This window comes from Gossypium arboreum, chromosome 3 (assembly GCF_025698485.1).
Source record: "Gossypium arboreum isolate Shixiya-1 chromosome 3, ASM2569848v2, whole genome shotgun sequence".
NCBI lineage: Eukaryota > Viridiplantae > Streptophyta > Magnoliopsida > Malvales > Malvaceae > Gossypium > Gossypium arboreum.
In genome coordinates, this window is record NC_069072.1 from 87,750,318 (window position 1) to 87,822,406 (window position 72,089).

A 72,089-nucleotide genomic window follows, 5' to 3' on the forward strand; every position below is an offset into this window, starting at 1 on the left:
TTTAGTAAAAATATGTATTAAGCATGCGATTAATTGTAGGATGATATCATTTGTAGGTTGGTGACTAAGGGAATCCCAGCACACTTGCTTACCAAGTGTGTACATACATTGCACACATAAGTAGATCGGTAAAAGCCGAAAAGCCGAAATGCCGAAAAGCTGAAAGTTTGGTTGTGGTAGTCTTGCGAGTGCGCGAACACTTATGAGGAGAAAACTGATAGGTTGTCTGAGGCCCATGGGCCATTCCATGAACTTGGGCTATGATCTGGCCAACCGGGCCAGAATAGACTTAATGGGCCCGATGGGCTGTTAGGCCCATAATAGGCAAAATTTGATAACTGATGCTATGTGATAGAAAATTTGTGTGTGAGCATGAATATAAGGTGATTTGGGCCTAATGAGCCATATAAAGGTGATTTGGGCCCAATAGGCCATATGAATATGAATTGGGCCTAATGGGCCATATGAATTTGAATTGGGCCTAACGGGCCATATGAATGAGATGGGCCAAGTGGGCCATATGCATGTATGTAGGGGTTTTGGGCCTAGTATATGATAACTACATAAAACTTTATTAATATATTGCGACCGTGGACAAGTCATAGGGTTAAGGTGTGGCAAGGGTATATGCATGTCTAGGATTGGATCTAGGGAGAGCTTGGTACTTAAGCGGTCTTAATGACTCACCTCCTCTTCTCTGGAATCCTACCTGGTGCTTAGTATTCATTCATCTTAGCTCACGGATTTGTTAATGGGCCATGGTAAGTGAAAACCGTAATAAAGGGAAAATTACCGAAATGCCCCTGAAGGCGGAAATGACCAAAATACCCCTAGGTGTTAAATGTAAGTTTTATGGATGTGACATGCATACATATGATATTCTGCTTAGGTTGCATATGGGTTGGGAATTATGGAACGGAGGAAGTATATGAGGATCGCATGGTTACTTGACAATCGTGGATCCACCGACGGCTTTTAAAGCCCAATAAGTAAATGAAGGTAGTTCCGCAACCGGGCTACCATTGATGTGTCGGTTGGGTGGGTCGATATTTATATCCCTACATGGTCTGACGGGGAATGGAGTTGGTGTGTAATGGATGGATTATTGGGATGGGATTGCATTACATGTTTGATGTGTAATGATTTTTGAATGCTTGCTTTTCGTCGAGGGTTTTACACACTGAGTTTGCGAAAACTCACCCCCTCTTTTATTTTACTTTTAGGTGATGCTCAATAGAAGGTTCGATGTTTGGAGGGACTCTGGGTGGCTAGCTAGCAAGACAACTTTGGCTTGTTTTTCTTTTAAAAGCATATAAGTTTCTATTTTATTAAGTACTTTTCAGACCGAAATGTAATAAGGCTTCCATTTTGTTATTATTTGGATTATTATTTTTCTACATTGTAATTACGAGAAATTGAACATAGACTTCCCAAATCATAGTATGTTTTCTACGTTTCCGCAACTAAATTTCGAAATGACAAGTTTTCATAGGTTTTCATAAAATCATATGTTATAAACAGGTTTTTGTGATTGAAAGGAGAGTTTAATAAGTTTATTAAGGTTTCATATTTTTTTCAACGAAGGGTTTTCAATGAAAATAAGGTTTTCGCTAAAACACTTCAATGTGATGCGCCAGATACGTCCATAACGTCTGGGCTGGGTTTGGGGTGTTACATAGCCTAAGTGTTGGCCACAGGGGCAGAGACAAGGCCGTGTGTCGGTCTTGTGGGGAACACCGCCGTGTGTCTCGGCCGTGTGGGGAACACCACCCTGTGTCTCAGCTGTGTGGGGAACATGGCCTTAGCACATGGGCATGTGAGTTGGCCGTGTGACCCCATTTCGTTGCTAACGTCATAAACAGAGAGTTACACGGGCTGGGGACACGGGCGTGTCCCAAGCCACACGGGCGTGTGACTCTCTAAACATGGAAAATTTCTGTAAGTGTTGTAAAATTTTTAGAATTTCTTGGTTTAGTCCCGAACCACCCCCGATGTGTGTTTTGGTCTTGTATGCCCGTATATGGGATGATATGCATGTGTTTGAATGTTTTTGAATTGGTTGAAATTTTATGGCCCTATTTTACATGTATGTGTATGTTTAAGTTCGATAATACCTCGTATCCTGTCCCAGCGTCAGACACGGGTAAGGGGTGTTACACCCTCACTTGGCGAGTGTCTAAGTAAGTCATAGCAAAGGGCAGCCAGCCTAGAGATTGAACTTACGCCCATTACCACATTCCCGTCGATGGGGAGCCTGAGCTATAGTGCAACATCCTCTAGAGTGATGGTGCACTCCCTGCAGGGCAAATGAAATGTGTAGGTCTCTAGACATCATTGCTCGACTAAAGCGGAAATCAAGTCGTATCGTAGATCAAAAGTCCGGATCAATGCCGCTGATCTGAACCTAGCTAACTCCAAGTATGGCATTAGGCGTTCATCTAGCAGAAACCCTACACTATTAACACGACCCCTTAATACACGGTACAAGCCCTGACATTATTAAATTAGCAAAATAGTTAATACAATATAATTTAATTCCGCAAATAACATGAGTATCAAATAAAAATTTCATTACCATCTCATTAATAGTTCTTGATATGTGATTATTATTATTATTAATCAAAGAACCATTTGTTGCAAATCTGCAAATCGCAATTAAAACAATGAATTCATTTAATTTGTTTCAAAAATACAATAAATTATTTCAAATTTCGAAACAAAAACACGATAAATATCTCATAATTTCCCATAATTTACCTACAATAAAAAATTATGTTAGTTTACAATTATAATATAATTAAAATAAATATAAACTATCTAAACATAAAAGACATACAAATTAAGAAAAAAAAAGAAAAAGAAATAGAAACATACCTAATTAGTTTCTTTCAAACAACCTATAAAATTATATAGCAACAAATTTAATTAATATTTTAAAAATCAATAAAATTTCAAATAAATAAAAATAAAATAAAATTACCTTATATACAAATTACATTAAAAATCACAAAACACTAAACTAAACACTAACAATTTATATAACCTAATCATAAATTACTAACAAAATAATTATAAAATTATTTTTTAAAAAAATACATTACTAAAAATTACAAAACACATTACAAACACTAACAATTTATATAATCTAATTATAAATTACTAACAAAATAACTATAAAATTATTTTTTAAAAAATACATTACTAAAAAATCACAAAACACATAACTAAACACAAACAATTTATATAACCTAATCATAAATTACTAACAAAATAACTATAAAATTATTTTTTAAAAAATTACATTACCAAAAAATCACTAACAAAATATTTAACAAAATAATTTTACATTACTAAAACTCACCAAATACTAAACTAAACACAACAGTTTATAACATAATCCTAAATTACTAATAAATTAATTTTAAAATAATTACAAACACAACAATTTATAACATAATCCTAAATTACTAAGAAATTAATTTTAAAATAATTATAAAAACAAAAAAATTACATTCATACAAAATATTAACCCAAAACCATAAACACTAAACATAAACAATTTATAAATAATAATTAATAACAAAAAATTTCACAACATCTTAATTAAACTCTTTAAATTATAAATAAAATTATTTACTAAAATAATACATTACTTTTTCTTTTTCTTTCTTCTTCTTCTTCTTCTTTTTTTTTTCTTCTTCTCATTTCTCTCCTTTCTTTCTGTCTTCCAGTGTTTGAACTTGGGGGACCATGCTTATAAGGTCCCCTTTTTAATTTTCTTTTTCCCTTGTGAAGGGACTAAACACTGCCAAGGCAGTGTATCAATGAGGGGCAGATGGGTGCAGGGGGGTAGTGACGCCTACCTGTCAGCCGCAACCAGTGGCGCCTATCTGACAGGCGCGACCTATCTCGGGTATTTTTAATTTATATTTTGACCCTTGACTGTATTTTGACCTGTATATATATTTAAATATTTTTTAAAATAAAATAATAATATTTTATTTAAAGTAAAAAATATATTTTAATATAAAAAGTGGTTGCGCCTGTCAGATAGGCGCGACCCAAAAAACCATATCATTTTCGTATATAATTCAACGACAATCTATTTCAATATTTAATTTTTAAAAAATTATTTAGGTAAATTAACCTTTTTAAAGTATCATGAAAAACTACTTAGATTATATTTTGTCTCATATAAATTAAATTAAAAGGTAATCACCCATTTTATTATTAAGTGATAATATATTATTATTTAGTTGCTTAAATTAATCCTTAAATGTCGATTGTAAGGTACACGTGACATATCAAATATCATTGTTTGATTACTCCATCAGTCACATTAATACTTAATAGTAAAATTGATAAATTTTTAAACGGAATTATTAATTTTCTCTTTAATTTAATATACAAACACTAATTTATTTTTTATTTTTACCCACTTTTATGTGAATAAAAATAATAGCTTAAGTGTTGAAAGTTCATAATAGCTTAAGTATTGAAAGTTCTTGTAAAATAATTAAAGATGAATTAAGTTGTTAACTAAAATGCAATTTATTGAGTCAATTGGTCCTTTAAAATATAGTTTTATATTAGAGTTTCTAATGGGTTGTTAGGTGATTATGTGGTGGTTGATGTGACAGTTAAAGTGAAAAATAATGATAAAAATTATAGAAATATTATAAAAATATAGAAAAGTTATAGAAAATAATACAAAAATTATTAAAATGATAAAATTTATAAAATAATTTGTAATTTTAATTATTTTATGATATTAAATAATTTATATAATTAGTCTATAATTTTCTATTTTATAAATTTCTAAATTTATATAATATTTTAATAATTTATATTTTTATTTAATAAAAGTACTACTTTTTGTTTTTCCTAAATCATTGCTCTACATGATACCCAGATTCATCCTTATCAACTCCTCTTGCATCACCTCTCCTCAACCAAAACCATTACCATCAAACATTAAACTTATTCATTCAAACTATTCACTCGGCACCCAACATAAGTTTGATCACCGTCACACTTCAAGCTTCCCATTTCCTTAATACTAAAACCAAAGGATCCAAATATTTAAAATAACAAAAAAAATCTATATGTATATTTTATATTTTTATAGATTTTAATAAGGAAAATTATTTGATACACCATTAATGGAGATTTTAAACTTTACAAAATGAATTGAGAGTTTGATAAGTGTATTATAAGGTGTAATAAAAAATAAAAAATAATTATATAAATAAATGTGGCATTTGTCATACCTTCAACCCACTTATGCAGTCTAAAATCTCTCTTGGTGGTGTATCAAATAATTACCCTCTTAAATACATTATTTGTATATCCACTAAATTAGAAAAGGGTTTAATTTCAATAAATGTTTAATAAGTTTTGCATCTGTTTAATATTTTATCATATTTAATAATTTTCTCTAATTTCTAAAATTTTAATAATATTTTAATATTTTCTTCATAATATATTAATAATAAATTATAATATTTAGTGAATCTAATAATTTTATAATTTTCTAAACTTTTCAAAACTTTTAATAAATTTTAATATTTTTTATAGTTTTTTATAACTTTTCTAAATTTTGTACAATATTTTAATAATATTTGTTATGACCTAAAGTTGTTGATTGTTAGACTCAACAATAATGAATGGAAGTGCTTGATTGCATCAGTTTATGCAGTTTGGTTTTTGCAGAAAACACCAATGTTGGTTTATGCAATTCAATTGTTCTACATTTGTCAAGTCTAACTCAATGAGTAATTCCACTATCTTTTATATTTAAATATTAGAATATTCATCTCTAAATTCTCCTATTGAGAATTAGACTATAAACTCTAATAGTTTACAATTCAATAGCATTCTTTCAAAACAATTCCTCAATAAACAAAACAAAATGTTCTCGATAAGTTCCCATGCAAAATCTAGATAAACTTCTCAAGCATATATTAGTTTTAGGTTACTAATAGTAAGTAAATGAATACAAATCAACCCATTGAAAATAACAATTATATAATATGCTAATAAAAGCATAATTTGATGAAGATATGATCTTCTAGTAAACATCTCAATCCCAACCAATTCTCTACAATACAAGGGTTGTTTTTATTCAATCGATTCGAATCCAATCTTCAAAGGTCATGAGTTAGTTTCCATAAGTGGACTATTTTATCTTCAAAATATCATCACAACAAACTAATTCAAAGATTTTATTTCATTAAATTCGCAATACAAATACGACAAGTTGCTTCACTGTTTCAGCTAAGTGACACTTAAGTTATTAAGAGTACACCTTACCTCAAGAATATTTAAATTTAAATAATTAAAAAATTAATTAAATCAAAATAAAATAATTAAAAATTAATTAAATTCTTCTCATCACGTTAATCATCATACCATAATTTTTCCACAAAGTCAATCATATCAGTCACCACATCAATTACCGCGTGATAACTTTTATCAAAGATTTTGGCGGAAAACTATGTTAGGGGCTCAACTAATTGCTACAATGAGCCTCAAATGGTGGTCGATTTTTATCAAATGTTTAGTTGATATTTTTAATTATTTTAAGCTCTAAATAAAATAATAGAACACCTTTTCTTTTAACATCATCCTACCTCAATACCAAGAAAAATTATGAATAACTATTATTTGTGTAACGACAAAATAGATTATAAAACTTGATTTGTACTCAAAATTTTACTTGAATTTGTTTTGAACGAAAATATTTGCTTTTAAATATAAAGACAAATAGTGAAGTTAAATGATTTTGATGAATATGTGCTTCATGTTTTATTTATTACAAATATTATTTTATTATTTTAATAATAATATTATTATATATGTTTAATATAAATTATTAAACTATATACCTATATTATATATATATTATATATTTAGATATACTGTAGTTTTTAATGTTACATGCATTATATAAAATTTTAAATTAATTTTTAAATAATATATTTTTAATTTATTATTCGAATCATTGAATATAATTAAAATATATTAATGTATTAACAACTCAAATATGATAAGAAAATTTTATATATCATAATTAAGGAATTTATACAATATTAAAATATATTAATGTATTAACAATTCAAATATGATAAGAAAATTTTATATATCATAATTAAGGAATTTATACAATATTAAAAAAATGATATTTTATAGATCAACATATTTTTAATAATTTTAAAAATTCAAATCATAATTAAAACATTTCTACAATATTCACATGCAATACAATTTTATTGCATATAATTAATGTAAAACAACCTTATTTAAAATAATAACTAATAAATATAACTACAATCTATCCATTATTTTGATAATTGGGATGATCCATGTAACACCCCTCACCCATCTCTGATGTCGAAATTAGGTTACGAGATGCTACAGTAATAAACATAATAGGAATGTGCGAATTTAAATCAAGACTCACCAAAATATTCATTAAATCTCAATCATTCAAACAAATAGTATTTTGAATACAATTTTGATCTTAAATCGAGCTTACAAAAGCTCTAAAATTGATCGGTACCAAACAAGGACTAATTTGAAACTTTACACAAAAGAAAGGCAAAACTACAAAACGAGGGCCATACGACCATGTATCAAGGCTATGTGAAAACTAAAACCGTGTAGCATTGCGTTGCATGACTGTGTGACTAGACCGTGTAACTATTTGTGACCATTTAACCAAATTTCAACCTATTTCCCTATGACAAACTGTAACAGCCCGATTTTCGGCCTAGTCGGGATAATGGTTTTGGGACCACAAATCTAACGTAGTAAAACTTGTTTTTATCACATATTTATGATCTAAAATTTTATGGAATAATTTCGTGAAAATTTTGTTCAAAAATTTTGACGTTTGAGCACTCAATTTAGCAAAAAGGACTAAATTGTAAAAAGTGCAAAATTTAAGTTCTACATGCTAGAGGTGTCTAATTGTTATGAAATTTTAAATTGAAGGTCCTTAGATATTGACCATTTTACTTTAAGTTGGACAAAAATAGACATGAGGTAAGAGAATTTTAGTGTTTTAAGAAAATGGCATTTTGGTCATTTGGTAATTAAATGAATTAAAAAGCAAAAATCAAGCTAAAATCTTGTCATATTCTTCTTTGTTGTGCAAAAATTTAGAGGGGAAGCCATAGCTAGGGTTTGGCCACTTTCAAGCTTAATTTTAAGTCCGTTCTTGCCCCGTTTTTAATGCTCTTTACATTTTTGAAGTCGTTATCATTCGATCTATCTATTTCTACCGTTAATTTGAGAAATGATTAAGGTATAGGGTTTGAAACATGTTAGATATGTGTGTATTTTGATGTCTAATGGTAGGAAATGTGTGTTTGGTGTTTGATAAACAACTTTTGCTAGGTGATTTTTTGGTGAAAATGTCAAAAGGACCAATTTGTAAAAAGGTTATAAAATGTGTGTAAAAGTATGATTAAATAAAAAATGTGGGCTGTTATTAACATAAAAGAGGTTTAGCTAGCTTGGGAATCAAAGAAATTGAATCTATTTCAATTTATGAGCTTAGGGACCAAAGTGTAAAAATGTCAAAGTTTACGGGAAAAAAATGTAATTTTACCCTAATTTGTTTTTTGAACTGAATTGAGTAATGTGAATAATAAACGAGTTAAATTTTCTATTATAGATCAAGAGAAACGAGGTTCGGACCTAGATTGGGGAAAAATAATGTGTTTGACGATTAGGTCCGATTCCTACTGTTTTTGTACCGAGATAAGTTCTTATGTAAATAATGTATTGTTTTGGTTATGTTTTAAATGCTTAATTATTGTATGAATTGTGATTGACTCATAGACTTATTCGACAAAGTTACGACAAGAGTGAAATCCTGGTTGAACCTTAGGAATAGATAGGATACAAATGTCATGACATTAAGGTTACTAAGACTATGTGTAAGACCATAATTGGGATATGGCATCAATTTGAGACTTCGTGTAAGACAATATTTGGGATATTGTGTAACATCCCGATTTTGGGCCTAGTCAGAATAGTGAGTTCAAGACCACAAATCTGAAGTTGAAATAATTATTTTATGAATATGTTGAGGTATATGATATGTTTTCATGATTGTATGAAAGTTTCGTTAAGAAATTTTGTTGATAGAGTGTCCAATTTGATTTTTAAGACTAAATTGCGCAAGTTGCAAAATATGTGATTCTAGAAGCTTTAAGCATGAAATAGCTATGGATTATTAATTAGAGGTCCTTAAATAGAAATTTGACCAATTTCTATTTTTATGGACAAAAATGGGCATGAATAAGTAAAATTAAAAGTTTAGTAAAAAATGGCATTTTGGTCATTTAGTAATTAAAAGAATAAAAAGGAAAAATCAAGTCAAAATTTGCTCATCTTCTCCATGCCATAGCCAAAATTCTCAAGACACCATAGCTAGGGTTTTGTTCAACTTTCAAACTTAATGGTAAGTGCATCTTAGCCCCGTTTTTAATGTTCTTTACATTTTTGAAGTTGTTATCAACCGATCTACCCATTTCTATCATTTATTTGAGTTATAGGATGCCTAGAGTTTGACCCATGTGTAACATGCATGTATTTTGATTTTTCATGGTAGATTATGAAAGTTTGATGTGTCATAAACATATTTTATTAAGTGATTTTTGATGAAAACACCTAAAAAAGGCTTATTTGTAAAAGTTGTAAAAATGGGTAGTAGAAATGTGATTTGATGAAAAATGTGGGCTAATATAAGCATGATATAGGCTCGGCTAGGCTTGGGTAACAAAGAAAATGAGTACATTTCATTTTACAAGCCTAAGGGCTAATTTATAAATATGTGAAAGTTTAGGGGCAAAACTATAATTTTTCCAAAGTTTGGTTTTTGGATTGATTTGAACAATGTGATAATTAAATGAGCTAAATTTGCTATTATAGATCAAGAAAAACGGAGTCTGGACCTAGACTGGGGAAAGAACAAAGTTGTGGACTAAATCGAATTAGTTAGCCATATTTTGTACCGAGGTAAGTTCATGTGTAAATAATGCAACTTATATTATGTATTTAATATTTTGTTATTGCATGACTTGTACAATTATCATTATGGATTCGTCAGCAAAGATTCAATACGGTGAAATTCCCGGTTGAACCTTAGGAATAGTTAGGATACAAATGTCATGACATTAAGGTTATGAGTTTACGTGTAAGACCATATCTAGGATATGTCATCGTTATGAGATTTCATGTAAGACCATGTCTGGGACATGGCATCAATATGAGAATCGTGTAAGACCATAGTTGGGCTATTGCCATCGATATGAGATCCCATGTAAGACCATATCTGGGATATGCATTGGTATGATTCTATGTGTATATAATTCCCGAGTATCCTTTAGAATTCCAAGTGGTTCAACAGGTAATTTAAAGATTATGTCAAAGATGTGAAAGGTTACGATTATGTTATGAAGTGGTACAGGTACGTATGCAAAACTCATGAAAAATGATCTCGGTTTAAGATGCATTATTGGTAAGGATGGAAATAAGTAAGATATGTCTATGATCATTTGATAATTTTGTGCTAATTTACATTATGTTATGTTTATGTTATTGTATGTTTAAAGTTGATTATTATTTACATGCTAACTTACTAAGCTTAAAGCTTACCCCCTTCCTTTTCATTTCTTATAGTGTTATCAAGCCAGCTCGCGGATCGAAGACTATTGGAGATTCACTCACACCATCAAATTATCGTTTTGGGTACTTATGATTCCATTATTTTGAGTTGTGGCATGTATAGGGACTTGGTCTTTTTGTGATATGTGTCATTATTGATTTGGCCAAATGTGATGGCTTGTAATGGTATTTGATTCATTTTGTAAATGGGCATTTGGTATTGGCTAATATTGGTTAAGTATATATAAATATAGTGATGCCTTTCATGGGTGGAGTTATTGCATGGTTTGTGATGATAATTATGAAATGTTGTATGTGATAGAAAATAGCATGTAATTGATGTGTGGATGTCTTGTTTATGTGTATATGCTTCGATTGGTGTTGTTTGAGTTATGTAGGTTGGTGCAAGTAAGGGTGGCAAAAAGTCTTGGTAAATAGCCTTATTTTTGTCCACACAGGTAGACACACGAGCGTGTGTCTAGGCCGTATGTGACACATGGCTTGCCTATTTGTACCCTGCATTTTTTGAATTTTAGCTTCGAATGGCCACACGGTCAGAGACACGGCCAAGTGTCTCAGCCGTGTGAAGGACACGACTCGGAGACATGGGCGTATGAAGTCTGCACCTATTTTAGGAAAAATTATGAAAATTAAATCACCTACACGGCCTAGCACACGGGCATGTACCTTGGCCGTGTGACCCTAATTTGTTGATGACGTCATAAACAGAGAGTTACACGGGTTAGGGACACAGGTGTGTGTGACCACACGGCCTATCCACACAGGCGTGTCCCAAACCACACGGGCATGTGACCCTTGTTTTTATGAAAACTTTTCAAGTGTTTGGAGAGTTTCCAAAGTTCTAGGTTTAGTCCCAAACCGCTCCCAATGTATATTTCGGGCCTCGTAGGCTCGTCTAAGGGACAATATGAATTTTTTTGAAAATTTTTAAAATTTGAGTGGGAGTTCATGTCTCGGTATTGAATGTTCGTTTGGGTTTAAGTCTAATAATACCTCGTACCTTGTTCCAGTGTCGAATACGGGTAAGAGGTGTTACATATGGCATCAATGTGAGATTTCGTGTAAGGCCATAGCTAGGCTATTGGCATCAATATGAGATTACATGTAAGACCATATCTGGGATATGTCATTGGCATGGTACCGTGTATACAGAACTCCCGAGTATCCTTTAGTATTCCAAGTGGTTCAACGGGTAATTTAATGAGTATGTCAAAGGTGAATTGCATGCAAATCCAATTCGAGATGACTCAGATTCGTAAAAAACTCATACGTGATGAGCTCGTTATGTGATGAACCCTCGGTAAGGCTATGATTGAGTAAGTTATGATTATAAGATCTTAATAATATTTATGCCAATTATTTTCATGTTAATTGTATGTTAAATGTTTGATTATGATGCCTATTATTTGCATGGGAACTTACTAATCTATATAGCTTACTCCCCTTTTCTTTTCCTTGTCTTATAGTGTCACCAAGCTAGCTCGGGGATCGGAGACTGTCAGAGATCCACTCACACTATCAACTGATTATTTTGGGTACCAATGAATTTGACATTTTGAGTTATGGAATGTATAGGGACTTGGTTATTTTGTTATGTGTCATAACTGAATTGGCCTAATGTGTTTGCCTATATTGGTTGATAATTCATTTTGTAAATGGCCATTGAAATTGGCTAATATTGGTCTAAGTATATATGCATATGATGAGGTTTTCATGGAAGTGAAAATTTGCATGGTTTAAGTTGATAAGTGTGCGATGTTTGTATGTGGTAAATGGTAGCATGTGAATGACATGTGGATGTCTTGATTGTGGCTGAATTGGTTGAATGTAATTGCTTGGATTGGTGTTGTGTTTTGTTGTGTAGGTGTATGCATGAAAGGAGGACAAAATGGCTTAGTAAATAGCCTTGTTTTTTTCCACACGGGTAGACACACGAGCGTGTGTTTAGGCCGTGTGTGACACATGGCTTGCCCCATGGGCGTGTGTTCCGGCCATGTGTCCCCTGCACCTTAATTGTTGCAAAACAGAATGATCAGAATTGAGCATACGGGCAGAGACACGGGTGTGTGTCTTATCCGTGTGGATGACACGGCCTCAGGCATGGGCGTGTGCCCTAGGCGTGTGAAGTCTACACCTATTTTATGAAAAATCATAATTTTTAAATTGACCACACGGCCTAGCACATGGGCGTGTGGCTTGGCTGTGTGTCCTCAAATTGTTCTTGGGTGACAAACAGAGAGTTACACGGGTTAGGGACACGGGCGTGTGTGACCACACGACTGCCCACACAGGAGTGTCCTAAGCCACACGGGCGTGTGTCTCTTAAAACATGAAAAATTTTCTAAGTGTTATGAAAATTTCTAAAGTTCTTGGTTTAGTCCTGAACCACTTCCAAGCCTCGTAGGCTTGTTTTAGAGATGATATGAATGTATATGAAAAGATTTAAATTCGGATGGAAATTTACGTCCGGTGTTGTATGATTGCTTGTGTATTAGTTCAGTAATGCTTCGTGCCCTATTCTAGCATTGGATACAAGTAAGGGGTGTTACATTTAATGGTATCAAAGCTACAGTTTAGTCGATTCTCGGACTAACGTAGCCTATGTAAGAGTCTAGTTATACATGCCATAAATGAATTGTGATAGTGTGCAACGACGAAAATGTGCAAGTGTACACAATCGCAACAAGTAATAGAGTGACAAGTAAATATCGAGTTATCGTACCCACAAGGACTGTGAAAAGAATTATTTATGAATGTTGTTTAAAGAACTTTGGTGAAGAAAAATATTTTGTTTGAAGAGGGTGATTAAAAACTAAGATTTTAAACTAAGTAAACTAAATAAATAAATCTCAAATGCACGATTTCAAAATATGAGTTTAATCAAGATGACATAATTGTGTTAGATTAATTACATTTCTTATCTTAGAATTATTAAACTCATGTTTATATTGTTATGAATAAATTCACGGCAACTCGGTAATTTGCTAACTTATGAACATACTCACCTACCAAAATCCATTCATCTCTTGGACATATCTCTATGTCAATTCAATCGATTAAACAAATCTTAATAGGCAAATATGTTATAGCACATACATACTCATTAAATTGAAATAATCTCTTAAACATATCCTTATGTCAATTCAAATAATTAACTCAATTTAATAAGCACATAAAAGATTATGTGAGATAACAAAGTATCCTTACCTTGAAACAATTTAATCACAATAATCTTGCAAGTTATGCAAGGTAATTGTATCGTCAGATATCGTTGCTAATTTAACCCCCAGCTACCTTAGATGATTAAACATGCACTGGTTCAGTACTGTGTCTATTAATCACAATTTTAATCCATTTAAATAATTAATTCATTATTACCTAACAATTGTAATGCAAGAATAACTTAGTCATGATTTTACTTAATCAAGCATCTTACCGAGACCTATAACAACATAAACACAATTTTAATAATTTAAGAAGATGAAATGCAATCAACCTGACACAAATTAAATTCAAACTAAATTGATTAAATTAACCATTCCAACAACATAAATATTCATAGATATGTTCATCATAACAACAACAAAAATTAAATAGATAGGGAACAAGAATCAAATCCAGTGTTTTTCTGTGGCTTGACTAGCTTGCTCCATTTTTTGTTCTTTGTTGTCCTCGTCAATCAAAGCTACTATGAACACTTCAATGTTTGTCCAAAATTGCTGATGAGCACCCCTTTTCCAAGGGAAGAAATCGGCAAGAGAGCAAGAGAATTTAGAATGGCAAAGAAGAGGGAAAGTGGAGAGAAGAGAGAAAATATGTGAATGAATTGAGGTGTTTTTCAAATGACCAGGCTAAGGGGGTTTTTATAGCTGAAGAGGGCTGCTAAAAATAGCTAAAATTATCATCCAAAGAGCCCTCCCTTGGCTGGCCACACATGTGGCAAGGTTGATAGTTTCAACTTTGTTAATTTAAGCTTGGGGCAAATCTATAAAGCCACCAATTGTGGAGGGGTCTGTTTGCAACTTGAACAAGTCTTCAAGGGCCTCTTTACAAGCTAAATAATCAGCCAATAAGCTTATTTGGGTCAGCATATGGACGGTTTTGGGCTGTCTACTTCTTGGTTGGTTCGATTCACTCCGTTCGGCTCAACTAGACCACTTTGTCATAATTAATTAATAATAATTTATTTAATCCAAATTAAATTGGATATAAATTAAAATTAATTATATCATGAATTAATATACATAATTTGGACTGTCTTAGGCTGGAAATTAATTTTCCTTGGTACTTCAAATTGCTTCTCGATTTTGTGCTTTTAGTAGTGTCTACCGAGCCATTTTTTGCCCTTTGTGCAATTCTGTCGAAAATAACCAAAATTAATTAAAATTCAACATGTTCATAATTTAAATACAATTTAATTATTTTATAATAAGTAATTATTTTTCGACAAGAATTTAACTGAATTTGCATGAATTTAAGTTAAAAAGGGTATGAAAAAGTGTGTAAATTTTTGTGTTTCCATAGTGTGATGACTCTTGAAAATTTTAAATTGTGTTTTCGTATAGTAAATGGATCCCAATCAAGCGAGGTTGAGGACGTTGAAAGTAATGCACCAGCTTTCGCTCAAGGGGCAGCGCCATCTGATAATAGACCTCAAACGGTTGGTCAAGGAGAAGGGGGTAGGGAAACCTTTCTCCACATGAAAAATAAGTGGTATACAGAGTTTGTTCTGACAAATCCAAATGCCCAATCCCCTCCACCCCCACCTATTCCTCGACCGGTTCTTGTAGCTCCACAAGGTATGGAATTTGTAAGAATGAATAAGCCCCCATTTGATAAGAGCCAAAAGCATGGGGATGAAGATTGTAGAGCTAATGTGGATGATGATCCCGAGAGAGTCGAGTTTTGGCTCGAAAACTCCATCAGGGTATTTGATGAGTTGTCTTGCACACCGGATGAGTGTTTAAAGTGTGTCATCTCACTTTTGAGAGATTCTGCATATCACTGGTGGAATACACTAGTATCGGTGGTACCAAGAAAGAGGATTACTTGGGAATTCTTTCAAGAGGAGTTCTGAAAGAAATATATTAGTCAGTGGTTCATCGATTAGAAACGTAAGGAATTTCTTGAGCTGAAACAGGGCCAAATGTTAGTGACGGAATATGAGTTAGAATTTGTCAAACTTAGTAAATATGCTCAAGAGTGTGTTTCCATCGAGGCCATCATGTGCAAGAGATTTGAGGATGATTGAATGAGGACATTCGTGTGTTAGTTGGGATCCTAGAGCTAAAAGAATTTGTGGTGATAGTCGAACGGGCTTGTAAGGCTGAAGAGTTGAATAAAGAGAAGAGGAAAGCTGATAGTGAAGCTAGAAATTCGAGGAAAAGACCTAGGAGTAAGTCATTTCCATCTAAATCAAAGAATTCTAAAGAAATGTATTCCCGTTCGAATGTTTCAGCTGGGTATTCACATAGAGATCGTGGGAAGTAATAATCTGGTTCTAAATCTCAAGCCACTTCACTGGAAAGTGTGGGTAATGTAAGGCCTAATAGACCCGAATGTCAGCATTGTAGAAGGAGACATCGTGACGAGTGTAGGATGAATGACCAGGCTTGTTTCAAGTGTGGCTCCCAAGAGCATTTTATCCAAGATTGCCCCGAAATGGTTGAGAAAGACAAATTTTAGAGTGCAAGGCCGAGTAATACTACTAATAGGGGTAGACCACCAAGGAATACTGGAAATGGAGCTAGTAGTAAAGGTGTGACGGAAGATACAGCTGTGAGATCCAAAGCTCGAGCACCTGCTAGAGCCTATGCCATCCATGCTTGCGAAGAAGCGACACCTCCCGATGTTATCACTGGTACTTTTTCTTTCTATAATACTAATGTAGTTGCTTTGATTGACCCTGGATCGACTCATTCTTATGTTTGTGTGAAGTTGGTAACTAGTAAAAGCTTGCCTGTTGAGTTTACTGAGTTTGTGATTAGAGTGTCAAACCCCTTAGGCAAACATGTATTAGTTGATAGAGTTTGCAAGAATTGTCCCTTGATGATTCAAGGTCACTGTTTTTCGGCTGATTTAATGTTGTTGCCATTTGATGAATTCGATGTTATTTTGGGTATGGATTGGTTGACACTGCATGATGCTGTAGTGAATTTTAAAAGAAAGATTATTGAACTAAAATGTGAAAATAGTGAAATTCTTCGGATTGATTCAGATGAGTCGGGTGAGTTACCTGTTTTGATTTCTTCGATATCTGCCCAAAAATATGTAAGGAAAGGTTGTAAAGCTTATCTTGCTTATGTATGTAAGGAAAGGTTGTAAAGCTTATCTTGCTTATGTGTTGAATAAAAAGATGTCTAAATTAAAGATTGAGTCAGTGCCAATAGTTTGTGAATATCCAGATGTGTTTCCAAAAGAGTTACCTGGGTTACCACCAGTTAGAGAAGTTGAGTTTGGTATTGATTTAGTACCAGGGACCTTACAGATATCTATTGCTCTGTATAGGATGGCCCTGACAGAATTGAAAGAATTAAAAGCTAAGTTGCAAGAGTTGACGGATAAAGGTTTTGCGAGACCGATTTTTTCTCCCTAGGGTGCTCCCGTATTATTTGTAAAGAAGAAAGATGGATCCATGAGGCTTTGTATTGATTATTGTCAGCTCAACAAGGTGACTATAAAGAACAAGTATCCTTTACCGAGGATTGATGACTTGTTCGATCAGTTGAGAGGAGAAACGATATTCTAGAAGATTGATTGAAGATTTGGCTACTATCAGTTGAGAGTCAAGGAGTCGGATGTGCCGAAGATCACTTTTAGTACAAGGTATGGGCACTATGAATTTCTTGTTATTCCTTTCAAACTAACTAATGCACCCACTATTTTTATGGACTTGATGAATAGAATCTTCCGACCATATTTAGATAAGTTTGTGGTTGTGTTCATCGATGATATCTTGATTTATTCTCAAGACGAGTATGAGCATGTTGAGCAATTGAGAATTGTATTGTAGACTTTGAGAGATAAGCAATTGTTTGCTAAATTCAGTAAAAGTGAGTTTTGGCTCCAAGAAGTCAGATTTTTGGGACATATTGTTTCAGGTGATGGTATTCGGGTTGATCCAAGTAAGATTTCGACTATTGTTGATTGGAAACCGCCAAGGAATGTATCTGAAGTTAGAAGCTTTTTGGGCTTAGCCAGTTATCACCGACGTTTTGTCAAAGGATTTTCAATGATTGCTACTCCTATGACCAAGTTGTTGCAAAAAGATGTTAAGTTTGAATTGTCCGAAAAGTGTCAGCAAAGTTTTGAAAAGTTGAAAGAATTATTGATTGAAGCGCCAGTTTTAGTATAACCTGAATCGGGAAAGGAATTCATAATTTATAGTGACACGTCACTGAATGGATTGAGATGTGCGTTGATGCAAGAGGGCAAAGTGATAGCTTATGCCTCGAGATAGTTGAAACCGTACGAGAAGAATTATCCGATGCATGATTTGGAATTAGCTGCCATTGTGTTCGCTTTAAAAATTTGGAGACATCATTTTTACGGTGAGAAATGCCATATCTTTACTGATCATAAGAGTTTAAAATACTTGATGAAACAGAAAGATTTAAACTTGCGGCAATAGAGATGGCTCGAGTTACTGAAGGATTATGAGCTAGTAATTGATTACCACCCGGGTAAGGCAAATATAGTCGTAGATGCGTTGAGTAGAAAGACTTTATTTGCTTTGAGAGCGATGAATACATGGTTGACTTTGTCCGATAATGGTCAGGTCCTAGCTGAGTTGAGAGCTAGACCGTTATTTCTGCAACAAATTTGTGAAGCTCAGAAATGTGACAGTGATTTACGAGCCAAAAGAGTTTTCTGTGAATCGGGTAGTGAATTAGATTTTCATATCGAATCTGAAGATAGCTTGATGTTCCGAGGCAGAATTTGTGTACCGAAAAATGATGAGTTCATTCAGAAAATTCTTCATGAAGCACATAATGGTTGTTTATCTGTGCATCCGGGTAGTATGTATAATGATTTGAAGAAATTGCATTGGTGGTCAGGTATAAAACGAGATATTTCAAAATTTGTTTCGAAGTGTTGATTTGTCAACAAGTGAAAGTTGAACACCAAGTGCCTTCGGGTTTACTTCAGCCAGTGATGGTACTTGAGTGGAAGTGGGATAGGATTACTATAGACTTCGTAACTGGGTTGCCTTTAACTTAAAAAAAGAAAGATGTCATCTGGATTGTTGTTGATAGATTAATGAAATTGGCTCACTTTATTCCGGTATGTATTGATTACTCACTTGATAAGTTAGCCGAATTGTACATTTCGGAGATTGTGAAATTGCACGAAGTGCCTACGTCTATTATTTCGGATAGAGATTTGAGGTTTACTTCATAGTTTTGGAAGAAGCTGCAAGAAGCTTTGGGTACGAAGCTGAACTTTAGTATCGAATTTCATATGCAAACCAATGGTCTATCTGAAAGGACGATTCAGATACTCGAAGATATGCTCTGATGTTGTGTTCTAGAATTTGAGGGCAGTTGGGAAAAATATCTGCCATTGGTTGAATTTGCTTATAACAACAGTTTTTTAGTCGAGTATAAAGATAACACCTTATGAGGCATTGTATGGCCGCAAGTGCCGAACACCCTTGTATTGGACCAAGCTTAGTGAGAAACAGATTCACGGTGTTGATTTGGTTAGAGAAACCGAAGAAAAAGTAAAGATAATCCGTGATCGTCTGAAAGCAGCTTTAGATAGATAAAAGTCGTACACAGATTTGAAAAGAAAAGAGATCGAATATTAGGTCGGTGTTAAAGTATTTTTGAAAGTATCTCCGTGGAAGAAAATTTTGAGATTTGTCCGTAAAGGCAAGTTGAGTCCACGTTCCATTGGGCCATATAAGGTTATCGAAAAAATAGGGCCAGTGGCATATCGGTTAGCTTTACCGATAGAGTTGGAAAGGATTCATAATGTGTTTCATGTGTTGATGTTGTGACGATATCGTTCTGATCCTTCAATGTGATCTCTCCAACGGAGATTGAGATTCGACCATATATGACTTATGGTGAAAAACCGATCAAGATTTTAGCTTGGGAAGTTAAACAGTTGAGAAATAAGAGTATAGCCCTAGTGAAAGTTTTATGGCAACGACATGGGGTCGAAGAGGCTACGTGGGAACCCAAAGAGGCTATGAGAAAACAGTACCCAAACTTCTTTTTTGGTAAGATTTTCGGGGACGAAAATCCCTAAAGGGGGGAGAGTTGTAACAGCCCGATTTTGGGCCTAGTCGGAACAGTGGTTTTGGGACCACGAATCCAGCATAGTAAAACTTGTTTTTATCACATTTTTATAGTCTACAATTTTGTGGAATAATTTTGTGAAATTTTCGTTCGAAAATTTTGACGTTTGAGCACTCAATTTAGCAAAAAGGACTAAATTGTAAAAAGTGCAAAAGTTAAGTTCTACATACTAGAGGTATCTAATTGTTATGAAATTTTAAATTGAAGGTCCTTAGAAGCTAATTAGACCATTTTACTTTGAGTTGGACAAAAATAGACATGAGGTAAGAGAATTTTAGTGTTTTAAGAAAAGGGCATTTGGGTCATTTGGTAATTAAATGAATTAAAAAGAAAAAATCAAGCCAAAATCTTGTCCATCTTCTTCTTGCTTGTACCAATTTAGAAGGAAAGCCATAGCTAGGGTTTGGCCATTTTCAAGCTCGATTGTAAGTTTGTTCTTGCCTCGTTTTTAATGCTCTTTACATTTTTGAAGTCGTTATCACTTGATCTATCTGTTTCTACCATTAATTTGAGAAATGATTAAGGTTTAGGGTTTGAACCATATTATATATGTGTTTATTTTGATGTCTAATGGTAGGAAATGTGTGTTTGGTGTTTGATAAACAACTTTTGCTAGGTGATTTTTGATGAAAATGTCAAAAGGAGCAATTTGTAAAAAGGTTATAAAATGTGTGTAAAAGTGTGATTAAATGAAAAATGTGGGCTATTATAAGCATAAAATAGGTTCGTCTAGGCTTGGGAATCAAAGAAATTGAATCTATTTCAGTTTACGAGCCTAGGGACCAAAGTGTAAATATGTCAAAGTTTACGGGCAAAAATGTTATTTTACCCTAATGTGATTTTTGAACTGAATTGAATAATGTGAATAATAAATGAGTTAAATTTGCTAATAGATCAAGAGAAATAAGGTTCGGACCTAGATCGGGGGAAAACAAAGTTTTTGACGATTAGGTCCCATTCCTACTATTTTTGTACCGAGGTAAGTTCTTATGTAAATAATGCATTATTTTAATTATATTTTAAATGCTTTATTATTGTATGAATTGTGATTGACTCATGGACTTATTCGACAAAGTTACAACAAGAGTGAAATCCCGGTTGAACCTTAAGAATAGATAGGATACAAATGTCATGACATTAGGGTTACTAAGACTATGTGTAAGACCATATCTGGGATATGGCATCAATTTGAGACTTCGTGTAAGACCATATCTGGGATATGGCATCGATGTGAGATTTCGTGTAAGACCATAGCTGGGCTATTGGCATTGATACGAGATTACATGTAAGACCATATCTGGGATATGGCATTGGCATGGTATCGTGTATACGGAACTCTCAAGTATCCTTTAGTATTCCAAGAGTTTCAATGGGTAATTTAATAAGTATGTCAAAAGTGAATTGCATGCAAATCCAATTCGATATGACTCAGGTACGTACGTAAAACTCATATGTGATGAGCTCATTATGTGATGAACCCTCGGTAAGGCTATGATTGAGTAAGTTATGATTATAAGATCTTAATAATATTTATGTCAATTATCATCATGTTAATTGTATGTTAAATGTAACACCCCTTACTCGTATCCAAAGCCAGGACAGGGTTCGAGGCATTACTGGACTTAAACGTAAATAAATATACAAAATTGAGCCATAAAGTTTCATCCACATTTAAAACTTTTCAATCACATGCAAATTGTCCCTTATAAGGGTTTACAAAACTTGAAAACTACATCGGAAGCGGTTCATGACTAAATCGAGAATGATCGAAACCTTTTTAACAGTTAGAAAATTTTCTTGTTTTGGAGAGTGACACACCGGTGTGGGTAGGCTGTGTGGTCACACACGCTCGTGTGACATGGGACACACCTGTTTCTTCAGCCCATGTAACTCTCTGACTATGACGTCATCAAACAAATAAGGTCACATGACCAAGTCACAAGCCCGTGTGCTGAGACCGTGTGGTGAATTAAATTCCAAAAATTAAGTGTAGACTTCACATGGCCTGGGCACATGACCATGTCCTATGGCTGTGTCCTTCACACAGCAAAGACACATGGTCGTGTCTCTGCCCTTGTGTTTACTACTGGGCATTCTGTTTTGCATCATTAGGGTGCAAGGGACACACGACCAGATCACACGCCCATGGGGTAGACCGTGTGTCACGCACGGCCTAGACACATGCCCGTGTGTCTAACTGTGTGGACAATTTCTAGGCTATTTTCCAAGCCATTTGCCACCCTTAAGCACTTACAGACTTAGATCCATTTCATTACATGCAATATGACACCTTTAATCACTTAAGCAAACACATTCATGGTTAAATTATGATTTGACAATGTCACAAATCACTTATCCCAATTACTATACTTTCATATGGCATCCCACACCAATTTCATATTCAACTATTATCATTACTAACCTATTTTCAAGTTATACATTTGCACCACATTTATCATCAAACATATTAATCATATTTCATACACCCAACATACATGCCATCCATCACACTCATTAACCATAAACAATTATAGCCACATTAAAGCATAAGCACATTTGCATACATGCATCAATAATTAGGGTTACAACCCAAAATAATCAATATGCATTCATCAATAATTAGGGTTACAACCCAAAATAATCAATATGAGCCACCTCTCATGGACATATACAAAATAATCATGATAACATCATGAACCAACACATTGGCTAATCAACATGACTCATAACAAAAAGGCCAAGTCTCTATACATGCCATATCCAAAATGATAAAGCTAACTATACCCAAATGTTCAATTGATAGTGTGATCGAGTCTCCAATGTTCTCCATCCCCGAGCTAGCTTGGCGAAACTATAAGAGATGGAAAAGGAAGGGGGTAAGCGTAAAGCTTAGTAAGTTCACATGCAAATAAAAGGCAATTTAAACAAGCTTAAATCATGCATTTAATATAACGAACATAATCTTGCATTTTATCAATTCTCATAAACTTATTCCTCATATATATAGATACATGTTCTTACCACGAGCTCATCATATTTCATGTCATTCACATGAGTTCGATGTACATACCTGTGCCCACTTGCACATTATAACTTACTTTTATGTCTTGATGCAATCGTTACGATTACTCATAGAACTTTTTTTGAACTACCCGTTGAACACTCGGAATACTATCGGATACATTGGAAGTTTGCACCTAAGTGCCTTATATGTAGCCAATGCTACTTCATATCCTAGATCACATGTTGCTCATTAACAAGCTACTCAAGGGTCTGCTCATGCAGACTGTCAGATATCAGCAACACATGTTGGACTACCTCACCATCAATATATGAGATCAGTATCCGGAAGCCAAAACATGTGTCACATATATCACGAACTCAGACCACAACTTAATGAGTTCGAATGTCACATATATCATGAACTCAGGCCACAACTCAATGAGTTTAGATTATATAATTCCTAATGACATGTCACTTGTATCCTAACTATTCCTAAGGTTCAAACAAGATTCTTCGATACCACATTTCTGTTGAGCTTGCTCGTAATGTCGATTTCAATATTCATGGCACCAATCACATACTCATGAATTAATCAAAGTATATTTCATGAAAAAATTTAGGCAACAAACACATAATACAACAACATATCAATCACTAAAAATCAAAAAACAACCATATTACACATGGGTCAAATTTCATACATGAACCCTAGCTCAAAATAATGGTAGAAATAGCTAAATCGGTTGATGACAACTTCAAAAATGTAAAGAAAATTAAAAACAGGGCTAGGGAGCACTTACAATCAAGCTTGAAAATATGAATAAACCCTAGCTATGGTGACCCTTGGAATTTCGGCACAAGCAAGAAGAAGATGGACAAATTTTGCTTTGTTTTTCCCTTTTTATTCTTTTATTTACCAAAAGACAAAAATGCCCTTAAGGCATGTCTTTCAATTTTTTTCCTATTAATGCTTATTTTTATCTAAAATTTTAGAACTTGGTCAAATTGCATTTAGGGACATCTAATTAATAATCCAATGCAATTTCATGCTTAAAGCTTCTAGAATACAAGTTTTACAACTTATTCAATTTAGTCTCTAAAGTCAAATTGGACACTTTAGGCATAGAATTTTTTCATGAAAATTTCACACAACATGCAATCATGTCATGGACCATCAAATAATCATAAAACAATTATTTCTATTTCAAATTTGTGGTCTCAAAACCACTATTTTGACTAGACCCTAATTCGGGATGTTACATTAAATGTTTGATTATGATGCCTATTATCTGCATGGGAACTTACTAAGCTATATAGCTTACTCCCATTTTCTTTCCCTTGTCTTATAGTGTCACCAAGCTAGCTCGGGGATCAGAGACTGTCGGAGATCCACTGACACCATCAACTATTATTTTGGGTACCAATGAATTTGACATTTTGAGTTATGGCATATATAGGGACTTGGTTATTTTGTTATGTGTCATAACTGAATTGGCCTAATGTGTTGGCCTATATTGGTTGATAATTCATTTTGTAAATGGCCATTGAAATTGGCTAATATTGGTTTAAGTATATATGCATATGATGAGGTTCTCATGGATGTGGAAATTTGCATGGTTTAAGTTGATAAGTATGCGATGTTTGTATGTGGTAAATGGTAACATGTGAATGACGTGTGGATGTCTTGGCTGTGGCTAAATTAGTTGAATGTAATTGCTTGGATTGGTGTTGTGTTTTGTTGTGTAGGTGTGTGCATGAAAGAGGGACAAAATGGCTTGGTAAATAGCCTTGTTTTTTTCCATACGGGTAGACACACAGGCATGTGTGACACACGGCTTGCCCCATGGGTGTGTGTTTCGGCCGTGTGTCCCCTGTACCTTAATTATTGCAAAATAGAATGCTCAGAATTGAGTACACAGGAAGAGATACGAGCATGTGTCTCAGCTGTGTAGATGACACGGCCTCAGGCACAGGCATGTGCCTTGGGCATGTGAAGTCTGCACCTATTTTATGAAAAATCATAATTTTTAAATTGACAACATGGCCTAGAAAACGGGCATGTGACTTGGTTGTGTGTCCTTAATTTGTTCTTGGGTGAAAAACAGAGAGTTACATGGGTTAGGGACACGGGCGTGTGTGACTACACGGCCTGCCCACACGGGTGTGTCCCAAGCCACACAGGCGTATGGCTCTTAAAACATGAAAAATTTTCTAAGTGTTGTGAAAATTTCTAAAGTTCTCAATTTAGTCTCAAATTGCTTCCAATGCATGTTTTGGGCCTCGTAGACTTGTTTTAGGGACAATATGAATGTATATGAAAAGTTTTAAATTCAGATGGAAATTTACATCTCGATGTTGTATGATTGCTTGTCTATAAGTCTGGTAATGCTTCATACACTATTCTGGTGTTGGATACGGGTAAGCAGTGTTACACAAACGACCATGTCACCAACCCGTATGTGATACACAGCTGTGTGATCAACCGTGTGACCTAAAACATGCCATATATGCAATGCTTTAAACCAACTCATTAAGCTACTTTCAAATGCTTATATGGTCATCTTAAAACCTTGCTTAACACACTTCAATATCAGACCAAACATGTTAAAACACAACCTAAAAATGCCTAACCAATATGCCATTTGGCACTATCACAAACAAGATATACAACATTTATAAACATCCCAATTCATTTGATACCAAAATATCACATCCTTAAGTTTCAAGCATACCTAAAGATATCTAATTCAAGCACTTATTATACCAAAATAAAACTTACAAATTTCCTATCTTGAAACATGTAAAAACTTACCATATCACAAAACCAACTTGACCTAAGAGATCCAAACATTACAGTTGTCATTTTAGCACATTAAAAACTCTTTCGTGATTCAAGAATATGCATATATCAACTAAGCATATATACACCAATTATATTAACTGAGCATACCATATGAGTTTCAAGATCAACCTTACATTTAAACCATTATAGTCATATTACCACATTAACCTTTAAAACTCAAGCACATAATCCCAACACAACCTATATACATGCCACATAATCGAAATAAAAATGATTTCAATATTTACCGAGATTGGTGCTTGATAATGTGAGCTCTGAAGCTGATTCAACAACCTTGTTCCACAAATTGTCTATAGAAGGCAAGAAATGAAACAGAGTAAGCTTTAAATAGCTTAGTAAGTTCACGGGATTAAAATTTACATATAAAGTTACCTTGAATGACATGTAAGCAATAATTTAAATAACATGATACTAAAACTTGATATAATAATTCACAAGGAACAGATGAGTTCAACATACACAAATTCACTAAATAATTTAACTATGATCATGCTATTCAAGCAATTTCAATTTCATATCATCACAATGTATCAAATAATCATTATTCACTTAAACATAGATCTGAATAGCCTAATGAACTATAGAAAAAGTAACTTGTATACTTGGGTAAATTTATTAGGGAACACTGTAGTGCTGAATAGGGGCACTAGAGTGCAATCAGGGGCATCGAAGTGCAAACAGGGCACCAAAGTGTAAAAAAGGGCACCGAAGTGCAATCAGGGGCATTGAAGTGCAACCAGTATAAGCACACGTCTAACCCTATTGGCATGCCAATCATATCCTAATCATTTACTACATCCAAAAAGAAATTTATACAGGATTCTGAACATTTACAAAACAAGAGCACTTCCATGTTTATCCAAAAATAGATTTCATAACCAGGTCACATTCATTTAATATTCACATGAATCGTGTTCTACAAGTATACAATACTTTCAATTAGACCTTTTCTCACCTTAGTAATAAATTATAACATTTCAAAATTTCAATCTAACAATGTATACAAGTATATATTTCACAATTCAATCATAATCAATACATATAAGCACATTTCTATACCATATGGACTTACCTAGTATAACTAGCTAGCAAGTTGGATCGTAGGGACTATTCTGTAATTTTTTGCTTTCGTAGTTTATCAACCATCTGTTCCAATTATTGATCTAAATAATACTTCATTTCAATTTTATTAGCTTACAATATTTTATAAAACTTTACTTTATGCATAAATTTCATTTATAGAAATTCCTTAAAGTTTTGCATTTTATTCAATTTAGTCCCTAAAATCGAAACAAGTATAACTTTCACAATTGAACTTCATTTTTTAATTCCAGATTCAATTATATCCTTCTACAACCCCCTAGAATCAAATGTTATAGAAATTTTCATGTCAATTTTGACATATTCACAAATTAGACCCTAAACTCAAAACTAACATTAATCACTTTACAAACTAATCCTATTTAACATTCAAGTTTACAAATCTATCATTAAACATAAAAAAATTCCATAAATCACTAATGGTGACGTTTAAAACTTTTAACAAATTTACAAAATAGTCTATGGACTAGCTAGATTAAGCTACAACGATCTCAAAAATATAAAAATTATGAAAAATGACTTCAAAAAATACTTACATGTAAGGCTGATTGTGAAGAAAAATGGCTATGGATTCCTTATGTTCTTTATGGTTTGCTGTAGAGAAGGAAGTAAAATGAAATTGATGATCACTTGTTTCATTTTATTAATACTACTTTTAACATTAATTAGTTAAAATTTCCCTTATATGATTCATTTAATTCATATACAACCGGCCACTAATTATAAAAATGGCTTAATTTCCAAATAAAACCTTAAACAATTATTAATTAAGCCTTTTTAACAATAAAAACCAATACCGATTAACTTTTACAATTTGTACGATTTAGTCTTTATACCCTAATTGACCATCAAATCATTAAATTTTCGGACCAAAATTCAATTCACCTAAATAAAAACTCTGTTAATATTTAGTAATAATATTTATGAGCTCAATTTAAGAAAATGAGGTCTCGGTACCTTATTTTCCCAAACCATTGACTTTAGGGTCAAATCACTTGTACTTTAACTAACTGTTCAATCAACAAAAATTTATTAGATCAAAATTTACTATATCACTAAATTTGACTCATAAATATTAAATAAATAATATTTACAGACTCACTCATCTGAATTGTGGTCTCAAAACCACAGCTTTTGACACCACTAAAAAATGAGTTGTTACAATCCATGCTTTAAAGAGTATATAAAAGAAAGAGATTTAGAAAATCTTAATGATATAGATTCATATGATTAAGTACTCAGTCAAAGACCAATAGATGATAATACAAATTATATGTTAAATGTTAAAGAGGGAATAACCAAACAAATATTGAATTCTAGAGCAATAGATAAAATTGCATATGATGCTTGTTTATCTTGTTATTTGTATTAGTAATCATATTATTGATTGCTTTTTTGGAATAACATATTACATATGTGGTTTCGCATAATTCATTGTGGCAAATTAGGTCTTTTTTGACACATCGAGAGCTTGATTTTAAGCAATTAAGTAATGCTTTTGTTAAATTTTCATTTCAAGCATCTAGTTAATAAATTGAGTAATTAGGAGTGTTTTATGAGCTTTTATGCCAATTCAGGCCTAAGGGAGGACTAACATGTTGTTTGAGTGTGAGGACTTTGATTGAGGTCAAAGAGTTAAGAGACTGCTCCCTTTGTTGGAACATGCTACTTGGAAGTCACACCACTCCTTCCAGAATACCTTAGGAGAATATTGTCGTCCATGTTGTGACACACACTAGAGGATGCCGCGACACATCCCTGAATGCGCACCAAAAGAGTACATTGTCAATGAAGTTGCGACACAGGCTTGAGGGTGTCGTAACACAGCTACGATGAGGCTGCTAAAGTTAGCAAGGGTGTTTTAGTCCACACAAATTCAATTAATGATGTTTAGTTAATTGTATTAGGTCTAAATGAGTCATCCAAAATGGCTCCTATAAGTAAAACTACTTATAACTCAAGAAGGGACTTCCTCATTTCTATTCAATTTCATTTCTTAGATTAGAGTTTTGTTGTTTTAATTTCATTCTTTTCAATTATAGTTTTAGTTCTTGTTTTACTTGTTCGTATTCATCATTCTAATTGTGGATCACTCAACAATTGCTACAGGTTTCCTGTTTCAACACTAAATCAATATTCAAAATAATGTCTAAATTCAACTTAGGGTTACCTTTAATTAGATTCATGGGTAGTTGAAATTCGAGGGAGATTAACGAGCGAATGTGGGAATAGTTAACAATTATTTTAGGGTTACTTGTTGGATTAGTTGCCTCAAGTTGAAAGAGCATAAACTCTAGGCCTTACAACCTTAGAAAGTCATCCATATAGATAAGGTAGAGAAAATAGTCTATTGAGCATCACTTATCTTGTCCCAGTTTGAACTATGAGGTCGAGAGATAAGTATTTCTTATCGACTAGTTAGGTTAGTTAGAGGTCGAGAGGTAATAACTAGGTTCACTACTAGCTGATGAAATAGAACCCTAGATCAGGAGTTAACTATGAACACTGAAGCGGGTTAGTCTTCTATTTATCTTATTAAGAGGTTCATAATCCTGTTAATCCTGTTATTTAATTTTTTTGCATCTTTTAGTTTTATTTAATTCTTTTGCATGATTCATAGTACTATGGTTTTGAATCAATGCTATTTTGACTTAAAGGTATAGAAGTTAATATTGATCTAATCAAGCCTCCTTTGGTACGATCCTAGGAATACTTTCGTGTTTCGTTGTAATAATCTATATTACAACTTGACCCGTATACTTGAGGACACCGCCTAATTCCATCTATTTCATAACAATATTTTCACTCTTGAAATTAGCACGTTGAGAGGCAGTCAATGTAACACCCCGTACCCGAGACCGTTGCCGGAGTCGGACACGAGGGGTTTGCAGACTTAAATCACTTGCTTTCACAGTCCATTTTAAAAATTTCCAGGCAGTTGGCTAACTGCGTCACTGTCACCTTAAAAATCATATCTTGAGTTCCAAAACTCAAAAATCAGTTTCGTAATTTTTTCCTGAAACTAGACTCATATTTCCATCTACATATTTTTTTCTAGAATTTTTGGTCAGGCCAATTAGTACAGTTTATTAGTTAAATCTCCCCTATTACAGGGTGCTGCTACACTGACCTTCATGCATTACGACTTGAATATCTCCCTGTACAGGGCTTCAATACTGATTCCGTTTGTTTCTATAGAAACTAGACTCAAAAATGAATCTATACATATATAGGATGACATCTAAATGTCTCTGGTTAATTTATAATGAATTTCCAAAGTCAGATCAGGGGATCCAGAAACCGTTCTGACCCTGTCTCACGAAAACTTTAACATCTCATAATATACTGTTCATATGAATGTTTCGTTACTTTCCTATGAAAATAGATTCATCAAGGTTCGATTACATAATTTATTCACTATTTAATTCCATCCCTACTATTTTTAGTGATTTTTCACATCCACATCACTGCTGCTGCCAACATCTATTTTTAAGGTAAACTTTACCTATTTCATGATCCTCCATGGATCAACTAGAGTTTGTCATACATATACCAAAAGTGATCATGAATAACCATTCCCATGGCTAACCGTTACCAACATTTCCATACCTCTCGATGGACAACATACAAAACGATTATAATGCTATGATCAAAGTATATTTGAGCCATTTTCGCATGGCTATCCAAATTTACACAAAACCGAAGGGTACATGACCAACAACAAAAGGGTAGTCCTATACATACCATTTCAAAGTTCAACCAAAAGTATACCAAAAGGAGCTTTGATAGTGTGGGCGACTTCGAATTCAAAATCCCGAGTCCGATAGCTGAAGAACCAAAATCTATAAAACAGAAAATCAAAGAAACGGAGTAAGCATTAAATGCTTAGTAAGTTTTGAGCAGAGAATTTAAGTACAACTGAAGTATAGCATTCATATAACTAAACGGATGATTCCATATGTACATATTCTCAAATCATTCCTACTTCACATTCCAACCCCTATATTCATACATAAGGGATCATCTTAGCCAAATACCGGAAGCTCATTACTCGACTGAGCGGATATTATTCGAAGGGAATCAACTATTCCAATGCATATACGAAACATACCTCATTGTTGGGATTTTACAAGCGTATTAACTGAAATTTTTACAACAAGATTGCTCATTCCCAAATCACGTACCTTCGGAATTTAACCGGATATAGCTACTCGTTCAAATGCCTTCGGGACATAGCCCGGTTATAGTAACTCGCATAAATGCCTTCGGGACTTAACCGGATTTAGTAACTCGCACAAATGTCTTGAGCTTAGCCGAGATTAATAACTCGCACAAATGCCTTCGGATCTTAGTCCGGATATAGTCACTTAGCACAAAGCCTTCGGGACTTAGCCGGACATCATTCAATAACCATGCACATTTATTAATAAATCATGACACATTCGTATTTCATTTTCATTACCAAAGCTCAAGCACAAGACACTTATCACACTTGCAATTTTGGCTTAATAGCTGCATACAAAGAGCATGATTTTGATTTGCTTAAAACATGATCTAATCAAATCATAATCTAAGTTCCATTACTCGAAAACTTACCTCGGATGTGGTCGAACGATTTCGGCGGCTATTCGATAACTTTTTCCTTTCCTTTATCCAACTGTGGTCTTCTAAGCTCTTGAGCTAATTCAAACAAATTTAACTTATTAAAGTCTCATTATGCTAGCTTATGGCGAATATGACAAGGAGTTTAATAGGTCATATGGCCACCCTTTAGCTCAAATACACAATGGTCATGCGCATTTTAATCACATTAAGCAATTTAACACAATTCATTTGAACATCAAAGAGAAGCTCAAGGTACTTAGCCCATATATACATTAGACATTAGAGTCACATATGTACGAAATCACGAATCGAATTCAACATATTAGCTAATATTCCCTTAGCGAATTTTCTAAGTCAAGATAAAGCCATCAATATGCTTACCTATGGCCGAACATACACATCAACTTATGTACTCATTCATGTGGCGAACATACACATCTATGCTAAGGCCGATTGCAACACTTAATACATTCTACAAGTATGGTCACTTGTATTGACTAAACACCATTTTGTTTCAAGTTCAAAACTTGGCTAGTACACATATATACACTATTAAAGCATCCTCTCCCTTTCCATCAATTCAACACATGCATTACTCATTAATATACAAAATTATATTCGGCCTTGGCACACAACTTGCTAAATGATTCTTCTCCATATATCAACTAATGCACATATGTGCTCATTTGTTAGACTCTACTTCATCTAACAACAACCATATTTTTCCTCTACTTTCTACCATGGCGGAATGCATCACAACACCATACCATTTCGATTTTGGTCATGGTTAAACAAAGAACTTAATGTCTCACTCAAAAAAAATGCTAAAAAGAAGATTCAAGAGTCATCAATCCACCATCACATGCATCATTACAAAGCTTCATTTTTAGCATGTAAATGACATCAACACCAAGCAAGAATGATGCATCCATGGCCGAGTGTCATTTCCATCACCTAGCAAGATTTAGACCATGGGCTAGGTAGAACTCAAGCTACCAACTAAAACATGCATGCATCTCATGGAACCTCATCAAACATACCTTAGCCTAGTTACATGCATGGCAGAACCTCTTCAACCCTTCTTCTTCCTTCCTCCTTAAAATTTTCGGCCAAGGATGAACCAAAGGATGAAGCCTTCCTTTTTTTTTCTAGTTTCGGCAAAATGGGAGGGGGGGGAAACAACCACACACTTTTTTTTTTCTTTGTTTTCATCATATTCCCTTTCATTATTTTATTACCATGCCCCTTATTTTATTTTTCCTTACATAATGCATTAACCCAACATGTCTATGACATGTTTTTTTTGCCATAACATTTTGTCCACCCATGCTCATGGCCGGCCACTACTAATTAGGGGGGAAAATTGACATGCAAGCCCTCCCTTTTGATTACATGCACTATTTGATCCTTGTAGATTAGCCTATCATATTTCAAAAGTGTCACACAAGTCCTATGTACTACATTCACATGTAATTAACTAAATCGAAGCTTAAAATTTTCGCACATTCATATTCACATATTTTAGACCATAAATATCACATTCAAATAATTTGGTGACTCGGTTTAGCGGTCCCGAAACCGCTTTCTGACTAGGGTCACTATAGGGCTGTCACAGTCAAGTTGTTGGCACCATTGCTGGGGAGGCTTCGCCATTAGATTAGTTTTTAATTTTTATACCTCAGTAAGATAGATAGGAAATTTCACAATCATAATTATACTATAACTAAATAGGTTTTTAGCGGCCTTTTTTGGGCCTATAGCGGCGCTTATAAGCGACGTTAAAACAATTTGCTGCATTTTGATAAGCGCCACAAAAAACAACGCTATAGATAACGCTGCTAAATTTTGCAGCGTTTAAGTGAAAAAATGACGCTATAGAACATGACCTTTAGCGGCTTTTTTCCCACAAACGCCGCTAAAGAACATGACCTTTAGCGGCGCTTTTCCCATAAATGCCGCTAAAGAACAAGACCTTTAGCGGCACTTATCCCAAAAACGCCGCTAAAGAACATGACCTTTAGCGGCTCTTTTTCCAAAACGACGCTAAAGACCATGACTTTTAGCGGCTCTTTTACAAAAACGCCGCTAGAGAACATGACCTTTAGTAGCGCTCTCTCTACAAACGCCGCTAAAGAACCTAACTTTTAATAACGCTTTTCCAAAAACGCCACTAAAAGTCATGTTCTTTAGCGGCGCCTTTCCCAAAAACGCCACTAAAGTCATGAAAAATAAAAAAAATTAAAAAATTATAAAAACGCCACAAATCCATTCCCATCCCTTTGCTTGCTTAAGCAAATCCTTTAAAAATGTTATTACTAGTACATATATCACTCTATTCTTTGGTTAGAGAATGCAATAGAAGTGGGATTCCACCAGTTTAGAAATGTATAATTTAATTTAAAGGCGTATTAAAATGGAAATTCATGAACAAGAAGATCAATGTTTTCACTATATCTTATGCAGCAAGTCAAATTTGATTACATAAGATTCCTTCAAATTTTTTTAAAAAAAAAATTCAAACTAGTTCATATCAACTTGCTCAAGTTATATGTATGAATTGCAAGATCAACACCTTATTTGGACTTACAATTCTAGGAAAGCATAAAATGCAGTTCCATGAGCATGCATTTAAAGTGGAAAAAAAATTTACTGATTATAGTGACAGTCTAAGCTCCAAATATAGTTCCTATGTGTCGCTTGATTATGAATTTTGACTTCTCGTTCCCAATGAGTTGTTGTGATGTTTCTTGCTCCTTGAATGTGAATCTTGTACGAATGTAAGGAACTAAAACAAGTTAAATTTTAAAACACAATCATCACATGGCACATATACTAAATTTCAGCAACTAAACAATTCAGTTTGCAGTACTTAAAAACTTCAATTTGCAACACTTTAACACTTCAATTTACAGCATTTAAACACTTCAATTTGCAGCACTTTAACATCTCAATTAACAACATTTATACTCCTCAATTACATCGATAAAACATCTCAATTTCCAGCAACTAAACACTTCAATTTGTAGTACTTAAACACTTCAATTTACAACATTTAAGCACTTCAATTTACAGCATTTAAACACTTCAATTTACAACATTTAACACTTAAATTTGTAGCACTTTTACATCTCAGTTAACATTATTTATACACCTCAATTCCAATGATAAAACATCTCAATTTCTAGCAACTAAACACTTCAATTTGCAGTACTTAAACATTTCAATTTACAACATTTAAGCACTTCAATTTACAGCATTTAAACACTTCAATTTACAACATTTAACACTTCAATTTGCAGCACTTTAACACTTCAATTTGCAGCACTTTAAACACTTCAATTTGCTGCATTTTAACATCTCAATTAACAACATTTATACACCTCAATTACAGCGATAAAACATCTCAATTTCCAGCAACTAAAGACTTCAATTTGCAGTACTTAAACACTTCAATTTACAACATTTAAGCACTTCAATTTGCAACATTTAAACACTTCAATTTGCTGCACTTTAACATCTCAATTAACAAAATTTATAGACTTCAATTTGCATTCCCCAATATAAATTTGGTAAAATTTCATTAGTTTAAAGCCATGGTCATTGGGAGAAAAATGCGAATCTACTTAGACGTGTCAGTTGGGGCCATAACAATTGCAATTGCTTCTGGTAGCATAATCTTAACTCTAAATTAAAGAATATTAAAAGAGGGTACTTTTTTTCAACATTACCTGAATTTTCTCAGAGTTATAAGCTTTCGAGATTTTGCTATCACAACGGGAAGTTCTCACTGAATAGCTAAATGTACCTGTTTAAGAAACGTAAATAGTCAATCTCGTGAATCTAAACATTGAAATTATTAACAAATTTGTTGCTGAGTACTGCAATTTTAATTCAGATAATTATACATCTTGATGCATACTCTAAACATATATATTGATGAATGACAATTGTCTATGACAATATCAGCCTTGCAAGTCAACAAGAAAGGTAACAAATAAGTAGTTCCAAAGAAAAAAAAGGATTATCGTAGAAAACTTCATGAATGTAAAACTCATCCATGCTACGTATTAGATGAAAGGGCCCGACACAATGGTATTTTTAAGGATAAATAGGCATTAATGCTATTTTAGGGAAGATATATACTTAATTTCGGTTTATACTTAAAATGTTAATCATGCTCTCATTTTGTCTTGAAGCTGTCCACAATAGGAGTTGGTTTCATGCTTATTATAATCAGTATTTCACTTAATTGGGAATTAAATCTACCATGGATTTACTTTTTTATATGCATAGATATTTGTATACATACATCTAGATACAGACAAGCACTACATGCATAAATAAAGTTTGTATTTATCCATAAATGTATGCTCCAATGGCATATTGTAATGACCAAGTACACTGGCAAAACATGAATTAAAAATGTATCCCAATAGCAAACTAAAAAACATAACCCCAAAGGGTATCTTTTAGCTTTTCAAGAGAATCCAAAACCAAACTAAAAAACATAACCCCAAAGGGTATCTTTTAGGATCTCCATTTCGCATAAAAACCAAACAATTATTAGAGGAAATAAACAAGTTATTTCATGTTAAAATGAAACCCAAAAAAAGAAAAACATGTCTTCTAACCATGAGTGACAGCTCTCATTCCTTTTTTCCAATCCCATGAGACATGTTATAGATCTCTTGTCCCTGAAAAAAAAACAAGCACACAACATAAGCAATAGTTTCATTGATCTTTTTATTCAGCAAACGGGAGGCTTTAAAATTGTTTTAAGATAGTTTTACAATTACAAATGAAACTCATGATTAAAAACAAGGAACTTGCAGCAAGAGCGGTGGGAATGGCGACAGATGTGATCTTATCGTAAGGACCTTTCAAGTAAGTGTGTTTGTGGATACCTTGAAAATATTTCTGATACTCGATAAGCTTTTCCCTATGTCTGAATGGTGCCTCCGACATCCTGCTGTCACAAAGTTAAACATTCATTATACATCAAATAAGAGAATAAGATTTTTCCAAAACTCCTTAAACCTCAACCCAACTTATTCTCATTTCCCAAATTGGCACATTCATGCATAGCATCTATATTCATCTATTTTAACCAATAAAACAATTGAATTTACATTAACAATTAGACATTGATAGTATTCACATCAACAAAATACAAGAAAACATCTTCCTCCTATTTTACAAAAGCTTGATGTTTAAATTCATGAGCCATGGATGAATTCATGAGCTTGATGATGCTATATGTTGTAATATGAAAGCTTGATGTTGGGTTTACATGTGTTGTATTTGGATTTTAGATGAATTTGAGCAAATTGGGTTAATTTGTGAAAATGTTATTTTGAGGGACTAAAATGTGAAATAAATGAAATGTGTGAACTTGTATGAGAGCCATGAAAATTCAGCTAAGCTTGTATGCAAACAAATTTTGTGTATTTTGTGAATTTGTGAAATAGGGACTAAAGTGTCAAAATGTGATAATATGAGGGCTAGTTTGTAAAATGCCCTAAATAAGTGTTTATGGATTGAATTGAATTAATTGGTGAATAAAAGGGTTAATTTTGAAAATATATATAGATCAAGAAAGGAGGAATTCAGACTTAGATCGAGGAAAGTTGAAGGTTAGCGAGTGGACAGTCCGAGTCGACAAATTCTGAGTACGAGGTAAGTTCGTACTTAAAATATGATGATAAGTAAGTTTTAATGCCTTTATTATACATGGGTTGTATATAGTTGAATTGGATAATATGGTGATGAATCGGAAGTTTTGGCACTAAGTGTACGATTTAAACTAGCTTTGGCACTAAGTGTGCGATTTAAACTAGCTTCGGCTACTTAAGGCACTAAGTGTGCGATTTTGACTTAGTCTCAGTTATATGAGATAGTATTAAGTGTGCGGAAATATTTAGCTTCGGTTTACATTATAGCACTAAGTGTGCGGATGTCTAAATTACGAACAACTTATGGAAAGTCTTATAACATTCAACAAGAGGTAAGTACGAAAGTGAATAAGTACAGAAAGATTCAGGTATGTATAATACCTAAGTGATAGATGATGTTATGTATGCGAATTTCATTGAGTTGATATGGTTTTATGGATTGAAATTATGCAAATACTCATATATTGTTATTCTATGTTCATGTACTATTGATGATTTGAGTACGGGCTTACTAAGCTTTTGAAAGCTTACTTTGTGTGTGTGTTTGAATTGTTTTGTAGATATCGAAGCTATTAAGCTCAGGGATCGTTAAGGATTGTCGCCACACTATCGAACCTCATTTTCGTACTTTGGAAATGTATATATATATTTAAAGTATGGCATGTATAGGCTAGTAGTTATGGACTATGTTTTGGATGTATATATTTAGCCATGTGATTTGGCTAATTTGTGTGTGAACTTATGCTTGAGAAAGGCTTATGATATGTGATGTTAATTTGAAATTGTGGCATGTTTTAACTAGATAAAGGAGAAGGTAAGTTTGGTGAGTTCATGGTTTGAGAATGAATGATGTTTTGATATAATCTTACATTATGTTTTAGTATGAATAGGTAAGGTTTATAAGTATGCAAATGGTTGATAATATTATGGCATGAATGATGTATGTGTTTTAGCATGAAAAATTGGTTGATTGGATTATACATATATGCTTGTTTCTATGCTTGTAGGTTGACTCATGAAGGGGTGGCAATTTGGCTTAAACCAAGCCTGCATTATGCCACATGGCCATAGCACACGGGCATGTCTGTTGGCTGTGGGCTTAAGTCAGTAGGTAGCTAAGAACCACACGGTCATAGCAAACGGGCATGTCTGTTGGCCATGGGGAAAAGTCAGTATGTAAACTCTATTTTGGCACGGCTTGGTTACACGGGCGTGTGACCTCAACAGAATGGAAAATTTTTTTAAGTGATGAAATCTCTGAATGTGTTCAGTTTAGTCCCGACCTCTTACCAGTGCATGTTTATGGTCTCATTGACCTAAGAAAGGGACTTAATGTTTATGTTTGATTATTAATACGACGATGTTTGACTTTTGATTGTAAAGTGATTACGAAATGTTCTAATGTGTTTAGTAATGCCTCATAACCCTAGTCTGAAAATGGATATGGGTTAGGGGTGTTACATTTAGTTGGTATCAGAGCTATGGTTTAGTCAGTTCTAGGACTACCATAGCGTATGTGAGTCTAGCTATACATGCCATATATCTGAAACTACGATAGTGTGATGAATCCTAACATTGAAATGTGCTTTTATATAGTAATAGATTTTGATAAAGCTGTAGCTGACGATGTTGAAAGCAATGCGCCTGCTCCTGCGCAAGGGATGGTGCAAGCTGTGTAACAATCTGATTTTGACCCTAGTTAGAATAGTGGTTTCGGGACCACAAATCCAAGTCTAAAAAATATTTTTAATATTATTTTCTGTGTCTATGATATGAGAATTTGCATCTGTGAAATTTCTATGATTTAATTTGTCTGTTTCTGTGCTTAATTATGAAAAAGGATTAAATCGCGAAAAGTGTAAAACTTGAGTGCTAGATGATAAAGCACCTATTTGGCTTGGCTTTTAAAATAAAGGTCCTTGCATGTCAATTGTACCATTTGTTTAAATGGTGGACAATTATGGGCATTAGTGGATGGAAATTTATGTTTTATTAACATGGGCAAAATGGGAATTTGGTTAATAATGTTAATTAAAAATGAAAACAAAACAAAGATGGCCTTATTCTCATGCATGTTAACCGAAAATCATCAAATGAAAGAAAGGTTTGAAGCTTTTGTATATTCGGCACTTTGATTGATAAATTAAGGTATGAATTTTCGCCCGTTTTTGATAATTTCTATGTTTCTGTGATCGTTGCTTTGTGTTCTTCAAAGCCCATGTTCAATTACATTTCATTAAAGATTTCATGAAATGCCATTGTTGATATCATGAGTTTTGTGATGTTTTTGGATGAATTATGAAGGCTTGTTAGATGGGTTATATGTTTTGTTCTTGAATTTTTGATGAAATGAGCTATTTGGGCTAATTTGTGAAAATAAGGTTTTGAAAGACTAATTTGTGAATTAAACATATTGTATGGGCTTATATGGAAGCCATGTATATTTGGCCAAGCAATAGTGTTGGTGAATTTGGTATATTTGTGAATTTGTGAAAAATGGACTAAAGTGTCAAAATCTGAAATTATAGGTGCTAAATTGTAAAGTGCCCTAAATATGTATTTATGGACTATTTTGAAAGAAATATATGATTGAATGGTTGAATTTGAATTGTATTAGATCAAGAAAAAAGAAAATCAGACTTAGATCGAGGAAAGTCCAAAGTAGTCAAATAGTCGACTCATTTTCGTCCGAAATCCATACGAGGTAAGTCAAACTACACTTATGTGTTAAGTTGATTAAATTCTGTGTTTATAAATTGTTATCTGCATTGGACGGCCTTGAGAGCCTGATAAAAGAATGTTGGTATTAATCTGAATTATCGTGTAAGACCGTGTCTGGGACACAAGCATCGATTTGAAATTTACGTGTAAAACCATGTCTGGGACATCGGCATCATATCTGATTTCGTATAAGACCCTGTTTGGGAAAGAGGCATCGATCTGAATTACATGTAAGACCATGTCTGGGAGGTTGGCATTATACTCGTTTATGAATATTTGTATCGTTTCTGAACCATCTGATGACAAAGTATGAGATATGAAAATGAACATGTGAGATGTGTAATCTATATAGGTATGTTTGTATCGTACTTAATTTCTGAATATGAAAGACTTTGCTTCTGCGAAGTAGGTTCAGAATTATGGAAACGGATATGATATTCATACAAGCAAATGTGCATGGTTAAGTTTATGAACAACTATGAGAAATGGCTATGAATTCTTACTGTTGCTTTGAACTACATATATATACTTTAGTAATTAGACCATTTGTGTTTGGCTTACTAAGCTCTTTGTAGCTTACTCTGTGTGATTTATGTCTGTATTTCAGTTGTCGTAGCTATTGAAGGCTCGGGGATAGTCGAGGATCGTCACCACACTATCGATGTAACACCCTGAATTTGGGCCTAGAAGTTTTGGGCCTTGAACATGGGAGCGGTTGAAGGCAGCTTATAATATTCTGTTGTGCGTGAAAATTTCGTAGTTGAAGGCTTGTTTTAGTGGTTAAGTGTCTTTGAGAAGTGTTGGAGTAGTCCCGGTTCAAACACGGACTCTAGCAAAAATTTGGTTTAAGGTGAATCAAACCACAGGTGTAGTAGGTAGGCCTTAAGAATATTGTTGGAGAAATTGTGACACAAAAAGCCTTGTGGCTTAGTGGCAAGTAGCGTGTGGAGCATTTAAAGGGAGGCATGGGTTCGAATCCCATGGCAAGCAAAGAGAATTTATTTTACTAACAGGGGGCGGTAAGAGTTGGTGTTGAATTTAAACTCTGATGATGGAGGGATCCCACATCGGGAAGCTAACATAAGAGTGGATGTGAAGCTGGCTTTAAATAGAGAGAACCATGAGGAGACTAAAGGTACCCTTCTTGGCTGATCCCTTTCGCTTTGTGGCGTGCTCGGTTGGGTTGGGCGTCGGCTAAGAGTGCTCGGAGCGTGGATTAACTCCAGTCTCCAATCGGTGTGTATTTTCTCGTTACTCTAGTCAGTAGGATGGCTACTTGACCATGATAAGAAAGGGCCATGTGGGCCCAATGGGCCTACGGGCCCAATTTGATAAGTTGTTTGATTGTCTAGTAAATATTGGGTTGGACTATGTGAATCTCATATCTGTAGGCTAGCATTACTGGAATACCCTTGTAGGGTAGAATTACTGAAATGCCTCTGTAGGGTAGAATTACCAAAATACCCTTGGTTTGTAAAATTACCAAAATACCCCTAGTTTGTAAAATTACCAAAATACCTCTGATTTGTGAAATTATTGAAATAACCTCGACCTATAAAATTATTGAAATACCCTCAACTTGTAAAATTACCAAAGTACCCTCAATTTACAGAATTACCGTTTTACCCTTGATTCACAGAATTACCGTTTTACCCTCGATTTATAGAATTACTGTTTTAGCCTCAATTTACAAAATTACCATTTTACCCTCAATTTATAGAATTACTATTTTACCCTCGATTTAAAAAATTACCATTTTACCCTCGATTTATAGAATTACTGTTTTACCCTCGATTTATAGAATTACTATTTTACCCTCGATTTATAAAATTACTATTTTACCCTCGATTTATAGAATTACTGTTTTACCCTCGATTTACAGAATTACCGTTTTACCCTCGATTTATAAAATTACCATTTTACCACTAGGGTGTTGAATGATTGTTTTGCCCTTGTGGGCAAGTGGTGACTTAATTTGTGTGGTTGTGGTTTGATTGTGAATATATGTTGGTGATATGAATGACTTGATGTGGATTGTTTGATTCAAGTATGGCCATGATATTTTGATTACGTATGTTGTATGCCATGACATGTATATCTGTTGCATGGGACACGAGTTTATATTGATGGAGGAAGCGTTCTGACAGCCTCGCTGCAATCTGGTAGCCTCGCCACATATATCTGTTCTGGTGACTTCGTCACAATATTTGGAAGCCTCGCTGCAATCTGGTGGCTTCGCCACATATATATATATCTGCATTACGGTGGCGTAGCCACAATATCTCATATCTGGTGACTTCGTCACAATATCCGCGACCTCATTGCAATTTCGTGGTGTGTAGCGGTTGGGTGGGTCGAGTAGTCTCCCACATGGTGTAAGGTTGGTGCGGGGTGTATATGGTGGATTGGGTTGGGATTGCATTCACATTCGATTTTGATTACATTACGATCTCGATTCGATTTTGTCACCGATCGATTTCGATTACGTCACTGATTCGATTCGATTCTCATTTTGGTTCTAGTTCTAATAATGTTTCTTATTCTTTAATGGGCTAAGGCCCATCTGGTACTGTCTGTTATAGTGGGCTAAGGCCCAATTGATACTAAAACTGTAAGTAAGGCTGGGGCCAGACTTATAATTCTATTATATGACTGACTGTTCCTTTTTATAGTAGGGGATTTCACACTGAGTTTTCGTAAACTCACCCCGTTTATTAACCTTTCAGGTAATTTCCAACCTTAGACGGATCGGAGCTGCGAGGGGCTCAGAGGAAGCCACACACACTGTTTATTTTATAGTTTTGATTATTACTTTTAAATGTTTTATGTGGGTTGTAGTAAAGCCATTGTAATTTTCTGGATTTCAAATTTGAAATTTTACTTATTGTTCTTATAATTGCTAGTATTAGAACACGGTTTTCCAAAGTAACAGTGTTGTTCAAAACATCACGTATCCGCAATTATTTTTAAATTAAGCTTCTGCAACTGCCAAGAGTTTTACAAAGTTGTTAAGAATGTAATTTAGCTGAGATTTTCTAACAAGGTTTAAAAAGGGTATAAGTTTTAAATTATTAAGAATGGTCTTTAATAGAAACATGGTTTTCGAAAAACACTTCAATGTGACACGCCAGATTCGAGCCAAACTTCCAGGTCGGGTTTGGGGTGTTACATTTAGTGGTATCAGAGCCAAGTTGCAACAACTCGGCTGTGGATTGGGTTTTCAAAGGTTGAATTTCAGAAAATTATTTTCAACCACGTGGTCTGTTTGAAGTATTTCTCTTAAAAAGTGTGGCACACCGAGTCTCCGGCGCCGAATCCGTAAGTCTTCTAAATACTTTTGTCTGTTTAGAAATTGAAATACTGTGGATTCCTTAGATATTGGTCTGAATTTAAATTTGGTATTTATTTTATGTGGACGTGATGTTTGGATACAGAAATTGTATATATGTGTGATAAATATGTGGTTGCTACGTGAATAAGTGTTGTATGTATGAGATGTTTCAAGTTCTAGTTGAAGTGTGATAGTGATAGTAGGATCGAGTCTTAAAGAAGATAGCGTAATGGGGTAGATGTTACACGACTACCTATTAGACTGAAATTTCGGGACGAAATTTCTTTAAGGGAGGTAGAGTTGTAACACCACGAATTTGGGCCTAGAAGTTGTAACACCCTGAATTTACACCTTGAGTATGGGAGCGGTTGAAGGCGACTTATAATATTCATTGTGCGTGAAAATTTCAGTAGTTGAAGGCTTGTTTTAGTGGTTAAGTATCTTTGTGAAGTGTTGGAGAAGTCCCGGCTCAAACTTGGACTCTAGCAAAATTTTGGTTTAAGGTGAATCAAACCACAGGTGTAGTAGGTAGGCCTTAAGAATATTGTTGGAGAAATTGTGACACAAAAAGCCTTGTGGCTTAGTGGCAAGTGGCGTGTGGAGCATTTAAGGGAGGCATGGGTTGAATCCCATAGCAAGCAAAGAGCATTTATTTTGCTAATGAGGCGGCAAAAGTTGGTGTTGAATTTAAACTCTGATGATGGAGGGATTACACATCGGGAAGCTAACATAAGAGTGGATGCGAAGCTAGCTTTAAATAGAGAGAACCATAAGGAGACTAAAGGTACCCTTCTTGGCTGATCCCTTTCGCTTTGTGGCGTGCTCGGTTGGGTTGGGCGCCGACTAAGAGTGCTCGGAGCATGGATTAACTCCAGTCTCCAATCAGGTGTGTATTTTCTCGCTACTCTAGCTGTAGAATGGCTATTTCAGGCCGTGATGGGCCGAAAGGGGCCATGTGGGCCAATGGGCCTACGGGCCTACGGGCCTAATTTGATAAGTTGTTTGATTGTGTAGTAAATATTGGGTTGGACTATATAAATCTCATATCTGTAGGCTAGCATTACTGAAATACCCTTGTAGGGTAGAATTATTAAAATGCCCATGTAGGGTAGAATTACCAAAATACCCCTAGTTTGTAAAATTACCAAAATACCCTCGACCTGTAAAATTACTGAAAAACCCTTGACTTGTAAAATTACCAAAGTACCCTTGATTTATAGAATTACCATTTTACCCTCGATTTACAGAATTACTTTTTTACCTTCAATTTACAAAATTACCATTTTACCCTCGATTTATAGAATTCCTATTTTACCCTCGATTTACAAAATTATCGTTTTACCCTCGATTTACAAAATTACCGTTTTACCCTCGATTTACAGAATTACTGTTTTACCCTCAATTTATAAAATTACTATTTTACCCTCGATTTACAGATTACTGTTTTACCCTCGATTTATAGAATTACCGTTTTACCCTCAATTTATAAAATTACCATTTTACCCCTAGGGTGTTAAATGATTGTTTTGCCCTTGTGGGCAAGTGACTGACTTGGACTGTGTGGTTGACGGATTTGATTGTGAATATTTGTTGGTGATATGAATGACTTGACTGTGACTGTTTGATTCAAGTATAGGCATGATATTTTGATTCTGTATGTTGTATGCCATGACATGTAATCAGTTGCATGGGGCACGGGTTTATATTGATGGAAGAAGCGTTACGCGTCTCATTTGCAATCCGGTGGCTTCGCCATATATATATATATATTCGGTGGCGTAGCCACAATATCATATCTGGTGACTTCGTCACAATATCCGCGACCTCATTGCAATTTCTATGGTGTGTAGCGGTTGGGTGGGTCGAGTAGTCTCCCCACATGGTGTAAGGTTGGTACGGGGGTGTATACGGCTGGATTGGGTTAGGATTGCATTCACATTCTGATTTTGATTACATTACGATCATCGATTTCGATTCTAATTACGTCACCTAATTACGATTTCGATTCATCACCGATTCGATTCGATCCTCATTTTGATTCTAGTTCTGATAATGTTTCTTATTCTGTAATGGGCTAAGGCCCATCTGGTACTATCTGTTATAGTAGGCTAAGGCCCAATTGATCTTGGCCGTAAGTAAGGTGGGGCGGACTTATAATTCTATTATATAATATTTGTTCCTTTTTATAGTAGGGATTTCACTGAGTTTTCGTAAACTCACCCGTTTATTAACCTTCGGTAATTTCCGACCTTAGACGGATCGAGTGCGAGGGGCTCGAGGAAGCCACACATACTGTTTATTTTATAGTTTTGTTATTACTTTTAAATGTTTTATGTGGGTTGTAGTAAAGCCGTTGTAATTTTCTGGATTTCAAATTTGAAATTTTACTTATTGTTCTTATAATTGCTAGTATTAGATCACGGTTTTCCAAAGCAACTACCGTTGTTCAAAACATCACGTATCCGCAATTATTTTTAAATTAAGCTTCTGCAACTGCCAAGATTTTTACAAAGTTGTTAAGAATGTAATTTAGGTGAGGTTTTCTAACAAGGTTTAAAAAGGGTATAAGTTTTTAATTATTAAGAATGGTCTTTAATAGAAACATGGTTTTCAAAAAATACTTTAATGTGACACACGAGATTCGAGCCAAACTTCTAGGCCGGGTTTGGGGTGTTACAATCGAACTCATTTTCGTACTCTTGAATTGTAAATATTGCTAAGTATGGCATGTATAGGCTAGAATGTCTATGTATTAAGTTTTGAATTGTATAAAAGTTATGCCATTTGAATTGGCTAGCAAATGATATGTTTGTGTATTGTGTTGGTGTATGTGGTAATGTGCCATGTTCTAATGTGTTTTGGTCATATTTGAGCATGGAATTGGTTGAAAATGTTGGTATAATTGTTGCATATTAATACTTGTAGGATTGGAACCATATGGGGTGGCAAATTGGCTTAAACCAAGCCTGCATTGTGCCACACGGCCAGGGAACACGGGCGTGCCTTGTGGCCGTGTGAAAAAGTCAGTAGCTAGCTAAATTTTATATGGTCTTGGCACATGGCCGTGTCTGTTGGCCGTGTTGAAAATTCAGTATAGGACCTCTTTTTGACACAGTTGGACCACATGGGCGTGTCTTGTGCCCGTGTGAGTCACACGGCCTAGTCACACGGGCGTGTGACTTTGTTAGTTTTGAAAAGTTTGATTAAGTTCTAAAAATTTTGAATGGGTTCAGTTTAGTCCCGGCCTTCCCTAAATGTATGTTTTAGGTCTTGTAAACCATCTTAATGGATGAATTGTTGATGAATGCAAATTTATTAATGTTATATGATATCTATGAATCTGTGTTGTTCAGAAATGCTCTGTCTGTCCAGTGACACCCCTTACCTATTCCTACAACGGTTATGGGATAGGGGTGTTACAAGCTGATTCTCGACCAGTTACAAGTAGTCGTGATGGTGAGGCTAAGCAATCCTTCTATCAAATGATGAACGATTGGTTCACTCAGTACATTAGAACCAATCCGGACGTACAACAACCTCCACCCCCTGTTAATCCTCCTCAAACGCCTGATATACCACGAGTGAATTCGGTACAATTGAATAGACCACCAGTTGATAAGATTAGAAAATATAGGGCTGAAGAATTTTGAGCTACCACAAACGATGATTCTGAGAAAGCCGAATTCTAGTTAGAGAACACAATAAGAGTGTTTGATGAGTTATCTTTGAGTCCCGAAGAATGTATAAAATGTGTTGTTTCTCTCTTGAGAGATACGACGTATCATTGGTGGAAAACTTTGACATCTGTGGTTCCGAGTGAATGAGTTACATGGGATTTCTTCCAAGCTGAATTCTAGAAGAAATATATTAGCCAAAGATTCATTGATCAGAAACGCAAAGAGTTTCTCAAACTTAACAAGGCTATATATCTGTTACAGAATACGAGCGGGAATTTGTAAGGTTAAGTCAGTATGCCTGTGAATGTGTATCCTCGAAAGCAGTAATGTGCAAGAGATTTGGAGACTATTTGAATGAGGATATTCGTCTGCTAGTTGGTATTCTAGAAATCAAAGAATTCGTGGTACTTGTTGAACGAGCATGTAAAGCGAAAGATCTTGGAAAAGAGAAAAGAAAGGCTGATTTTGAAGCTAGAGAGGTACAAAAGAGATCATCGGCTAAATCATTTCAGTCTAGATCCAAAAATTTTAGAGATGATAGCAGTCGTTCAAAGGTTAGTGCGGGGCATTTGAACAGAGATCGTGTTAGATCACAATCAAATTACAAATCTTCAGCCACGTCTATTGCTAGTGTTGATAATGCGAAGAATGAAAGGCCTGAATGTGATCAATGTGGAAGACCACATTTCGGTGAATGCTGGGGAAAAAGTAATAACCGAGCTTGTTATAGTTGTGGTTTAAGAAACCATTGTATTAAAGATTACTCAGATTTAGCTGAAAAATATATTGTTCAGAATCCGAAGCAGAGTGGTAATGTTTCTCGTGGTAGACCTCCCAGAAATTCAGGAAACGTAAGTGGTAGAGGAACGAAAGACACAACTATTAGATCTGAGGCTCGTGCACCTGCTAGAACATATGCTATCCGAGCTTGCGAGGAAGCTTCATCACCAGATGTGATTACCGGTACATTTACTCTCTATGATACTTCTGTGATTGCTTTGATAGATCCTGGATCAACACATTCATATATATGCATGAACTTAGTGAACAGTAAGACTTTCCTGTAAAGTCTACTGAATTTGCGATTAAAGTTTCAAACCCCCTAGGCAGATGTGTTCTAGTTGATAAAGTCTGCAAGAATTGTCCATTAATGTTTCGAGACAATTGTTTTTCGGTTGCTCTGATGTTATTTCGTTTTGATGAGTTTGATATAATTTTGGGTATGGATTGGTTAACCTTACATGATGCTGTGGTGAACTGTAAATGAAAAACAATTGATTTGAGATGCAAGAATGATGAAATAGTCAGAATTGAATCTAGTTATTTAAATGGATTGCCTACTGTAATATCTTCGATGAAAGCTTTGAGTATTGTGAGAAAGGGTTGTGAAGCCTACTTTGCTTATGTGATTGATTTGAAAGTGTCAGAAAAGAAAGTTGAATATGTACTTGTTATCTGTGAGTTTCCTGATGTGTTTCCTGAAGAACTTCCAGGATTACCTCCAGTTAGAGAGGTAGAATTTGGCATAGAATTGGTACATGGTACTACTCCAATTTTGATAGCTCCGTATCGAATGGCTCCGACCGAACTAAAAGAATTAAAGTCTATGTTGCAAGAATTGACAGATCGAGGGTTTGTTAGACCGAGTTTCTCACCTTGGGGTGCTCCTGTTCTATTCATGAAAAAGAAAGATGGTACGATGAGAATGTGTATAGATTATCGACAATTGAATAAGGTTACCATAGAAAATAAGTATCCCCTGCCCCAAATCAATGATTTGTTTGATCAGTTAAAAGGTGAATACTGTGTTTTCAAAGATAGATTTGAGATCAAATTACTATCAGTTGCGAGTAAAGGACTCTGATATTCTGAAAACTGCTTTCAGAACGAGGTACGACCACTATGAATTTTTAGTTATGCCTTTCGGATTGACTAATGCGCCTGCTATTTTTATGGATTTTATGAATAGAATTTTTAGACTGTATTTAGATCAATTTGTTGTAGTATTCATTGATGGCATATTGATTTATTCACGTGATGAATCTGAGCATGCTGAACATCTGAGAATTGTGCTACAAACTTTGCAAGATAAATAGTTGTATGTAAAATTTAGCAAGTGTGAGTTCTGGTTGCAAGAAGTTGGTTTCTTGGGTCATATTGTATCAGTCTCTGGTATCCGAGTTGATTCGAGTAAAATTTTAGCTATCTTGGATTGGAAACCTCCGAGAAATGTTTCTAAAGTCCGTAGTTTTATGGGACTTGCTGGTTATTATAGAAGATTCATAAAAGGGTTCTCGATGATTACGACTCTGTTGACAAAATTGCTCCAAAAAGATGTGAAGTTTGAGTGGTCTGAAAAGTGTCAGAATAGCTTTGATCAGTTGAAAGCTTTATTGACTGAGGCCCCAGTTTTGGTACAACCTGAATCGGGTAAAGAATTTGTGGTCTATAGTGATGCTTCGTTAATTGGTTTAGGATGTGTTCTAATGCAAGAAGGAAAAGTTGTTGCTTATGCTTTGAGACAATTGAAGCCGCATGAAAAGAACTATCCGACACATGATCTTGAGTTAGCTGCGATTGTGTTTGCTCTAAATATTTGGTGCCATTATTTGTTTGGTGAAAAATATCACATTTATTCAGATCATAAAAGTTTGAAGTATTTGATGACTCAAAAAGATCTAAATGTATGACAAAGAAGATGGTTAGAATTGTTAAGTGATTATGAACTTGTGATTGATTATCATCCAGGAAAAGCAAATGTTGTCGCTGATACCTTAAGTCGGAAAATATTGTTTGCTTTGAGTGCAATGAATGCTCATTTGGTTCTGTTTGATGATGGTTCAGTTCTAGCTGAATTAAAAGCAAGACCCTTGTTCTTACAACAGATTATCGAAGCTCAGAAGATTGATAATGAGATTTTGGCAAAAAGAGCTCGGTGTGATGAAGAGACTGATTCAGAATTCAGAGTTGATAAAGATAATTGCTTAAGATTTCGAGATCGAATTTGTATTCCGAGAAATCTAGAGTTAATTCAGATGATTCTGAGTGAAGCTTACGATGAGTCGATTATCGTGCATCCGCAAGATTGAAAATGTATAATGAATTGAAACAACATTATTGGTGGTCTGGAATGAAAAGAAAAATCTCTAAATTTATTTCTAAATGTTTGATCTGTCAGCAAGTTAAAGCTGAACATCAAGTGCCATCTGGGTTATTACAACTGATTATGATTCTGGAGTGGAAATGGGATCGAGTGACCATGGACTTTGTGTCGGTTTTGCCCCTATCTCTGAAAAAGAGATACAATTTGGGTCGTAGTTGATCGATTAAAGAAATCGGCTCATTTTATTCCGGTTCGATCTGATTATTCGCTTGATAAATTAAATAAGTTATACATTTCTGATATAGTGAGATTGCATGGTGTGCCCTTTTCTATAAGGTCAGATAGAGATCCGAGATTCACGTCATGATTTTGAAAGAAGTTACAAGATGCTCTGGGTACTAAACTGCAAATAGGCGGTCAATCCGAGCGGATTATTCAGATACTCGAGGATATGTTGAGATGTTACATTCTTGAGCTTGAAGGTATGTGGGAACAATATCTACCTTTGATTGAATGTGCTTATAATAACAACTTTCAGTCGACCATTAAAATGGTACCATACGAAGCTTTATATGGTTGTAAATGCCGTATACCTTTGTATTGGACCAAACTCAGTGAAAATAAGGTTCATGGGGTAGATTTGATAAAAGAAACTAAACAGAAAGTGAAAGTGATCCGAGATAGTTTGAAAATAGCTTCTGACCATCAGAAATCATATGCAGATCTGAAAAGAAAAGACGTTGAGTTTGAGATCGGTGACAAAGTGTTTTTGAAAGTGTCTTCGTGGAAGAAAGTGATTCGGTTTGGTAGAAAAGGCGAGTTGAATCCGAGGTTCATTGGGTAGTATGAAATCATTGAGCGAATTGGGCCGGTTACTTATAGATTAAGGCTACCATCTGAGTTACAAAAGATACATAATGTATTTCATGTGTCGATGCTTCGACAGTACAAATCTGATCTTTCGCATGTAATTCCTCCATCTAAGATTGAAATTCAGTCTGATATGACTTACGAAGAAAAGTCGATTCGAATCTTAGCTTGAGAGGTTAAAGAGTTACGTAATAAGAAAATTTCATTAGTTAAAGTGATGTGTCATCGACAAGGTATTGAAGAGGCCACGTGGGAACCTAAAGATGCTATGAAACAACAATATCCAAATCTATTTAACGGTATGATTTTCGGGGACGAAATTCTCTAAGGGGGGAGAATTGTAATAGCCTGGTTTTGACCCTAGTCGGAATAGTAGTTTTGGGACCACATATCCGAGTTGGAAAAATATTTTAATATTATTTTTCGCGCCTATTGTATGTGAATGAGCCTGTGTGAAAGTCTCATGTGAAAATTTAACTGTTTTTGTGTTTAATTTGTAAAAAGGACCTAATCACGTAAAAGGTAAAAGCTGTGTGCTGAATGTTAAAAGTGCTTATTTTACTTGGCTTTATAATTGTGAGGTCCTTATGTGGTTATTTAACCATTGGAAGTTTGCATGGTCAAGTATGGATATGAGTTAGTGGATTTGGAATGAAATTAAAAAGGTTATTTTAGTAATTGATAAATAAATGTTAATTTAATAAAACAAATACATAAACTTTGTCCATTATCATCATTCTTGCCGAATTTCTAAAGGAAGAATTAGGGTTCTTGAGCTTTAAACATTCGGCACTTACAAGCATCAATTAGGTATGATTGTTTGACTCAGTTTTTAATAATTTCTACGTTTTTGTGATTGTTGTTAAGTGCTCTAGCTAGCCCATGCTTAAATTCATGAAATTGTTGATGATTTGGAAATGTGCCATGGATGAATTCATGAGCTTGATGATTTTATATGTTGTAATATGAAAGCTTGATGTTGGGTTTACATGTGTTGTCTTTGGATTTTAGATGAATTTGAGCAAATTGGGCTAATTTGTGAAAATGTTTTTTTTAGGGACTCAAATGTGAAATAAATTAAATGTGTGAACTTGTATGAGAGCCATGAAAATTTGGCTAAGCTTGTGTGCAAACAAATTTTGCGTATTTTGTGATTTTGTGAAATAGGGACTAAAGTGTTGAAATGTAATAATATGAGGGCTAGTTTGTAAAATGCCCTAAATAAGTGTTTATGGATTGAATTGAATTAATTGGTGAATAAAAGGGTTAATTTTGAAAATATATATAGATCAAGAAAGGTGGAATTCGGACTTAGATAGAGGAAAGTCGAAGGTACAAATTCTGAGTACGAGGTAAGTTCGTACTTAAAATATGATGATAAGTAAGTTTTAATGCCTTTATTATACATGGGTTGTATATAGTTGAATTGGACAATATGGTGATGAATCAAAAGTTTTGGCACTAAGTGTGCGATTTAAACTAGCTTCGGCTACTTGAGGCACTAAGTGTGCGATTTCGACTTAGTCTCAATTATATGAGATAGCACTAAGTGTGCAGAAATATTTAGCTTCGGCTAACATTATAGCACTAAGTGTGCGGATGTATAATTACGAACAACTTATGGAAAGTCTTATAACATTCAACAAAAGGTAAGTACGGAAAGATTCAGGTATGTATAATACCTAAGTGATAGATGATGTTATGTATGTGAATTTCATTGAGTTGATATGGTTTTATGGATTGAAATTGTGAAAATACTCATATATTGTTATTCTATGTTTATATACTATTGATGATTTGAGTACGAGCTTACTAAGCTTTTGAAAGCTTACTTTGTGTGTGTGTTTAAATTGTTTTGTAGATATCAAAGCTATCAAGCTCAAGGATCGTTAAGGATTGTTGCCAAACTATCGAACCTTATTTTGGTACTTTGGAAATGTATATATATTTGAAGTATGGCATGTATAGGCTAGTAGTTATGGACTATGTTTTGGGATGTATATATTTAACCATGTGATTTGGCTAATTTGTGTTTGAACTTATGGTTGAGAAGCGCTTATGATATGTGATGTTAATTTGAAATTGTGGCATGTTTTAACTGGATAAAGGAGAAGGTAAGTTTGGTGAGTTCATGGTTTGAGAATGAATGATGTTTTTGATATAATCTGACATTATGTTTTAGTATGAATAGGTAAGGTTTATAAGTATGTAAATGGTTGATAATATTATGGCATGAATGATGTATGTGTTTTAGCATGAAAAATTGGTTGATTGGATTATACATATATGCTTGTTTCTATGCTTGTAGGTTGACTCATAAAGGGGTCGCAATTTGGCTTAAACCAAGCCTGCATAGCACACGGGCGTGTCTATTGGCCGTGGGCTTAAGTCAGTAGCTAGCTAAGAACCACACGGTCATAGCACACGGGCGTGTCTGTTGGCCGTGGGGAAAAGTCAGTATGTAAACTCTGTTTTGGCACGGCCTGGTTACACGGGCGTGTGACCTCAACAGAATGGAAAAATTTTCTAAGTGATGAAATCTCTGAATGTGTTTGGTTTAGTCCCGACCTCTTACCAATGCATGTTTATGGTCTCATTGACCTAAGAAAGGGACTTAATGTTTTTTGTTTGATTATTAATACGATGATGTTTGACTTTTGATTGTAAAGTGATTACGAAATGTTCTGATGTGTTTAGTAATGCCTCATAATCCTAGTCCGGTAATAGATATGGGTTAGGGGTGTTACATAGTACACTCGAGGTGTACAAATCAGGATCCGTCAATTCATGTCGAATGGTACCCATAAGGTACTATCTCAGAGAGTACACTCTTGAGCCACACATGTATACAATAGGATTACTAGTCCAGGCTAAATCCTGTCTCCAATATATATTTACTCAATAGAGCTTAGTCAGGATTACTAGTCCAGGCTAAATCCTTTTTATGACATATACTCTAAAAAGGTTGATCTGGATTACCCGTCTGGGCTAAATCCAATCCACAACGTATGCTTGAGAGGACTTTTATCAGGATTTTTCATTTCGGGAAATCGTATATCCAACGATTTTTCATTTATTCAAACAGGATTTAACATTTTTCAGGTATTATCAGGCTTGCGATTATTTCATACATCTATAACCTTCATATAATTCAAATAAACACATTCCACATTCATTTCCAGCATATAAGTAACATTTTTATCATTTATGATTTAGCAGGCATTATTATTGATCGGGCTTTTGTCAAATATATTTTCAATGTCAAATATATAAAATATTTATACAATTCACAAACACAACATTTATTTCAAGCATATAAATATACATAATCTAGTTACACGAACTTACCTCGACACTGGTTTGCGTATAAAATCTAATAATCCGAAACCTTTTTTTTTCCTCAATCTAAGCTTGAAATTGTGTTGTTCGAATCTATATAAATAACTTTACTCATCAATTTCACACATTTCTTATTCATTTGGACTCAATTTACGTCCTAGGCAAAATTACCATTTCCCCTAACTTTTCCATAAATTCTAATTTCGTCCCTAGGCTTGGAAAATGAAATTTATGCAATTTACTCCCTAATCCAAGCCTAACCGAAATTTAAATATAGAATTTACAGGATATATTTTCTATAAATTTTAGAATTTTTCATCAATTTTCATAACTTTACATTTTAGTCCCTAAATCATGTTTTCATTAAAAATCACTTTGTAAAAGTTGTTTATCTATCCACAACCTTTCATTTTCTACAGAAAGCCTTAAATTTTCAGCATATTCATCCATGACCTAATTTCCATACCTTAATAACTTTTCAAATTGATCCTCCAAATAGATAGATTAAGCTATCCCGATTTCAAAAATATCAAAATTACTTAAAATGGGACAGGAAAACTTACCCAATTTGGCCAAGAAAGCTTGCTTTCTCTTTCCTAGGGTTTCCATGGAATATTTGGGGAAGAAGATGATATAAAATGATTTTTATTTCTATTTAATAATTTATCATCTTTTAATTATTTTGATTTCCAATTTAGTCCTTAGCCTTTTTCTAATTTTCCATGGATGAATCACCCAAAAATATCTACTAACTTTTCATTAATGGTCTACTTACCATAGAAGGACCTCGAGTTTTGAATCCATAGCTATTTAATCCTTCTAGCTACTAGAATTCAACTTTTTCATTTTATGCCGTTTGATCCTTCCCGTAATTAAGCACATAATAGGTAAAATTTTCTTATCAGAATTCTAACATGACATTTCTAATATAATATGGATCATATAATAAAATTAATATAAATTCTATTTTCGGCTAGGATTTGTGGTCCCAAAACCACTGTTTTGATTTCACTGAAATTTGGGCTGTTACAATGAGCTAAGGGATTGCTTGGTATAGCTTAGAGCTAAAAAGTCAACCATATACATAATTCCATAGTTCCTTAATTGAAGCTTAAAATCCACTTCTTGGTGAATCGTAATAAAGAAACCCTGAACTGCAAATAAATTTTATATATCCTTACTCTGCTCCTTGAAATTAATGTATTGATTTAGACATTGGGCCATTCATATTGAGGGATAGGTAGATACATTAAGGCGATCTCGAAAAAAAAAAGAATGAAAACCTAAGGAATGACATGATATAGTAAGTATAGGATTCTTGAAAGCAAAAGTGCCTAAATGAAAATAGTGAGAGAACAAAATCATTGTGTGGGTTGAAACCAAACTAAGAAACATAAAAGCATAGAATAGGCTAAAAGAAGTGTGAGTAAAAATGAGCGAAACAAGTGATTAAATTAAAATATATATAGGAAATCTCATTCATGTTGCACAAAAACTCACTAAGCTTAAAACAACCCTTTTTCAATGGTACCATAAATGGCAGTTTTGGAACCCCGTATTCCAATGATCGAGTCAGTAAATATTATTTAATAATATTTACAAGTTTACTATAGTGATATATTGGATTTTACGATAAACTTGCTTATTGGATAGTTAGTAAAGTATAAGTTGTTTGACCCTATAGTTAATGGTTGTGGAAAATGATGTATCGGGACCTCGATTTCATTAATCGAGCTCTTCAATATTTTCATTAAATACTTACAAATTTTGTATATAGTTGAATTGAGTTTTGGTCCAAGTTTTTATTGAATTGGTAGTTAATTAAGTTACAAGGACTAAATCATAAAAGTTTTAAAAGTTAATCACTATTGATTTTTATTAATTAAAAAGGTTTAAAAGATAAATGATAGAGGGTTTATGTGGAAAATTGACCATTTTTTGGATAATAGGATGGTAAAAGCATGTTTAATTAGTAATTTTATGTGTAATAATAATAGTAATGTAAAATAAAAAAAAGAATTTTATATATAAAAAAAAAAGAGAAACCTTCTTTCTTCTTCCTCATGATCTATTCTTACATAGTCAAAGAACCACGTTTCAACCATGTCTTGTATCACTGCATGGTGAGAAAATTTTTATCTTTTTTTTGTAAATTTTATACTTTTGAGATTGTTTTAGCTTAATCTAGCTAGCCTGGGTGTTAAATCGTAAAATTGTTAAAGTTTTAAAATATTGTCATTGATGGTTTTTGGGGTTTTTGATGTTTAATGGTAGAATTTGATGTTTAGAAATGTAATACGGCTAATTTGTAAAGTGAAATTTGTTAGTTTTGAGTTTAGGGTCTAAAATGAAAATATTTTAAACGACATGAAATTTATATACTTATTGAATTTAGAGGGACTAAATCGAATCAAATGCAAAATTTTAGGAAAATTATGTAAAATGAAATTAATTTTTCATATGGCTTGAGTAGGATGTTATAAGGTAATGAACATTGATAATTGGCAATGAATTATTATAAATCGAGATTTAAATCAATCGGAAGATAATCGAGAAATAGGAGAAATTGTAGATTAGTCTCTAACACTTTGTAGTTGTCGTTTTCCAAGTAAGTTCGCTTGGAATTACTTTATTAATTCTTGATATGTTTTTATTATTTTATCTTTCTATTAGTTAGTTGTAACAGTCCGGTTTAGACCCTAGTCGAAATAGTGGTTTCGGGACCACAAATCCGAGTTAAGAAAATATTTTAATATTATTTTTCATGCTTATAATATGGGAATTAAAATATGTGAAGGTTTCATATAAAAAATTGATCGTTTGTGTGCCTAATTTTGATAAAAGGACCTAATCGCGTAAAATACAGAAGTTGCATTCTATATGTTAAAAGTGCCTATTTGCTAGGCTTTTTAATTGTGACATCCTTATGTCGTGAATAGACTATTTTAAGCTTGAATGTACCATTATAGGCATGTATTAATTAGTTTTCAAGAATTAACATTAAGGTTAAAATTGGAAATTGATATTTATGATAACAATAACAAAACAAAAGCCAAAATTTATGCATTATCATCTTGGTTTGCCGAAATTGAAAGGAAAAGAAAGCATAAAAGCTTGCTAGGGTTTGGATATGGTTTTGGCTTAATTAAGGTATGTGTTTTTGATCGGTTTTTGATAATTTCTATGTTTTTGTAATCGTTGTCAAGTGTTTTATCAAGCCCATGTCTCAATTTAAGAAATTGATGAAGATTTTGAGTTGAACCATTGATGAAATTGTGAGTTTTGTGATGTTAATTGATGAAAAATGAAAAATGAAAGACATGTGTTAAATTAATATGTTTTGTATTTGAATTTTTGATGAATTTGAGTAATTTGGGCTAAATTGTGAAGATGAGATTTTGAGGGACTAAAATGTGAAATAAACGAAAGATATGGGCATATATGGCCTACATGAATATTCGGCCAAGTATGTGTATAAGGAAATTTTGTGTATTTTGTGATTTTGTTAATTAGGGACTAAAATGTCAAAATGTGATAATATGAGGGCTAATTTATAAAATGCCCTAATTATATGTTTTTGAATTGAATTGAATGATATGATGAATAAAGGATTTAAATTTGAATGTGTATAGATCAAGAACCAAAGAAAACAGAATTAGATCGGGGAAAGTCGAAAGTAGTTGAATAGCCGTTCGTTTTCGCTCATTCCTATACGAGGTAAGTCGATATACAAATAAATGTGTTTGAATTGAATTATTATTGCTTATATGTTAATGAATAGTGATGAATGGTTATTTGAGTTGAAAAGGAGAAATCCAAGAAAGTTCCGATAATGTGACGACATCCGAAAAGTCCCGTACAAACCATAGGAATAGTTAGGATACATATGTCATGACATAGGATTTTGATGTGTGATTACGTGTAAAACCACATCTGGGACGTTGGCATCAATTTGAGATTTACGTGTAAGACCATGTTTGGGACATCGGCATTGTATTTGATTTCGTGTAAGACCCTGTGACAGTGGCATCGGTATTTGATTACATGTAAGACCATGTCTGGGACGTTGGCATTGCATGAGCTTTCTGAGCTATCCGCGTATCTTATTTGATTCCGTATGATTCAACGGGTATTCCGAGGAATGAATGACTATGTGAATGTGTATCCAATTTTGGTACATTTGAAATGTATATCATGTTTGAGAATGAAAGGTAAGTATATGTACATTTGTGGACATATGATATATGTATGAATTAACATGAGAATGAGATGTGTTATATTTAAGTGAATTATGATCAAATGAGCTATATGAGACAATGGATATGTGATTTGCCATGAGCTACATAAATGAATTGGTTTAGAATTATGTTATTGATAAGTTTATTTGTATATGACTTACTAAGCTTTTGAAAGCTTACTTTGCGTGTTTTCCAATTGTTTTATAGATTATCAAATTTACCGAAAGCTCGGGGATCGTTGAAGATCATCACCACACTATCGAACTCTATTTTGGTACCTTTTGAAAATGTGAATATTAAAGTATGGCATGTATAGGCTAGAAGTATTTGAATATGATTTGTGATGTGTATATCATGCCATGTGATATAGCTAGATTAAAGTTGTTATTTGGTTTGGTTTTTGGTATATAAGTTGTGTTAAGAAATGGTATGTTTTGAAGTGCATAATTTGCCTAGTGAGAAATGGTCAATTTGGTAAGTCAGTTATTTGAATTAGTTATGGAAATGGTATTATTTTTTATATGAAAAATGGATGTGAAAAATTGGGAAAATGACATATACGAATGAATGAGTTTGGTATGTTAATTTGGTATGTTTTGGTTTGGATGATAAGGATGATATTGGTTGGTGATTATATGACATGAACGACGTATGTTTTTGTGATTGAAATTGGTTGAAATTATGGTGCAATTATGCTTTGATTTTGGACTTTTAGGGATGATCATTAACGGTGGCAAATTGGCTTTGCAAATAGTCTATTTTTGTCCACACGGGCAGAGACACAGACGTGTATCTCAGCCGTGTGCGATACATGATTGTGTTACATGACAGTGTGTCCCTTGGGGTAGTCCTACAATTTAAAGTCAGTCTCAAGCACGGGCTAGACACACGGGCGTGTCTGGTGGCCGTGTGAGGTACACAAGCTAGACACACTAGCGTGTATGGCCATTTTGAACAGTACACAGGCTAGACACACAGGCGTGTGGTTAGTCGTGTAACCCAAGTCAGTTTCCAGCACGGCCAAGGCACACGGGCATGTCTCCGATCGTGTGGTACAAGTTAGTATGTATGCCCTGTTTAGCCAAGTATTAGACACACGGGCGTGTCTAATGCCATGTGAGGTACAAGGCCTGATCACAAGGGCATGTGACCTTTGTAACTTTGAAAATTTGTTAAGTTTCTGAAAAATTTTGTATGTGCTCGGTTTAATCCCGACCCCTTCCAAAAGCATGTTTAAGGTCTCAATGACCTAAGAAAGGGACTTTGAAATGATGTTTGACTATAATGCTATGATGTGTGGATGATATTTGTGAATTGATTATTAAATGTTCCGATATGTCCGGTAATGCCTCATAACCCTAGTCTGGCAACGGATACGGGTTAGGGGTGTTACATTAGAAATGATATGTATACACTTTTGGTATCAAATAGATTAAATCGTATAATACGAAATATATGATAAATAGGAATAGATATGTGGTATTGAATGAACGTGAAATTATTATAAATAGGAATAGATGTGTTGTATTTCAGTCCCATGCATCCAAATTTAATTTGCTATAGTTCTCTGGGAGAAAATAGTAAGTAAATGACTTTGAAATAAATAGAAAGATTAAATGTGAAATTGGTTGTAACACGTATGAATTGAGTGTGAATAGAAGATTGAACGAATTAAATTGTAATGTTGCAAAACGAACATGATTGAATGTGATATAAAAGAGAACTTAAGTATAGAAGATTGAATGAATTAAATTGTAATGTTGCAAAATGAACATGATTGAATGTGATATAAAAAAGAACTTAAGTATATGTGTTTATAAATAGAGGATGAATTGGACATCCTATGTTTTACTATATTAAATCATTGTAAAGTATAAGTGATTTGCATTAGTAGTTCTTTATGTCTAAATAAACTAAATATTGGTTTTTTTGGGGGGAATGTATATAGAAGAACAAAGAAGACAAGGATGTCATATTAATTACCAAATTTGTTGAATAGTTTAATTTATTTTAAGGTCAAGGTATGTTGTATAAGGATGCTTACCTTGTCTCTTTTCCTTTCTTCTGCAAATTGACTCGTAGAACGTGTTGATCAGATCTACGAGAAGCTCACACCACTCGTCTCCAGTTTTGGTAGTCTTTTGATAATTTTTTATTCGATTATATGTGGCATGTAAATAGGAAAGTCAAGTCGTTAAAATGTTTAGAATGCTTGTGGTATAATTGATGTTTGAGCACTGATGGCAACCTTTGGATATGATAAAATGTTCATGTTCAAGGTTTTGGTATTTGGGTGTGCAAATATGGATGAACATGTAAGTAGGAGTAGTTTTGCATTTTTGGTAATATGGTAAGTTGAATTTTAAGCATTTCTGAATGGTCAATTTTGAATGTGGATGTTGGATATGAAAATATTTTTTGAAATGATGTGAGATTAATGCATTATTGAAATGGTACAAAATTTTTAAATGTTTGAGAGGTTTGGTGCCAAACGAAGCATGATTGAATTGGTGTTTGTGATTGAGTTAAATGAATCTTATATATGTAGAAAGAGTATGATAAATTTGTAGATTGATTTGCAATGAGTTTTGTAAATTGGTGGTTGGTTAAGAGATGTTTGGTACATGTTCTGTAACAATTTGATTGTGTATTTGGACATCATATAGACTACTGGCTTGGTATGGCTTGAAGTAGGCGACATGACATATTTTGTGCCACGCGGTCGTATGTGACCCATGGGCTAGTAACACGGTCGTGTGCCTCTGAAAAATAGGGTACATTAGAAGCACATGGTTCTCGATTGTCACACGGGCTAGACACACGCCCGTGTGTGTACTGTAGATTTGGTTATTTAAATTTCACAGTCATATTTTGTTATACAGCCCAGCCACATGGTTGTGTGACTTTTAATAAAATTTTGAAATTAGATCCATACAGCTTCAGAGAGTTACACGGTCGTGTAACCCTTGTTTTGCGTGATTGCCTTATCTTTTGAAAATATTACAATTTGATCCTTGTTTGTTCTCAAGTCAACTCTAAAGCTTACGACAGCTTATATAAGACTAGTGAAAAATTTTAAATGGTATTTCATGATTGAATTGATTAAAGTATTTGAACTTTTCACTACTAATAGTTATAATTATTTCATTTTGTACTATAGCATCCTATAACTCGATTCTAGTGACGGGGACGAATGAGGGGTGTTACAAAGTTGATTGTACTTACCAATATAATGTCGTGTCTTACTCAAGGAGATAAAAGGAAGGTTGAAGAAGGAGCTAAAATAGGGTGAGTTGAATCATAAATTAGGGGATGTGTAGGGGAGAATATGATATGTCAAACTACTTTTGTGCTTGAACCATTATGAAGTGTCTTATCCTTGAAATTTGAACCAACCCTAAGCCTCAGAATGTTACAAGCCGAAAATTCCCATGTGACTTAGGTAACACTGTTCATGGATGGAAATTAGATCAGGCCTACATGATGATAGTTACTTGTATTCGCCTGATATAAAAGTTGTTGTAACATCCCAAATTAAGGCCTAGTCAGAATAGTGGTTTCAGGATCGCAAATCCGACGTCAAAATATTTGTTTTTATGATTTTTTTGAGGTCTAAGACATGAAAGCATGCAAGCGTGAAAGTTTCATGAACAAATTCGGGACCAAATTGAATAAATTGAAAAACTTGTGTTCTAGAAGCAATTTGTATAAAATTTCTTTGGATTATTAATTAGGAGGTTTTAAATAGAAATTTGCCCAAATTCTAAGTTTTTGGACAAAAATGGGCATGGGTGGAAAATTTTGAAAGTTTAGTGAGGAAAGGCATTTTGGTCATTTAGTAATAAATGAAATAAAAAGGGAAAATCAAAACAAAATCCATTCATCTTCTTCCTTGTGGCTGCCGCAATTTGCAATGGTTTCATAAGCTAGGGTTTTGACATTTTCAAGCTTGATAGTAAGTGACTCCTAGCCCCATTTTTAACGTTCTTCACATTTTTGAGATCCTCGTAACATGCTCTATCCATTTCAACCCATCTTTCAAGCTAGGGTTCATGTTAGAAATTTGACCCATGCATGAGATGACTGTTCTTTGATGATTTATGGAGGATTATGAAATTTAAATGTTAGACGAACGTCTTTTACTAGATGATTTTTTATGAAAACGCAAAAAAGGGTCTATTTGTAAAAGGTACAAAATGGATGGTAGAAATGTGAAATAGAGGAAAATATGGGCTACTATGAACTTAGAATAGATTCAGCTAGGCTAGGATAACCAAGGAAATACATGCATTTAGTTTTACGAGCGTTAGGACTAAATTGTAAAAATGTGAAAGGTTACGTGTAAAATAGTCATTTTGCCCAAGAGTGAATTTTGGGGCTAAATTTGAATAATGTGATAAAATAATAATTTATTTTGTTTATATAGACCCCGAGAGACCAATTCCGGAGGTTGACCGTGGAAAACAAAAGGTTTCGGAGTAACCGAAATCCAAATCCAAAACATCTTCTAAGTAAGTTCGTGTAATTCGAATGTATACTTTTTAATATTTAAAATTTATGCTATCTGATTTTATGAAATTTTGATATTCATGGTATAATAATTCATGTTATATGAATATAATGATGAAAAGAGGACTAAAAGTCCCGATTGAATGAAAACGAGGTCCGATGGATTTTCCTAAAAAAGAATTAATGGTAAAAAGGATCTAGCCCGGACGGGTGTTCCTTATGTGACCTAGCCTCTAGAAGAATATATGTTTCAATGGATTTAGCCCGTACAGGTAATCCGAACCAGGATCTGAATTTAGCCTGGACTGGAAATTCAGATCCGAACTCATTATAGTAATTGTTGTTGCAGTGGATTTAGCCTGGATTGGTTATCTCGACATTTCTCTATGAGTTTATAATATGGGGATTTAGCCTAGACTGGTAATCCCACCGTAAGGATTGAGATTAGCGGCAGTGTGTTCACTGAAATGGTCACTAACATGAATTGACGATAAATGATTTAATACGTTATAAGTGTACTATGGAATATCCATCGAGAATCCGAGGAATTCAACGAGATTAATATGGGAAACGGAATTGGAATGCTTGTAATGTTGAGCCCATCTAATACCATTATTGTCATGTATTGTTATGTGACTAACTTGATGTTGGGTGCATGTGATAGGAAAAATATTATTTTCTTGATGGATTGGTAAATTATGTAGTTGTATGTTAAAATAACTGGTAAGTTTACTTTCCTGTTATACGAACTTACTAAGCATGTCAATGCTTACCCCGTTTTATTTTCCCTGTCTTTTAAAGCTTGTGGACTTGTGAAGATTGAAAGAAGGTTGGAGCGTTGGTCACACTATCGACAAGTCTCGTTTTAGTATAAAGAACTTTTATTTTGTTATAATGGCATGTATAGGGCTTTTTGATTATTTTGTTATAAGTATCATTTGGTTAGCCAAACTAATGGATTATGAAGATATGCTAATTCATTTTGCATATGGCCATGAAATATGGCTCATATTGATTATTAGGTTGAAATCCCTAAATATTGTTACATGCATGAGATGTGTTATTACTTTTGTGGTGTGTGCCAAATGGTTGATATAATGTGGAAGTCATGTTTGATGGATAAATGATGCCAATTGGTTTGGTCACTATATTAATAAAGGTAAAGAAATGTATTGAATGAACTTAACAAATCAAGGAGTCCCAAATTAGGTAAACTTGTTATGAATATATCATGCATGAGTTTAAGCTATGGATGTCAAAGTAACCCTTTTGTGCCATGTTAACCACTATTGGCATATGAGTGTATGTTGGGGCTGTGAAAGGTGACAAGAGGGCCTGGAAAATTAGCCTCAAAGTTGTCCACATGGGTAGACACACGGGCATGTGTCTAGGCCATGTGTAACACACGGTCCGCCCTATGGGCGTGTAGTTCGGCCGTGTGTCTACTGCACCCTAGTTTTACAAGTCAGTATGCATGGTAGTAAACACACCGGTAGAGACACAGTCGTGTGTCTCAGCCCTGTGGAGGACATGGCCTTAGGACATAGGCGTGTGCCCAAGCCATGTGAAGTCTACACTGTAACACCCCAAACCCAGCCCAGACGTTATGGCCGAATATGACGTGCCACATTGGAGTTGAAAACCCACGTTCCGTTTTAGTGTTTTAAAAACCATATATTTTGTTGAGTTAACAAGGTGTATGGAAGTTGGGCACCAGGTAGGTATCTGAGATAGAGGAGGTGAGCCATGAAGGCTACTTAAGTACCAAGCTCTTTGATTGGATCCAATCCTAGACATGCCCACAACCATAGCCACACTTTGTTATATCGAGTTTAAATTTGTTTAAGTGAACGACTTTGATAAATCGATTAATCGTGGTGTTGAACTCTTTTGAAAACAAGTATCATTTTGAAAACACGTCCTAAGTCTAGCCCATTTGAATAATTATCAACCAGGTTTGAAGTTATTAAAATTAAAATAATCCGAAAAGAAATAAAAGGAAAGTTAAAATGGCCTTATTACAACCCAAAATAAATAATAATTAAAGGAAACTAATGAAAACCAACGCTTATTTAAAAGTCCAAAGACAATCACCGTGGCTACTCTGAATCCCCTCCCGCCTAAGTCCCACATCAAGGCTCACCGCAAGGTTAAGGAAAGGGGTGAGTTTGGAAACTCGATGTGCAACAAGCCCTTTCGAGCCCAAAACAATAATGACTGTTGGGCCTAAGCCCAAATCCAATCTCAACATGCACTTTGGGCAGTAGCCCTTTTCATATTTCATTTTTCATAACACTGGGCCGAAGCCTTTTCATATTTCATATTACTGGGCCGAAGCCTTTACTGTAAATGGCATGGCCCATAGGCCTATTTCAATATCACATATAATGTCAATGAAAGAATGCAAGCCCAATTAGGGAGACTACTCACCCCACCATCCGCTCCTCTCCACCCGTACCAACCAACACACCATGTGGGGATTAACTCGACCCACCCCGCCATAACTCTCCACTGGCAGCATAGCTGCTTTATCATATAACTGGAGGCCTAGCCTCTTTTAATAACTGGGGGAAAGCCCTTTTTTAATAACTGGGGCATAAGCCCTTTTAATAACTGGGGCATATGCCCTTTTAATAACTTGGGCATAAGCCCTTTTAATAACTGGGGCATAAGCCTTTTTGCACTTCCTCCATCCATATAAAAACCCAACCCAATGCATTTATGAACATCTCGTGTGCATATCATACATATCATGTGCATATCATACATGTCATGTGCATATCATACATGTCATGTTTATCAAAATCCCATGCATTAAGTTCATATATAAACCCTAGGGGTATAATGGTCATTTTCACCTAGGGGCAAAACCGTCATTTTCATATTATAAGGGTAATCTTGTAATTTTACCAAAATTAGGGTTTCCATGTTCATTATGATTACAAACAATTCATGGGTGCAAACAAGTGATTACGGCCCATTTTTAGCGAAAACGAGTTATTGGGCCAAAAACCCTAATGGGCCCTACTTAGCCGATTCATCATCTAGGCCCATTTAGCCTATATCCATAATGATGATAACGGTTTTAACATGCAATTTAATGATTTCCATTTCCTACCAAATTTACCCAAATGGGCCGAAAGCCTATTGGGCCCTAATTCACCCTCGAGGCCCAACTTACCGTGAACGCCAAAACACGTCCTTACTGTTTCCATTATTCCCGATCATCATCTCATCGATTCTAACTAACTAGTGAGCGTTCACTTGCTCACAAGTCCTCGAAATGCCAGAATTTCAGCATTTCGGCATTTATCGCTTTAAGCTATGAAAAGGGTTCGTTACATACCTGTTTGGCGATATTCCTCGACGAGATCTCCTACACGATTTCTCCTATAATCCATCGTTAATAATCAGCTTCCCATAATTGAACCAAACCTCAAATCATCTAATACTAATACTTACACATTCGGCCACCATCCATAATGGCCTTAGGAATCTTACCTTTGTCGCGATTGATGACTAGGTCTAGCCACTCCGGTGATCCAAGCTACTCCAAGTCGACACTACACCTTGCTGCTCCTTCAATAAATAAACCAAAAATATTAAAAGAAGACCCCATAAGGCCTACACCCACATTCGGCCACCTCCCTAAACTAGAGGGGTTTGACTTTTGGCCATAGTTACACTAGGAATTGTTTAGAGTTTGAACACTTACCACAGTCTTCCTCCTCTTGAATCCGGATGCCTAAAAGGTAAAGGAATTGAACGCCAACTATTGAAAAGGAAAGAAAAGGTTGCTGGTCACAAAGAATCGGCACCCACCTATCTTCACCGATTTGACTTTTTGCAAGATATTTTGTAAGTAGAGATTAAAGAAAGAAATAATAAATGAGTAGAGGAAAGTAATAGGCTGGATTTTGAAAAGGAAAAGGGAGAAAAGATGAGAGGAAGGATGGTAGATTCGGCTAGGGAAGAAAAAGAAGAGAAAAACTAAAACAAAGGAGAAAACGGCACAGCTAAGACCCTAATGCCGAAATTACTAACCTAATAACCTTCTGCCGAATTCCCCTCTCTAACCCCTTCCAAACGGCTAAGCTCTATCCTTCTCTCAAATCCCTAAAATCTCTCCCCTTATCCCTTCTTAATCCATGCGTTTGACTTGATCCAACTCTCCTATTACAGAATCCACTTAGGTTCCAACACTTACCCTTCCTGCACATAAAAATAAATACTCTTATTTGCCAACACAGGGAATCGATCCCAGGTCTTCCTTTATGCTCCACAAGCCACCTTTTTAGGAGCTTAGTGGCGTCACCCTTGCCACTCTACCAAAGCTCTTTTTGTGATACACTTTACCCAAAACTTAATATAAGGGCACCTAGCCAGAACCCCTAACTCCTAAGTCCAAAATTTAAAAATTCAACCGGGTTTTTGGCTAACTCATAAGCCTTCCATAAGCCCATTTACACATCCATAATCACATACCAAATTTTAGAACATTACTTAAAATATCAGAAATCGCGAAAAACCCGAAAATCAGGATGTTACAACTCTACCCTCCTTAAAGAAATTTCGGCCTCGAAATTTACCTAATCCAAACAGTTGAGGGTACTGCTGACACATTGCCTCTTCGGTCTCCCAAGTAGCTTCTTCCTTGCCATGGTTCCTCCAAAGTACCTTCACCAACGGGACTAACCTCCTTCTCAACACCTTAACATCACGATCAAGTATTTGCACAGGTTCCTCTTCAAAGGTCAAATCCGACCGTACCTCAACTTCTGCAACTGGCACGATATGAGTTGGGTCAGAACGATATCGCCTTAGCATGGACACATGGAAGACATCGTGAATGCGATCTAGTTCTGGAGGTAACTCCAGCTGATAAGCCACCGGCCCTATCCGCTTAGTGATTCGGTAAGGCCTAATAAACCGTGGGCTCAACTTACCCTTCTTACCAAATCTCAAAATCTTCTTTCAAGGCAAAACTTTCAAAAAGACCATGTCCCCTACCGCATATTCAATATCCTTACGCTTCAGATCGGCATAAGACTTTTGTCGATCTGCCACCTCTTTTATCCTCTTCCTAATCACCCTAATCTTGTCTTCAGTATTAGCTACCAACTCTAGTCCAAGTATTCTCCTTTCCCCCAATTCTGCCCAACAAGTAGGCGAACGACACCTTCGCCCATATAGTGCCTCATATGGAGCCATCGAATACTTGCTTGGTAAGCTGTTGTTATCTGTGAACTCCGCCAATGGAAAATGGTCCTCCCAGTGCCTCTAAACTCAATAGCACAACCCTCAACATATCCTCCAAAATCGAATAACCCTCTCCGATCGCCCATCCGATCGAGGGTGAAAAGTCTTGAAATCAATCGCGTTCCCAATGCCTCATGCAACTTCTGCCAAAACCGAGATGTAAACCTTGGGTCTCGGTCTAAAATTATCGATACTGGCACACCATGCAACCGTACTATTTCCGCCACATACAATCTGGCCAACTTCTGAAGTGAGTAATCGGTTCGGACAGGTATGAAATGAGCAGATTTCGTGAGTCTATCCACAATCACCCAAACCGAATCCTTCTTAGAAGGTGTCAAAGGCAACCCACTCACAAAGTCCATAGTTACCCTTTCCCACTTCCAAAGTGGTATCTTTACCGGTTGTAACAACCCCGAAGGTAGTTGATGCTCGGCCTTCACTTGTTGACATGTCAAACATCTCCCTACAAATTCGGTCACTTCTCGCTTAAGCCCAGGCCACCAATATTGCTCTCGCAAGTCTCGATACAACTTACTCCCTCCTGGATGCATAGCACAAGGTCCATTATGTGCCTCTTTCAAAATCATCAATCTCAAGTCGGAGTCTTTCGGCATACAAATTCTTCCTCGAAAACAAAGAACTCCCTCACTATTTAACCCAAAGTCAGGATTCTCCCACTTCTCAACTTGCTGAAACCGAGAAACCAATGACTCGTCCTCCAACTATTGCTTCTTAATCTGTTCTACCCAAGTCAGTCTTACTTGTAACTCCGCCAATAAACTTTTGTCGTCATACAAACTTAGACGAGCAAACATCGCCTTTAATTCCGCCACAACCCTTTGACTTTGCGCATCAGCCACGACATTCGCCTTACCTGGATGATACTCGATCGAACAGTCATAGTCCTTTAACAACTCTATCCACCTTCGCTGCCTAAGATTCAGCTCCTTTTGAGTCAGCAAGTACTTAAGACTCTTGTGATCCGTATAGATGATGCATTTCTCTCCATACAGGTAATGCCTCCATATCTTAAGTGTAAAGATTACAGCTGCCAATTCCAAGTCGTGCGTAGGGTTGTTCACCTCATGCGGCTTAAGCTATCATGAAGCATAAGCGACCACTTTACCCTCTTGCATCAATACGCAGCCCAAACCTACATGTGACGTGTAATACCCCAAACCCGTGACCGTCACCGGATTTTGACCACGAGGTGTTACCGGGCTTACTTCCCTTATTTCTCTCTTGGAAATTATGAATTTCTGTTCCAGGCAGGCTAGCTAACTGCGTCACTGTTACCTTAAAAATTATATCTTGAGTTCCCGAACTCGAAAACCAGTTCCGTAAATTTTCCCTGAAACTAGACTCACAATTCCATCTACACATTTTTTTCTAGAATTTTTGGCTGGGCCAATTGGTACAGTTTATTAGTTCAAGTCACCCCTGTTTCAGAGTTCGACTACACTGACCTTTGTGCATTACGACCTGGATATCATCTCGTACAGAGCTCCAATGCTCATACCGTTTGTTTCTAATGAAACTAGACTCAAAGGGGAATCTATGAATATAAGGCATGACTTCTAATTGTTTCTGGATAATTTATGGTAAATTTTCAAAGTCGGAGCAGGGGATCCAGAAACTGTTCTGGCCCTGTTTCACGAAAACCTGAATATCTCTTAAAATGTGACTCATATGACCGTTTTGTTTCTTCCATATGAAAGTAGATTCATCAAGGTTAAATTTCATAATTTATTCACTATTTAATTCTACTTCTACTATTTTTAGTGATTTTTCAATCTCACCTCACTGCTGCTGGCAGCATCTGTTACTAAAGCAAACAATGACTATTTCATAATTCTTCCATGGCCAACTATAATTCATCATACATAATACAAGCTATGGCCACCTTATCAAAATTAAGGTTTCTAAGACTTGTGACTATAGGTTTTAGAATCACACTCAACCGACCACATAGGCCATTTTCGCATGGCTTAAAGTTTACAACCCAAAATTCAACAAAACAAAATAGCCTATACATGCCAAATGTTCTCCTAGATCGACTAAGGAGACAATACCAAAAGATTGTTCGCGGTGTGATGACTTGACGACGGTTCCGAGTACACAAGAGACGAGTCCAAGAGACCTAAAATGGGTGACAAGAAAACACCGAGTGAGTTTATAACTCAAGAAGCAATAAGCATTCCACAACCATCCATTAACAAAATTATTACAACATGAAATAATGAACGAGGCTAAGTACTCCATCCATATCGAACTATATCATAGTTCCTTGGACCTTCGGTTCAATCTCATACCAAGTCATACATCCACATTTCATATTCTATACAATAAGATATTTGAGGCATTTTACACACCAACTCATTTTCACCACAATCATACAATTGCAATCATCACATAGATTTAAAGCTTACCAAGCTCAACCCCGAGCATGAACATATTGCCTATTCGTCATGAGCTCAAGGTACTTACCGATCCACTGTCCATACTCAACTCGATGGAGACACACCCTCCATATAATTGTTCGATCGGAGATATTTATATATATATATAAATGCGCACACAAGTGCTTAATACTCGATTTCGCACACTTAGTGCCATGCGATTTAAGCCCGCACACATAGTGCCATACCCTTGAGCTCGCACACTTAGTGCCATATATTTCCAGCATGCACACTTAGTGCCATATATTCCCAAAGACGCACACTTAGTGCCATATATTTCCAGCACGCACACTTAGTGCCAATCTCGTCACCGTACACACGTATTGTTCAAGACACTTAGTGCCGAAAGCAAACTTTCTACACATTTCACTATTTCTTTTACATTCAACAATTGTCATCACTCCATACACATACAATTTCATTTATATATATATAGCATCCCATTAAACACAATTGCATAGATTTTACAATCATTTAAGCAATATCAAACATATGTGCTTAATGACTTACCTTGTGTTGGGCAAATAATTCTAAGTCGGCTACTCGTTGACCTTCGATTTCCCTTGTTGGGCGCCTCTCCTTGAGGATCTTGAGCTTAAACAAACAAATTAACTCATTCAATTGCTTTGGTACATATGTTGGTATCCACATTCTAATGATCATATAACATACGAACGACATGGTAAAATTTTTATCTTGCTACCTTATGTTCTTGGCTATTCGACCAATAGCCTTATGCAATTTACTATTCTATCAATAATCCAATCACACATACACATATACATATTAGTATATTAAATAGCCACCCTCACTAACCACCCATTTTAGTTGATTTTATACAATCAAAGGCAATATCATGATTGGGTATACCTAAATAGCCGAATGTGCTAAAATTGATCTAACATCACCTATACCCTTGATTGAATGGCCGAATACTTATACTATCAATTATAGTATCGATTTTATTCTTTCAAACACATAGTCCCCATTCGGCCCTAACCATTTACTTAACGTATGTGTACAAATTCCATCTCAAAATTAGGAGTTGCAACTACAACTAGGTTACCACAATGCTCATCAATGACCGAATGCCTAAGCACAACTCTACTAAAAATTTATCCAACATCATTAACTTTGCCCTTCACTATTTTTTTTTCTAAACATCATATACAAAGTAACTTACATGTATATATAAAACCAACCTTGCTAGCACAATATCCCTTAACCGAATATCATAAACCCAAGCCACATATATAGTTCATCAAGGCCTTTCATTGGCCACATTCGCACCCTCCCTTATGAACAAACCAATTTCAGCTTTCATGAAAAATAT

General features: G+C 34.7%; 1 protein-coding gene across 1 annotated transcript; it reads right to left on the reverse strand.

Annotated features, from left to right (window-relative positions):
• Positions 1 to 36,221: 36,221 nt before the first annotated feature.
• On the reverse strand, positions 36,222 to 36,540 carry LOC108466095 (uncharacterized). Its single transcript, XM_017766462.1, has 2 exons — positions 36,381 to 36,540; positions 36,222 to 36,262 (listed from the first exon to the last, which is right to left on the reverse strand). The coding sequence occupies exons 1-2, from the start codon at positions 36,538 to 36,540 to the stop codon at positions 36,222 to 36,224; spliced, it is 201 nt and encodes a 66-aa protein (XP_017621951.1).
• Positions 36,541 to 72,089: the final 35,549 nt, after the last annotated feature.

Coding starts and splice junctions, on each gene's coding strand:
- LOC108466095 (XM_017766462.1), bottom strand. CDS start 36,540: ATGTCGGAGGCACCATTCAGACATAGGGAAAAGCTTATCGAGTATCAG. Junction 36,263..36,380: donor TTCCTTGTTTTTAATCATGA/GTTTCATTTGTA, acceptor TTCAGGGACAAG/AGATCTATAACATGTCTCAT.